At 43.0% G+C, this 64,340-nt stretch overlaps 2 protein-coding genes across 17 annotated transcripts in view; both read left to right on the plus strand.

Annotated features, from left to right (window-relative positions):
* Positions 1–4,804, plus strand: part of LOC137431202 (pleckstrin homology domain-containing family A member 7) — a 322,395-nt gene extending 317,591 nt beyond the window's left edge. For 15 of the 16 annotated variants that reach the window (XM_078781655.1, XM_078781650.1, XM_078781651.1 and 12 more), the window contains 5 exons: positions 754–972; positions 1,127–1,249; positions 1,408–1,526; positions 1,742–1,854; positions 3,339–4,804. In XM_078781655.1, the coding sequence (XP_078637781.1) occupies positions 754–972; positions 1,127–1,249; positions 1,408–1,526; positions 1,742–1,854; positions 3,339–3,418 (654 nt within the window). In that variant the 3' untranslated portion in view covers positions 3,419–4,804. The remainder of the gene's footprint in view (positions 1–753; positions 973–1,126; positions 1,250–1,407; positions 1,527–1,741; positions 1,855–3,338) is intronic. The other variant, XM_078781654.1, reaches the window with a different exon arrangement.
* Positions 4,805–26,473: 21,669 nt separating this feature from the next.
* Positions 26,474–60,246, plus strand: LOC144892807 (uncharacterized). Its single transcript, XM_078781133.1, has 5 exons — positions 26,474–26,881; positions 28,710–29,538; positions 56,219–56,302; positions 57,616–57,706; positions 59,676–60,246. The coding sequence occupies exons 1-5, from the start codon at positions 26,541–26,543 to the stop codon at positions 59,774–59,776; spliced, it is 1,446 nt and encodes a 481-aa protein (XP_078637259.1). The 5' UTR covers positions 26,474–26,540; the 3' UTR covers positions 59,777–60,246.
* The last annotated feature ends 4,094 nt before the right edge of the window (positions 60,247–64,340 follow it).

Consider the following 64,340-nt stretch of genomic DNA (forward strand, 5'->3'; position numbering starts at 1 on the left):
GGAATGGTAAGACACGAATCAAAGGTTTTGAATTGCAAAATACTGTCTTTATATTCGCGATAAGTTGCATAATCAAATACATGTTATCATTTTGTACAGGCAGTTAATAACATCAAAATGTGTCACAATAATTCATATCACCAAACATACACAGGCAGTCAGCAAAATCATATATACACATGCAGTCAGTATAACTTCACATCTACACAGGCAGTCAATGACAAAATATACACAGGCAGTCAATGGCATCAAACATACACGATTACAGAATATGCCATTTAGAGTTCGTCATCACTGTCCTGTGTGTCGTATCCGACAATATAGTCCGCATCGTTTTCACAGTCCGTTCCACACAAGCAAAGGTCGGTCAAATTGATTGGCAAATCGAATTGGTCGAATGGTCGATCGAATCGAATCGAATCGGATCGAATGGTCGAATGGTCGATCGAAGCGATTGGTCGAATGGTCGAATTGGTCGAATGGAATTGGTCGATTGGTCGAATCGAATTGGTCGGAATTGGCAAATGTAAACATTGATTTTCAGATTTTCCATGTAATAACGTTTCCAAAAATGTATAGGTTTGCTAATCTACCATGATTTTGAACGAAAAAACATAGTGAACCTGACTAAGTTATAACATCCAGTTGTAGTCATGTCCTCCAGTTATAACGTAAAACTCCAGTCGTACAACCTCATGTCAATGCAGCAGCACAATATCTGGACTCTTCTTCTCCCTCACATCATTTACTCAGGAGAGGCCGAAGAGCTCCCAAGATGTCGGTACATCTGCTGGATCAGCATCTACCCTTCGTGGAACTAAAATGAGTGCCGAAGAGCAGCTCACTCGCTTGCAGAACAATCAGCGTGCCTCACAACGTATCGCACTTCGTGCTCGACGCAAGACGGTCACTCTGGGGGCAACAGGAAGCACTACAACTAGCAGCCGACCACTGACTATTGATGGACTGCAGGTTGGTGTTGTCATTTGGATGAAGACGTCATTTCCTTTTTTTGAACCCTTGTTTTACATCTTTTTGATTTTTCTAGCTTTTGCACATTCACTCTGGCTTTGCATCTGTTTTCTTTAGCCACATTTACTGTCCTTTACTCTTGAATCCACACCAGTCCTTCCGGCCACGGCCCAAAGATGACTTGGAGATTGAGGCATTGGAACGAGCACTCAGAGAGGATGAGCCTGAAACTCCAGCGCAAGAGATCGCTCGGCTCCGTGGCCAGGGGGAAGCAACGGTCAGTTTGATTTATAATGAGATATTGACTCCATTACAGCGCATTTTATGATTCTTAACCTATTCCACATTTTTTTTGTATTGAGTATTGATTTGGATTAAGTTTTCTCGTCCGGTGTTTGCTTGCAACATTATCCTCAGACGCTTTCCTTTTTGTAGACCCCAGCTGATGCATCATTTGCCGAGGAAGTGGATGCACAAGAACCAACAAGTCCCGCAGAGGAACAGGAAAAACTGCGACGAGTGCAGCGCATAAAAAGTTTAGTCGCTCGTTCAAGGTAAACCCTTCAAGTACTTCTCCGATTAACTAAAGGTTTCACATTATTGATGTAATAACATGAAAGATAGATTGTTGTTGTGATATCTCCAACCATAACAGCACAAGTTTATTTTGAGAAAGTCAAGTTAGAAAATAATTATATTCAGAAGAAATCAAGTTATCGTGTGGATTTGTCAGTGACTCTTACTTTATCGATCCTTAATTTGGCCTTAGCTTTGCCGGTGTGCCTGTGGAGAGGGTAGGCGTACACAACCAGCTTGAAGAACAGGAACGCATCATTGACATGTCCAGTGCACTCGCTGTGGAAGCAAGCCAGAAAAGCCGGGGTGAGACACTTGTGCACTTGTATCTCCAACCTCTTGGCTCCCATTCATCAAGTTTTCTTCGATATTCTGACTTTTATTGGCATTTGCTCTCGGGTTCCTCGTCCTCCCGGCTCTTTTTTTTTTTTTTACCATTCATATTGTTATCCCTTCCGCCACGCAGCGGGAGATGGAGTTTTGCAGTGTGTGTGTGTGTGTGTGTGTGTGTGTGTGTGTGTGTGTGTGTGTGTGTGTGTGTGTGTGTGTGTGTGTGTGTGTGTGTGTGTGTGTGTGTGTGTGTGTGTGTGTGTGTGTGTGTGTGTGTGTGTGTGTGTGTGTGTGTGTGTGTGTGTGTGTGTGTCAGTCAGTCAGTCAGTCGCCATTTTTCTCCCAGATGGCTGAAAAGATCTTTGTCAAACTTTCAAAGGTTCATCAGTGAGTGACAGTGTTTTCGGGTAGATAAAAAAACAATTTTGAAAAGAAGCGTTTGATTTTGTTTTTTTTTATCGCTCTGTATATGCCAAGGCTTTGTAGGTCATAAATCAGGTCATATTAAATGAGCCTCGACCCCATTCCTTAGTGGGTGTGGGGAAGTGCTTTCGACCCCACAAAAGAAATAGGGCACAGGGCAAAGCCGGGTACCCATCAGACAATGCCAGGTACCCACGGGCAAGGCCGGTTACCCCTGTTAGTATTTCATAACAGCAAAGAAAAAAAGTTGAGGCAGCGGTCTGGTGCTTATACACTACCCCATGTTTTTTTTGGTCTGATTGAAATAATTATAATTTTCCTGTAGGTTTGGATTAATTTGAAGCAAATATTACTTTATAATATTTTTCTCTCCAAGGAGTGTTTCCATGTTTCAGGGTGGGACAACAGACAGCATCAGCCTATTATACATGTAAATATATTAAAAATCGAAGTGAGAGTGAGAGAGAGAGAGAGAGAGAGAGAGAGAGAGAGAGAGAGAGAGAGAGAGAGAGAGAGAGAGAGAGAGAGAGAGAGAGAGAGAGAGAGAGAGAGAGAGAGAGAGAGAGAGAGAGAGAGAGAGAGACAGAGACAGAGACAGAGACAGAGACAGAGACAGAGACAGAGACAGAGACAGAGTCGTCAACCTTTCCCCTTTCATAACATCTCAGGAAACTCAATCCTCGCTGGAAAAAATGTGTGGCACTGGCAGGAGCTTCGTATAAATGTGCTGACATCTGTGGAGCAGGGCCATTCTTGCTTCATGGTTTGGGAAAAATGCTTGGACAGTTTGTGCTGATTACGTCATTGTTCGACTTGTCGTGGGAGGATGTTCAAACATCTCGAATTTTCTCTTCTGTTGATACGTACAGCAGAATTCATTTTACTGTTAATATATTGAGATCATCGCTTTTTTTTTTTATGTCTGCAAAGGTGCTAAAAGGAGTTCATTATTTTGAATGTATTTTAATCTATTTGATTGTTTCTATTGTTGTTGTTTTTACTCTCTGCCCTTCTCTTCTGTTTCTCCCCTCCCCCAGCAAAATTATCTCCCACCAAGGTGGTTTCCCCTCCACCACAGAACACCATTAAGAGTGGTTCTCACTTTGCCTTTGTGTGATACCTTCTTCATGGACTGTCGTACAGCAGCTTTGCCTCTGCACGTTATGTCTGCATCTTTGCACCGCGTTGGCATCGGTTCGGCCTCATTGGCCTAGATATCCATCACCAGCATAACGATCCACCTCTTCTTTCCTCTCCCACCTCTCTCTTCATCCCTTCCTCCTCACACATGCACAGGACCACACCAAAGTGTGTAAAAACATCCACATGGTACTTTATTACTTCCATACTGTACATATTTTTCAAATACTGTATATGCATACATTTTAATACATAGGCATAGATTAGTATATTATGCAACTTGCATAGACACCATTGTGAAATTGGATGCAAGCTCTGTTTTTGATTTCGTACTTTTGTTAAATTTCTTACTAGGTCTGGTTATACCGTCTTAATTACGTTGGGTTTGCTGCCGGGTAGGAAATTACTCTCATGCATGGTCATGAAACTAACTCGATGGTACGAAAATAAATTACATCTCGGTTTAGGTTCGCATATATTTTAATTTCAGTTATTTACGGTTATTTAATTATGCTGCACCCTCCACCTCCCCCTTTCCCTAACCCATCTCAACCCCCTTGCTCCGCTGCACTTCATACCGATGTGGTGCAGGAATTCCACGGTCAATCACCACCTCCTCTGCAATAATGTGCTTTTAGCTGCCTTTAGAATGGGAATGGCTTGCATACCTATTCAGTGAGTCCGTCGTAAGGATAAAGAAACGGTTTTTGTGGACACCATTTTGTCACCGCTCCTACTTCTGGTTCATTGTTTGTTTATTGTCATTGCATATTGCCGAATATAAAATGTGACTTTATCTGTACCAGCAGGTCGTGCCCTGTGGCCTTCACTAGTGAATGTAGGATCATTACGGCATCACCATCACCGATGGAGGTTTCTTTTTGTACATTAATCAGATTCTCATGCTGTCTGGGCCAAAAACACAAGGATCAATTATTCCGTGATCGAGGGTTTTAATCAAACTTTTAAACAAAGAGAATGCTTTTGTTAGTGTTAATTTATACATGTAACACGTAAATAATGTTACTTATCGAGCTGGTTTCTAAATTAATCATATTAATAATGTATGATATTTAGGCTAACAATCTGCCTTGTTGACTTACGCATTTCTTATTAAACTTGCATTGTCACTCCCACCAGTGACTTGTAAAAGCTAACAATTTCAAATGCTTTGCTGTGCTACAGATGGAGCATGGGTTTTGTGTGTCCAGAGTACATATACCTTGTTTGTTATTACACAATCTTGTTCCTTTCCACCACTGTAGAATTTATTTGCTGTTTATCTTCCTGCATGGAATTTGCTATGAGGACAGGTTGTATTTAAGAGGCTATTAAAGTCATGCCTATTTGGAGGCAAAACCTTTTTTTTGCAACTTGATTCTCTACGGTTGCTTCTCCTGGTTGGCGTGACTGTGTGGTTGATGATGCTGCACGGTTGTTTACGCTGTAGGAATCGCTGTGCCGTTGTAATGTTCTGCTTTGAGATTGTTTTTTTTGTTAATGCCTCCCCCACTCCCCCACTCCCCCCCCCCCCCGAAGGTGGCATTATGTTTTCAGGTTGTTCGTCCATACGGGCTAAACCTCGGTTTTCCTCAGCAACCACATGTCCGATCGAGACAAAACTTCCAGGGTAGGAGTGACACCCATGCAGAATGTTTGTATGGTAATTGTAACATCATAGGTCACGTGGTACGAGGTACGTCTACTGGTACGTCACGTGGTACGTGTACTAATGTACGAGGTGACGTCGACACCTCAGCTTCGGCAGTCTCTCTGCAGAATATCCAGATGTGGAAAGGCGTGCATCGGCGATGTCGTCGTGGTGACACCGGTGAGGCGTTCGCAACGATTGGCATCTCGCTTGACCAACCTGACACCTAACTTGCGCCCGAAGAGCAAGCTTGTGTCCTCCATCAATGATGTGGTGTTTGTGGGTGAAAGTACCACAGTTGTCTCGGTAGAATCATGCATTGTGACGTCATTTTGAGACTTCATTTTAATTTTTTATGCAATTGTTTGCTTTGCCGTGACACCGACTTCATAAGGGGTTTTTATTTTTGCATCATTTATTTCCACATTTGAAACAATTTGAGTCAAATGACAGAAAATAAAGTATAAAAAGTAGAATGAAAAGAAATACTACACAGATCCAGGTGGTTAAAGATTATTTTCTTGACTTGAACTAAGCAAATAGATCCTCGTAATTTTTTTTTTCTTTTTCAATATCCGAGTCCGAGTTCCCTGTATATACATTATACATTCAAGTAAAGTTGTAGATGCGGGTGAGTCCAATTAGCAAAGGTTGTCGAGTATTAGACTCCTTGCATTTCCACTACATTAGCCTCACACTACCCCAGGACACTGTCAACATGAAATTTTGTTATTCTCGCAGAATGAACAATTCCGTTGGGATGTTTAGGTTTCATCAATGATGCTCCAATGATTAATTTCGGGACTAACGCATCAAATGAGACCCACAGTCCTAACATAGCTGCCATCGCTTTCTGTCAAAGGTCGCATTGAGTGAGGACCTTTGAAATTGCGGAATGAGCTATAACAAGTGGTACGTGATTTCCATTTACCCAATTGCTACTTTTGTTTGTACCTTTTGTAATTGGTTTATTTAATTACTTGTTTATTGTTTGTTTATTGTTTGTTGTTTATTGTTTATTGTAATTGTTTATTGTTTATTTAATTTAAATAATTAATTTAAGCCTGGTGTTGGCTTAGCGGTTAGGGTGCCGGCTTGGGATCCAAGGATCCTGGGTTCGAATCCCGGTCGATCGCTGAATTAACGCCAGGGAGGCTGACTCATGACTCAGCCTGTCATCCTTCCGAGGTCGGCAAATTGAGTACCAGCTTGCTGGGATGAATGATCACGGTGTGTACCCCGATTTAGAATAGGTACACCTTATCCCTGCGCATTGTAAGAGCCGATTAAGGGTTGGCGTCAGGAAGGGCATCCGGCCATAAAAACATTGCCTCAAGCCAGGGAACCATGATTGTCATGGGGCCCGCAAGGCTAACCGCCGCTCTAGCAGGGAAAATGGCCTTTAAACGATCATTCATTCATTCATTCATAGGTCACGTGGTATGGCAGCCATCTTGGATTAAACGCAAATAATTAAAATATACATTTCTTGGAAACCGCTGAATGGAAAAATGTGAAACTTGGCACATTGTCAAGTACTCCCAATGGGGAACAAAAGCATGATAATGATGACATCATCAGTGAAGTGGTATACCAGCCATAAATGTTTATTGTCCCTTTCTGGAACTGAGTATTACAAATCAGCAAACTCCAAAATCCTTTCACCTTCTCCATTTCTCACACCATATCCGTAACCCCCATGAACTCCGTCAAAACCGTCCATACTCCTTCCCACATGTCCATTTAGGTCTCCTCCTACCACAACAACTTCCTCATCTTTCACGTTTTCCATCAACTTCTCCATTGCACACCAGAACTTGTCCTTCTCTTCATCGCTCCGACCAACCTGCGGAGCATATCCCGAGATGACGTTCACCAAGAGCTTTCCAATCATCATTTTCACCATCATCAACCTATCACTCACTCTAATCACACTCACCACACTGTCTGCAAACTCCTCAGAAAACAGGACACCAACACCATTCACGCCTTCCGGGCACCCTTGCCACACAAACTTGTATTTCTGTCCCTGCCTACCCTTCACCATTCTCACACCACTTCCCTTCCATCTCGTCTCTTGCACACAACATATGTCCACTCTTCTTCTGACCAATACTTCCACCACTTCTCCTGATCTCCCTGTCATTGTCCCTACATTCCATGTCCCAAACCTCAGAAACCGATCTCCACTTCGGGCTGTACCCTGCTCATATGTAGTGGTAATTGTCATGGTTCTCTTTTTGAGGTAATGTTTTTATGGGCCAATATGTTAGATTATTTATTTATGTGTTAGATATTTATTTATGTGTATTTATATTTTTATATATTTAATATATTTAAAGCAAAACCTATAGCACTTAGGTGGAATTTGTTTTGAAAGCCATTAACTGGACCTATTGGCTGATGTATATTCCAAGTTTCAGCTAGTTTAAATGTATAGTTCTTGAGATATGAGCGCCAACACATTTTGGGCAGGCAGACGTACGGACAGACACCAACGTGATTTCAAGGGTTTTCTAAATATAACTCAAGAATGCATAAACAGACGTTGCTGAAATTTGGAACATATTACCTCAACATACAAAGCATTTACTTTTGAAACTTGCAGCCGATTTTGTCCAGTAGAAACCGATAAACGTATTTTCAGTCCCCATGTAAAAGCTACATACAGAGAAACGATCCCTTGTATAAAGGGAAGGGAGTTTTGCGCCTCCCTTTGATAAAGTGAGGAGCGCTTTGCGCCTCCCTTTGATTTGTATTGAAATATTAAATTTATGACATCATAGGTCACATGGTTTGGCAGCCATATTGGATTGAAGGAACATATTAAATATTTATATATCTCTGAAATAGCTTACCCTATCGATAGGAAATTTTACAAATGTCATCTAACAGCATCATTGTTGCATATAGTTTGAAAATGATGACGCCGTAGGTCACGTGGTCTGGCAGCCATCTTGGATAGAAAAACGAACCTTTTCCGATCAACACGAAACTTCACAAACGTGATCCCCTATCCATGCATATGCAGAGTGCACATTTAGCTCACCTGGAACGAAGTTCAGAGGAGCTTATGCGATGGCACATCGTCAGTCAGTCAGTCAGTCAGTCAGTCAGTCAGTCCATCCATCAGTAAACACTTGAAACCTCTTCTCCGAAACCGCTGATGAGATTGCGACCAAATTTGGCACAAATGATATTTGTTGTGTTGTGACTAAAGTTTGTTCACGGCATTAAAAAAAATCGGGGTCGACCGGGGGTCAAAGTGAATCCAGGTTTGACCCCCCCCCCCCCCCCCCCCCCCCCAAAATAGGAATTTGCTTTTTCCTCTGAAACTACACACACTATTTCGATGAAACTTTACCACAACCTTCATCACCTGTGATGTACCAAAGTTTGTTCACAGCATTAAAAAAATATCTGCCCCTTTGGAGGTCTGTGGGGGGTCAAAGTGGGTCCAGGCTTGACCCCCCAAAATTGATATTGCTTTCTTCTCTGAAACTACACACATGATTTCGATGAAACTTCACCACAACCTTCACCACCCGTGAGGTACCAAAGTTTGTTCACGACATTTAAAAAAAATCTGCCCCTTTGGCGATTTACGGGGTGGGGGTTTGCCCCCCAAAACAGGTATTTTTTTTGTTTGTTTGTTTAAAGTCTTATGATTATGTTAGTATGATTCTACATGCTGCCCTGTCCTCTAGCAACCATTGAAATTGGTTTAAAATACCTTTAGACGGTGCAGTATATTGTTTATTCTACCAGGTGAGCGCCAGGGGTATTTCCCCTATGTTTGATGTTATATCTCATGTGGTTTGGCAGCCATATTAGCTTGAAAGCCGATCTGTAAAAAAAAATCCCTTCTCGGAAAACGCTTCACCGATCGATGTGAAACCTGTCCTGTGGTAAAAATGTGATACTTCAAAACAGCTGAAGGGATTTAAACCAAACTTGTTTATTTTTAGGACAGTGAAGGAGGGCAGCTACCCATTGTCACCGGCAGGGACTACGAGGAGGCATATTGGCGACACAGTCGCGTTGACCGAGGTTATTATTATTATATATTTTTAAGGAATAATTGTCGTTATCCCGCGTACGTGAAGTGAAAAGCGGGGTTGAGCAATTTGTTCCCTTTATTTGTTTGTCTACAAATGTAAATTTATGATCGAGGAACAACTTAATTTAAATTGAATGTTATATTTTTTTGAACACAAATTAGAACATGAACCTGCAGTTTCGCATTACTTTGGCTCTGAATTTGTCAAATTAGACGAAATCCCATCATGCATGCACAAAAAGGAGTAAGATAATTTTTAGGTCATCGATTCCCCATTCTCAAAGAGATGAACTTATAGAATGGGTCGTGATGTCCAGATGTCTGTCCGTCCATTAACGTATTGATATTTTTTCTACTCCTCCGCAATCACCCGGCTAATTGTTCAGAAACTTTACAGATGAATACAAGACTAGCCCGTACAATTGCTCGGGCTTTGTTTTTTCCATTTCTGATCATCGGGGCTCTCGGGGAGTGGGGGAAGGAGGTTACCCCAAAACTTCAGATCCCTCCTCGTCCCTTATTTACCAACCGATTGCTCTGAAACCTGATACAGCCCTTCCACTCGATGGTCTGCAGAATTGCTTAGTCTTAGATTGAGGGTCTCCCAGAAGATCGGGAGGCTCCCAGGGGGTTTGCCAAAATCAGCGGAGGACTGAACTACGACTCAAAAGATGACGGTCAGCCCACCCGGGACTATTTATTACTTGGCAAAATAAAATAAAAATTTTTGCAAGTATGTTGCTCACTCCGGTTTGTGTGTGTGTCCGCTAACTTATACTTGACTACAGGTCACAATTTTAAACGAATCTTCACGAAACTTCACCAAATGGTAGAGTTCGTGGTCCGACAAAATCCTATATATTTGAGGTCATAAGGTCAAAAGGTCAACATAGGCCAAAGGTCAACCACTTTTTTCAAATTTCTAAAATCCTCAATTTTAATCTGATTGAAATTTCAATAGGATTTACATATCAGCTTACTGAATTCAACCACGAACAATTTTTGAGATCAGCATAGGCCAAAAGGTCAACATAGTCCAAAGGTCAACAACAATTTCGAATTTCTAAAATCCTCAATTTTTATCCGATTGACTTGAAATTTGAATGGGATTTTCATATTATCTAACTGAATTCAACCACCAACTATTTTTTGATCAACATAGGTCGCAATGTCAACATAGACCAAAGGTCAACCACTTTTTTCAAATTTATAAAATCCTCAATTTTTTACCGATTGACTTGAAATCTGACTATGATTTGCATATCAGTTTACTGAAACCAACCACCAACTATTTTGAGGTCAACATAGGCCAAAAGGTCAACATAGGCCAAATTTCTAAAATTGTCAATTTTCATCAGATTAACTCAAACTTTGAAGGCGATTTGCATATCAGCTCACTGAGTTCTTGCATATCAGGTCACTGAATTCAACCACCAATTATTGTTGAGGTCAAAAGGATGCTCTACTGAGTGCCATTCTACTTTGTTCTGTTTTGCCAAGTGTCGCTCTATGAGTGATTTTTGTATTTTAGTCTGTCTGTCTGGCAATCAAATAAAATTGAAAATCATTCCAAACAGGAAACTTACTGTTTTTAAAGACATCATTACGGACATAAACAGCAGGCACTAAGAACTAATGTAACATGTTAAATAAGGTGGTGTAAAAGACTGCATCAATGGTGGTAAACATCCAGAAATTGCTTTTTTCTTTGATCTTTAAAATCTTTCTTTTATTTCGATTGAATTATATACTTGAACAATGTAGAACACAAAATGACCTATTGGCACTGTTGTAAACCTCATGTTGAGCAGAACTTAGGCAAAATACAAGGGCCGTACCAAAAGTCATGAGCATCAGTGGATGCCACAATTTTGTGCCTAATATAGTAGAACACGAGTTCTTAGCGCCATCTATCCACTCCAATATAAACAAAGGCTTGGCGCATGCACACAAAACGACGAGGCAGTCCAGATAGCCGTGCGTAGCTGGTTGCGAAGTGTTGGAACGGAGTTCAACCACAGCGGCATTTTTAAGGTCGTGCAGCACTGGCAGAAATGCATGGATCGTTCTGGATATTTTGTAGAAAAGTAAAGTCGTATGTCCAGTTGCTATTGGCAACATCAGTTTTCTTACATGTGCCTTTGTTTTACTGTGCAATAAACGCGCTCATGACTTTCGGTGCTGCTCCCGTATTATGCCATTTTACGTTAACTCCACCAATTACATTTGTCGCTCACAGACCCCGCCTGCCCATGTCCTTTTTATTTCAAGACTGCGTGGGCTAAGGTGTTCTATGAACTCTCGTTTCTTTTTTCTTTTTTTTTGGGTCCACCTCTTAGGATGCATATTTCTGATATTTCTCTGGTTTCATTTGATGAAAGCTACATTTAATATGAAAATACGCATTGCGTAGAGTGAGAGCTTCGTCGACAATGGTCAGTCGATCGAGTACGCAGCCCTCGCAAACATCTGTAGGCCTAGGCCTAGCTAGGCTAGGTTGTTTGATCTTGGGCTTAGAATTCAAATTAATTTTATTGAATGGATAGATTGGGATAGAATGCAGGACTTACCTACTGTAGGCTATATAGTCTAGACTTCTAGTCGACTGGACCAGGTACGTAGGTCCGACTGGCAGGTACGTACTTAGTATATAGGTCCGCTTGTGCATGCTTCAGTTCAGCATGGCCGTTCAGCATAGCCACTGGCACTGACCACCGTCTCTTGAGAGTTGAGCCTTTCGATCAATCCATTCAATCAAAGAGACGTTTTTGTGTGCCAGACTAAACTGCTTCAGAAAGTTCAGTGCAACATAGGCGCAGCACATCCAGTCCTTTGAATTGGACACTGATGTGCCTGACTGTGGGGCTCATGCATCTTTGTGTATTTCTGGTTTTGAAATAATCATGGATGGCAGGTGCAAAGCTCATTACGAGTGGTAACTTTGGTATTTTGTTTTCTAATGGTATTACTATTTTGGTGTCCTCTCAAAAATTTGGTCTCTGGTCATGCTGCAGTGGGGTGAAAATGCCAAAATACAAGTATCATCTTTTGCCCTGTCATGCCTGTATTTTCAATAATAATAGGTTTACCTTTTTGAGGCTGAAGGCCAATCCAACAGTGGTTAGCGACGGACATGTCACACACCTTGTCGAATATGATGCCATACTATTAAATGATTGTCATTTAAGAAGCTGTAATGTACGTTTTCAGCATAACATTAAACTATGTATTCATAAATTCAGAGGGAACTCTGAACAGTCCAACTTAAAGTATAGCTCTCACCAACGGCATAACATTTACTGTGTACCTTGTAATTTAAAATAATACATTTGTGTGCTGGCTGGCGTGCAAACATAGGTTAGCGACTGGCATGTCACACACCCATACCGGTACATGCATATTCAGCAAAGCCAGTGGACAATGATGTTGCTTCATACGACTAATGTTGTTAATGACTGCAAGTCCTTTAAAAATGTACTAAGGAAGTATCTTTAAAATCTTAAGATATATGAACCACCTCATGAGGTACCACCAGCTACACTGCCTTAGTCACGACACCCAACAAATTAAAACACAGCAAGGCCAAGAGATGAAGTAAACATTAAAAACAATACCTGTTATAATTAAATAAAAACTCAACATCAGGGAATGTGGGATTCTAGTGTATATTAATCGCCAGGTGAAAATAATTTATCGGTCGCACCAGACCAAAGCAAGATCACGTGAGCAAGATGGCGGATCATGGAAGGGACATTTGAAATGACAACATGAAATTTTGTTCCCAAGGGAATGGGGAATGACAGTGAAATTTTGAATGGATTTACATGTACATGCAATTGCCATAGAGGTTGGCTTACGAAGCTCTCTATTACAGTCAAACCCTGAAATATTTTTGTTGCGTTCAATCTTTTTCCTTTTTAATTGATATGATCGGTTTCCAAGTTGATGCACCGATTCAAGTGTTTGATTCAAACTTTCCTTCCAGCAAGATTCCAGCTCCATTTCATCATCAGAACTTTTGCTTCTCCATTCTTGTGAAAACAAAATTCCATTTGGTACAATCTCCAGCGAAGATAGGATGATCTAATGGTACATTAATAGGGTTATATTACGGAAATAATGCAAAGCCACAATTACTTGTGTCTGCTCTGATCGTGCCTCACATATCCATATTCCTTTGCATATTCTGTACTGCACATCGTATTTCAGCTCTTCTTCACAAGTCCATATATGCACATCATCGGCCTGTTTTCTGTCCACTGCATGACGAAGGCCTCCATAAACTCACATTGGGATTGCGTTGTCTACTCTCCACGCTTGCTAAGTGCAAGTTGGGGAGAGTTTGAGCAGGAATTTGTGATTTGTTCAAAGTGCCGACAATGACCTGACTCCTCATCAAAAGACACCTTGAGATTTGTAACTGCAGACGGGACACCTGTGATTCGAACCGAGGCTAGAGAGGTGAGTGTGCAATGTGCATACATACATCGAGGCTATTCTTCTCGCCTTTGTAATGCTTATAAAATGTGCTAAAGAGATCCATGAGGTCCAATAACACTTTATTACTATCTGGACGGTTGCTCATTTTTCCCACTTATTATTTTATGAGAATCTTTATGATGGCTTGTACATCCCATTTAACCACTTTTGCCATTTTTATTTCGTTTATAATGTACATCCCAAAGATTATCACCAATATAAATTTCACTTAAAGCATGACATTAAGTTGCCCATTTCGGAGACAATTTTCAGGAATTGACATTTACATTTCGCCATCTAAAATGTGAGTCAACCCCGCTTTCTGCTCTGAAATTTACCCAACAACTACACCCTGTGCAGCTGATGAGGAAACAAATGGATGACGTGCTACTACCTGTAATCCTGTCATGTTTTGAATCAGATTCATACGTTTTGAAGAATTTTCTAACTTCTAGGACAAGTTTTGAACAAACACTGTCTGTAGTGAGTGCTTATCCCCATACGACGGTGTCTTTTATAGTCTTCTACCGAAATCTTCCTTGTTCATAGACACATTGATTGTTCAGTTACCTCCGCCACCGTCGGTGGATGGATGTTATGTTTTCAACCCTGTCTGTCTGTCTGTTTGTCTGTAAGCAGGATATCTCAATAAGTTATCTCAGTAAGTCTCAATAATATCTCAATTCTACCCCCGCTAATTCACCCCAGATACACTTTTTTGAAATTCCAACTTTTTTCCTGGAAGTCCTTGCAGTGTCCATATGTTTTATACCTCTCCCACCTCCCCCCAAGCCCTCTCCCTCCCACAGATCTCTCGATGTCCCTTCTCTCAAATGTTGTGTTTGTTCCTTCCCCCTCTCTCCCCATCTTATCTACCGCTCCCCTTATTTTGTGTTTTATGTGTCGGTTTGACCTTTTGTGCGATTAATGTTAGCGCTTTCACGAGCCTCGATCTTGTATCCAAAAAAAAAAAAAAACGTTATTGACATTCTGATGAAACTTTGTGGGCAGATTGGGTGTGTGACGAGGATGAATTTATTAGATTTTGGGGAATATGCAGATGCAATATTTTTTAAAAGTGATTCTTCACCATTGATAGGGTTAAAAACGATATATATCACGATATTTCAAAAAGTTATGGATGGATTCAGATGAAACTTGTTGGAGAGGCTGAATGTGTGATGAGGACAAATTTATTTGATTTTGGTGAAGATCTGAATATGGACTCGGATATGAGAATTATTTAATTTTTTAAGTGATTGTTCACCATTGAGTGATAGGGCTAAAACCAACATATAGCAGGATATCTCAAAAAGTTATGGACGGATTCAGATGAAACTTGTTAGAGACGCTGAATGTGTGGTAGGACAAATTTATTTGATTTTGATGGAGATCCTGATAGGAGAAGTTCAAAAGTGATTCTTCATGTTTGATCATGATCAACAGTATGGCATGATGTTTCAAAAAGTTGTAGATGGATTATGACAAATCTTGCTTGGATGAGTTGGGTAGTAGTAGTAGTAGTAGTAGTAGTAGTAGTAGTAGTAGTAGTAGTGGTTTTATACAACTAAACATAAACATTCAAACATAGAAAAACAGAAATGCCTGCAGAATAGTACATTGTAATATAATTGAATTGCATACTAATTAGCATGCAGAAAAAGTGGCATTGGAACAAGTAACAAATTAATTCACAAATAGACTTGATAACTGCAAGCCAAATAGGCTAAACCATCCATATACATGTGACGCATAAACAATTAAAGAAGAAAGTACACTAGCATGGCTTATCACATGCACATGTCACATGAATGACAAGTACATGACAAAGAATGCAAAAAAATTGCATTATAAAACTAGAAAGCATCTGAAAATGCAAAGCCCGTCCACGTCCGCTTTGTATTCATATGTCTTCTTCCGTATGCCGAAAACGGCAAAAAAAAAAAAATTTAATTGATAATTTTATGCAACCTTGACCTTTGACTTTTTGATCTTAAAAAAATAAAACAATCAACTTCTAGCTTTTGATTGTTTAGCCAATTCAGTGACCCAATATGCAAATTCTTAAAATTTCAAGTCAAGCGGATGAAAATCGGCGATTTCATGTGACGCTGACCTTTGACCTTTTGACCAAATTATTCATTTGTCTCCTCCATATTCTCAGAAATAAACCTTTGCTGAAAATTTGATTACAAACCGCAAATGGTAAATTGAAATTTCAGATTAATTGCATGAAAATTGGCAATTTTATGTGATTTTGACCTTTTGACAAAATTCTTATTTTTTCTCCTCCATATTCTCATTATAAAACTTTGCTGAAAATTTGACAAAAGCTCAAGTGGTAAAAAAAAAGTTATGGCCCGGACAAACACACAGGCAGACAGACACAGAAGTGATTGCAAGTCCCCATAAAGTTCACCTTAGAGGCGTCAGATGGTGAATAGATGGCACTGCTGTTACGCCAACACCAGGCTTACGCCAACATGGTACAGAGATACCTCTGCCAGACTAACCAGTTTACGTTTTGTATCCCAATGATAGGCCGGATCTGAATCCGGATCGTAACCAAAATCTCATCGACTTGTTATTGTCACCTAACCAACTCATCCACCTCGTTTTGTCATAATCCGTCCATAACTTTTTGAGATATTGTGCTATATATCGTTTTTGGCTGTATCACTTAATGGTGTGATGGATCTGGATTCGGAATTTCACCAAAATTGAATCAATCATTCCTTGTCACACATCCAACCTGACCACGAAGTTTCCTCCGAATCCAATGGTTCCCCTCACCCCTTGATTACCAAGGGAAATAAAGTTCTTGAATCTGTGTCGACACTTCGCCTCCTTGGTGTTACCATACAGTCGAACCTTAAGTGGGATGCGCAGGTCGAGCAAGTCATGAAGAGCGCATTCCGCTGCCTTTACATTTTGTGCAAATTGAAGAGTAACGGTGTTTCAGACAGAGATCTTGTGTTCATCTACATAGTGCATATTCGCCCTTTGATGGAATTCTGTGCACCGGTTTGGAGTAGTGGCGTGACAGTATAGCAGTCTGATAGCATAGAGACCTCTCTCGAACTGGACTCACCTCACCACATACACATTCCTCAATCAAGAACTCAGCGATATAAACAATCTAGTGTCCCTGCTCTAGTGAAACTGTTCAACGTCCAGTTGAAACATGATTAATGTTATTTTAATCTTTTAAATGAATTTTTTTTTCTGTTCGTTTTGATTTTCTGCATTTCTTCAATAATTTCGAAGGATTTGAACTTTTATTACCAGCATGTGTAATTTAATACAAAGTAGATATATTTATCCTGTATTATTGAAATAAAATGCATAATATGGGGACTGGGGAGCATGATTAATGTATTTTAACTTTTAAATGATTTTTGTTGTGTTTGATTTGATTTTCTGCATTTCTTCAATGATTTCGAAAGATTTTAATTTTTATTACCAGCATGTGTAATTTAATACAAAGTAGATATATTTATCCTGTATTATTGAAATAAAATGCCTACTTTGGGGAGCATGATTAATGTATTTTAACTTTTTTAATTAATTCCTTTTGTTTTGTTTTGTTGATTTTCCGAATTTCTGTAATAATCTCGAAAGATTTTAATTTTTATTACCAGCATGTGTAATTTAATACAAAGTAGATATATTTATCCTATATTATTGAAATAAAATGCATACTTTGGGGAGCATGATTAATGTATTTTAAATTTTTTAATTAATTCCTTTTGTTTTGTTTTGTTGATTTTCCGAATTTCTGTAATAATCTCGAAAGATTTTAATTTTTATTACCAGCATGTGTAATTTAATACAAAGTAGATATATTTATCCTGTATTATTGAAATAAAATGCATACTTTGGGGAGCATGATTAATGTATTTTAACTTTTTTAATTAATTCCTTTTGTTTTGTTTTGTTGATTTTCCGAATTTCTGTAATCTCGAAAGATTTTAATTTTTATTACCAGCATGTGTAATTTAATACAAAGTAGATATATTTATCCTGTACTATTGAAATAAAATGCATAATTTGGGGAGCATGATTCATGTATTTTAAATTAATTCCTTTTGTTTTGTTTTGTTGATTTTCCGAATTTCTGTAATAATCTCGAAAGATTTAAATTTTTATTAACAGCATGTGTAATTTAATACAAAGTAGATATATTTATCTTGTATTATTGAAATAAAATGCATAATTTGGGGAGCATGATTAATGTATTTTAACTTTTTTAATTAATTCCTTTGGTTTGGTTTTGTTGATTTTCCGAATTTCTGTAATAATCTCAAAAGATTTTAGTTTTTATTACAAGCATGTGTAATTTAATACAAAGTGAATACATTTTTCCTGTATTATTGAAATAAAATGCATAATTTGGGGAGCATGCTTCATGTATTTTCACTTTTTTAATTAATTCCTTTTGTTTTGTTTTGTTGATTTTCCGAATTTCTGTAATAATCTCGAAAGATTTTAATTTTTATTACCAGCATATGCTATTTGACAAAAAGTAAATACATTTTTCCTGTGTTATTGAAATAAAATGCATAATTTGGGGAGCATGATTCATGTATTTTAACTTTCGAAATTAATTTATTTTGTATTGTTTTGTTGATTTTCCGAATTTCTGCAATAATCTCGAAAGTTTTTAATTTTTATTAACAGCATGTGCTATTTGACAAAAAGTAAATACATTTTTCCTGCATATTTGAAATCAGACGCATAATTTGAAATACTTTGATTAATTGATTGAATATTAAATTTCTGTAATCTATATACAGACTTGGCATTTAATATGGAATATTTTTTTTGTGGGGGTGAACTTACTTTTCAAGATGTCTTAGAACCAAAAGTTCATTGGAATTATGTTGAAATTATTCGAGATTTTGTTAATGTGACCTTTAAAAGAAACAAAAACCACATTTGACATTTCGAAACAAATAAATTGATCCTTGAAAGTGATGTAAACTGATATCGAACTCAATTCATGAACAGTACTGTGTTAAACTTCTGTACGTTTTCCAGAAGTATCTCTTTATTTTGCACATTAGCCCAATATTTTTTTAACAAAAACAAAAGTTAAATTACGACTGGGATTACGGACAGTAAAATTACAGTTCAGTACTTCGTGTAACCCCCACGAGCATTCAGGAGAGCACGTACACGTTGAGGCATGCTGTTCACGAGATTTGTCAAGGTTTGGACAGGAATCGCTTGCCATGCAGTGACAATGGCCCGCTGCAATTCATGCACAGAGGTCGGCTGCTGGTCCAAGTGGTCGATTTGACGCGTTAATTCTGCCCACAAGTTCTCTATCGGATTCATATCCGGGGACATGGCAGGCCACTCCATATGCTCTACACCACGGTCAGCAAGAAAGTGTTGGATCATGCGAGCACAATGAGGCCGTGCATTGTCATCTTGGAAGACAAAGTTTCCTCGAAAGGCTGCACGAGAAAATGGAAGCAATGTTTCTTCCAGAATGGCCCTGTACTTGAACTGGTTCAGGTTTCCATTCAGAACAACCAGGTCAGTTTTGCCCCCTGCATGAAAAGCAGCCCAAACGGTCACCCCACCACCTCCAGCTTGGACTCTTGGCACTATACAATCTTTGTTGTAGGCTTCATGCACTTGTCTGCGCACTCGGAAGCGGCCATCTTGATGATAGACCAGAAATCTAGACTCGTCACTGAAGATCACGTGATTCCAGTGTCCTGGCTGCCATTGATGGTGCTCTCTGGCCCACTGAAATCGGCGCTGGCGGTGTTGTCTGGTCAGGCGTGGCTTTCTCAGGGGACGCCTGGCACGATAGCCTGCTTGAACCAGTCGTTGGTTGACTAGCCTTCTGGATACAGGCACATTTGTCAGTTGCTGCCACTCAGCCCTAAGCCGATTAGCTGACTTGGTACGGCCATTGCGGACTAACCGGTGCAGCTGGCGTTCATCCCTCCTTGTGGTTCTGCGGGGACGTCCTGGCCTCAGTATTGGAGTAGGGACACCCCTCTGAGCATTTCGTTTCAGGATCTTTGACACCTGACCTTGAGTGATGCCGTACTGCCGAGCAATAGCACACTGTTTCATGCCGTAATTTCGTAAAGCCACCACTCCATGACAAACAGCATTGTCGAGTTGACGGACCATCTCCAGAGGAAGCGGCAATAACTTTTGGAGATGTGCAGCAGTTGTTTTCCACTAATACAGAACGCAACAACCCTTGTATACCCGACTGTGAAGCCAATCATCAAATGCACCTGTCCGTACATTTTGCCACGCCACCTGTGATATAATCCTGTTGTTGAATTCTTGCTGCGACAGACAATCAGTGACATGGTTCTTTTAACAAATAAATCACCAAAGTGTAAAAGAAACTCACCAGATTGATATACTGAGTTAAGAAAGTAAACCCAAGTCAAGAAAAATATATATAATCCATATTAAATGCCGTCTGTATATATAAGAAAGTTTTTGTTTGTTTGTTTGTTTGTTTGTTTGTCTGCGCAAACTAATCTCCTGAACGGTGAAAGATAGGAGGAAACCTCTGATACAAAAAATGTCGGGACGGGACCCGGGAAGGTTTTCGGCTAGGTGGCGAGACCGGTCGAGGCCCACCTCGGCCGGGCCGGGCCCATTTCACAATTAAAAGCTGAGCTGAATTATCGTAGTCGATCTTCTACGGCCGCGAGTAAAAGCTGAATTATGGTAGTAAATTCATTCAAAAAGAACCAAAAATGTCGGGACGGTCCCCGGGAAGGTTATAGGCTAGGTGGTGAGGCCAGTTGAGGCCGCTTTGGCTGGGCTGGGCCCATTTCACAATTAAAAGCTGAGCTAAATTATAGTAGTCTCTTCTTCTCACAATAGTAGTCTCTCACTATAAAAGTCTATAGTAGTCTCAACTCTCTTCCTCACTCGCCCTCCACTGCCCTCTCTCCACCTCACCCCCAGGAATACCTTTGGCTACGGCTTCCCCTTCGCTCCCACCTTTTGTTCATATGTGTGTTGTACCGTCCACCAAACAGCGATGACTCCATCTACATCTCGCTGTCTGATAATATGGACCAACTTCTATCTACCCATCCAAACTCTCTCTTCCTCATATGTGGTGATTTCAATTGTCACCATGCCAGTTGGCTGGGTGTGGGTACCTCTCTCACCAGCCATGGCTCTTCAGCAAAGGACTTCTGCGACTCACTGGGACTGACACAATCTGTCAATTTCCCGACCCGGATCTCAGTCAACAGAGCATCTTCTCTTCTGGATTTGGTTATGACAAACTTCCCCGAAAATGTCTGCTGCTCTTCTTCTGCTCCAATCGGCTCATCTGATCATGTGCTTGTCAAAGTGGACATCTCTCTGACCATTCTCAGAGAGCCTCCTCAGCATCGACGAGTCTGGCATTTCACTCAGGCCAACTGGCACGGTCTTCAAGCAGCCATCAATCATCTGGACTGGTCTCCCATCTCTACCGCCTCTGACATCAACTCATCCTGGGAATTCTTTCAAAGTAAATTGCTCTCTCTCATGCACAGATTTATCCAATCTCGTCTTCAGTTGTCATACCCTTCCTCCCGTCCATGGTACATGGAATCTTGTGGTGAGGCTGTTGCCCTGAAACAACTTGCTTTCGTCTCCTGGAAAGCAAATCCAACGGAAGGAAATCTCATTTCCTTTCACAAAGCCCGAAACAAGTGTGTGTCCACCCTCAGGAGAGCCAGGAAACAATATCTCACCGTTCTCAAGACCGAACTTTCTTATCTGTCTCCCTCTTCCAAATCCTGGTGGCGTCTGGTCAAATCTGTTTCTGGTGTTTGTTCCCCCTCCATCCCCTCCCTCACCTCAAACGGCTTAACGGCTGACTCCGCACATGAAAAAGCTGAATGCCTCAACTCTGTGTTTGCCTCTAAATCTTGTGTCCCAAACCCATCCCTCTCTGTACCCACCGTACCCAGTCGTACCCAGCTGCTCCTGGACTCTGTGTCCTTTCCTCCTGACAAGGTGGAAAAGTTTCTGTCAACCCTCGATTCTGATTCTGCAACTGGTCCTGACGGCATCAGCCCACGGGTCCTAAAATCATGTTCTTCCGCTCTTTCACTCCCTCTTTCTGTTCTCTTCACCCTCTCTTTTGCTCAAGGTCATCTGCCATCTGCTTGGAAATCAGCCAACATCACCGCTTTGCACAAAAAAGGTGCAAAAACAGATCCCAGCAACTACAGACCAATCAGCCTTCTCCCAATTATCAGCAAAGTCATGGAATCCATCATTGCTTCAGATATGAAATCTTTCATCTTCTCCAATGGCTTGATCTCTGATCATCAATTTGGTTTCAGACCTGGTCACTCTACTCTGGACATGCTGCTTCTGCTTTCTCAACAATGGATGGAGGTCCTCAACGCCAAACAGGAAATTAGAGCTGTCTCCCTTGACATTTCATGTGCCTTCGATACGGTCTGGCACCCTGCTGTGCTCACCAAACTCTCCTCCTTTGGTATCCATGGAAATCTCCACGCATGGCTGGTGGACTTCCTCTCTGGTCGTAGTCAACGTGTGGCCCTGAATGGGTTTCTCTCATCTCCTCTTCCTGTTCAGGCTGGAGTTCCCCAAGGTAGTGTTCTGGGCCCTGTGCTTTTTCTGGTCTTCATCAATGATCTCTCTGACTCTTTTGAAAATCCTCTCTATCTCTTTGCTGACGACTCTACTCTCTGTCACTCCATTCCTCATCCCTCAGATCGGCAGTCTGCAGCCTCCTCACTCTCTGCAGACCTGGACAAAATCACAGACTGGGCAAACAAATGGAACATGTCTTTCAATCCTGATAAATCTCACACTCTTACGATGTCTCTCCAAAAAGAACAACTGGAAAACCCTCCCATCCACTTTCTGAATAATCCTCTCCAAGAAGTTCTGTCACTCAAGCTTTTGGGTCTCACTATTTGCCATGATCTTTTCTGGGAAAACCACATTTCAAATCTGGCCTCCAAAGCCAGTCGCCGACTGGGCATCCTCCGTCGTGCGAAGTCCTTCCTTGGCACACCTGAGCTCCTCACCACATAGAAGACTTTCATCCGCAGCTCTATGGAATACTGCTCTCCCCTCTGGTCTGGTGCTCCTGCCTCACACCTAGCCCGTCTTCACGCTCTTGAAACCGAAGCGTTCAGAATCATTGGAATCTCCCGCGATGAAGCTAACTCCAAGGGCCTTTCACTCACTCACCACAGGCAGGTTGGTGGTCTTTCCGTCTTCTACCGACTCCTCTCTGGCCTTGCCCCCCCCCCCCCCCCCCAGCCCTCTCTGGGCTCTGTCCCCCAAATATTCCTACAGGTCGCACAAGATCTGCCTGCAACCCTCTTATGGTTAAACTGCGAAAATCAAGACTTTCTGCTCACCTTCACTCCTTCATTCCTCTTTTCTCCCGCCTCTGGAACAAACTCCCTCACTCTCTTCAATCCCACTCCACCCTCCAGGTCTTTAAAACAGCTGTTCACCACCATCTCTTATCCTCCCCCATCCAAAACCTTGATCTTTTCTACCCCCGCTAATTTCGGTCCCCTTGTGTTTTATACCTCTTCCCCCCCCCCCCCCCCCCTCCCCTTCCCACGCCTCCTGCCCCCAAGCCCTCTCCCTCCCACACTTCTCCCTGCTCTCAAATGTTGTGGTTGTGTGCTTCCCCTTCTCTCCCCATCTTGTCTTCCGCTCTCTCTTTTTGTATATTTTGTTTGTCTGGTTGATTTGTTTGTGAAATAAATGTTAGCTCTTTCACGAGCCTCGATTCAGTATACAAAAAAAAAAGAAAAAAAAAGTAGTCAATCTTCTACGGCCGCGAGTAAAAGCTGAATTATAGTAGTAAATGCATTCAAAAAGAACCAAAAATGTCGGGACGGGCCCCGGGAAGGTTATACGCTAAGTGGCGAGGCCGCTTCGGCCGAGCTGGGCCCATTTCACAATTAAAAGCTGAGCTGAATTATAGTCGTCAATCTTCTACGGCTGCAAGTAAAAGCTAGATTATAGTAGTAAATTCATTCAAAAAGAACAAAAAATGTCAGGACGGGCCCCGGAAAGGTTTTAGGCTAGGTGGTGAGGCCGATCGAGGCCGCATCGGCCGGGCTGGGCTCATTTCGCAATTAAAAGCTGAGCTGAATTATAGTAGTCAATCTTCTACGGCCATGAGTAAAAGCTGAATTATAGTAGTAAATTCATTCAAAAAGAACACGGGCAACGCCGGGTGCTTTCGGCTAGTGTTATATATTTTACCATTTTTAAGTCAGCTTAGGTTATTTAATACAAATATTTAGATATTTTGAATGTAATTATTGACATTCATGACCGAAGCATTTTAACCTTTTAAATGAACCGATATTCTGTTTTGATTGATTCACCAATGCAAATAGATAATTTTGTTCTTTTTCTGTCTGTATAATGTATTTCTTACTATGTTAAATTACTTAGATTGTAAACTTGACATTATTAGTCCTTGGACTACAGTCATGTACATTTTTCCTTTTTTTCTTTTATTCTAATAAAACCGATTTTGATCGATTGATCAACAACTTTTTGAGATATCCTGCTATGTATCGTTTTTTGCCCTATCAATGGTGAAGAATTACTCTAAATTTCCAGATCCGGATCATCGAAATCTAATCATTTCGTCCTTGTCACATCCCCAACCTTTCCACCAAATTTAGTCCAAATCCATGCACAACTTTTTGAGATATCCTGTTCACAGACAGACAGACAGACAGGGGTCTTCTTCTTTCTTATACAGCACAGGACTGCAGGTGGCATCATTAGCTGAGGGTGTGGTTGTGCTGCTGATGCAGTGCCCCAACTAACAGTGCACTGGTACTCATTTCGCCAACCTTGGAAGGATGACTGGCTGACTCATCCCCACCTGGTGTTACGTTAATTCAGCAGCTGGCTGGGATTCAAACTCAAGATCCTAGATCCCAAGCCACCCACCCGAATTGCTAAGCCAACACCAGGTCTACAGATAGGGGTGAAAAGATAACCTCTGCCCACCTTCGGTGGTGGAGGTAATGTCTTGATCGTGGAACATAATCCTTGGGATAATCTTGAGGAAGAAAAGGCATCATGAATATTAATCTCAAAGTGTCGTGTTAGTAAGGAGTAAACGTTGTGGAAGACCTCTGAGATAATATCCTCTCCTTTGTGATGTCATATCACGTGTTACATAACATGTTCATCATCAATATCATGTGCCATGCCCTATGCAGAGTGTCGGTGCTGCCGAAGCAGTTACTGAGCTACAATCATGGTCGGGTTGCAATCCGAGTCAGCAAGTCAGGGCAGCAATTTGGAATTTCACAGTTTTACTACGTGTAAGTTATAACCCATCGGCTCACAGGGGCATGACGTTTCACAATCACGTGATTGTACATTGGAATACCATAGAACAGCCTGCTGGCATCCCTTCTGGATCTGTAATGAAATGTTGGATACATTTGGGGCCTATAACTGGTTACAATTCAAATGGTCCAATTTCCCAGCTATAATTGGTGGTTGTGGTTGATTGGTTTGAGACATGGGTCATTGGGTCATGCCTGCGTGATACTCCCATATACTCTATAATAATATGACATCCCTTATTCAGAACTTTGATGCAAGAGACCATTTAGGCCAATCAAAGCCTGTGCAATGGTTGCCAACCTATAACCTCTATCCTTTTCAAAATGGTGAGCGTCAAGCACGTACCGTTTTTAAAGTCTTGGTTTGACTCGGTCGGGATTCGAACCACCGATCGCCCAGACTCAGAGCGGATACTCGAGCCATTACACCACCCATGTTGATCTTCACTTGTATACATTTCATGGCAAGTACTGCCATGTCCAACATCGAACCGCCCTGTACACACAAGATGTCCAACATCGAACCGCCCTGTACACACAAGATGTCCAACATCGAACCGCCCTGTACACACAAGATGTCCAACATCGAACCGCCCTGTACACACAAGATGTCCAACATCGAACCGCCCTGTACACACAAGATGTCCAACATCGAATCTTCCTGTACATCCAAGTTCCAACCACCACCCAGAATCCATCCTGGAATACAAAGCAAGATCTGGTTAGTACAGTATAGCACAAAGTCACCCCGCATAAGGATTCTTCCCTCCCCCTCACTCTTTGCTGCTGCATGAAGGGTTGAAACAATCCTATCATAGAATATTGACCAGAAATTTAATTTTTATTTCAACATTCTTCTATTTATTTAGAACCATTCAGATCACTAGACGTCAAACGCGACGTCAAAAAAACGTCAAAAAATGTCAGAAACGTCAAAAACGTGTGCGACGTCAAAAAATGGCACCAGGGAGGAGCAACATTGATGGAGTAACTCAATAATGGGAGGAGCTACAACTAATAGGAGGAGCTACATTAGTGGAGAAACTCGGTTAAATAGGAGGAGCTACAAGTGATGGGAGGAGCTATATTAGTGGAGGAACTCATTAATGGGAGGAGCTACAAGTGATGGGAGGAGCCAAAACGTGTTTCATGCAACAAAAAGAAGAGAAGGGAACGAGAAATAAAAGAGGGGATTTGGTACAAGAAGATGCAACATGAAGGTCGATCCAGAGGATGCGAGGGTCTAACTGCACTTGCAGCGTAAGTTCTTGTAGTCATCATCATCGTTATTCTTATTGTACTTCCAGTCTTACACTATATAAATCTCAAGATCACTGTGGAAATGATGTTCAACAATGTGATAGCGTTTATGATCACTATTGTACAAATTATTTTTTAACACACCTTTTAACTCTGTTAAATGTAATGAAAATTAACTGAGCTTGCCATAATTTGTTTATTCTTTATTTGTTTTTATGTCCATTTCTTTTTATACCATGAACCTCTCCGCAGCCCTCTCCCTTCCACAGATCTACCGATGTCCCTGTTCTCTACTGTTGTTGTGCTTGTATGTTTCCCTCTTGTCTCCCGCTCCCTTTATTGTACGTTTTATGTGTCCATGCATGTTTTCATGTTTAATGTTTTAGCTCTATACAAAAAAAAAAGAAGTCTTCCATGCAGATTGCTGGCTGAATGGACTGTTCAGGATTCGGAGGAGGCGGTGAGGGTGGCCAGATGTCGGATGAGGCTCTATGAGCAGAATTACTCCACAGGTAGCCAATTACAGCATAGCACCTGGACAGGTCAACCTCGACCGACACCATTGCTGGTTTCTGCAGTCACTGCCACGACATCTTGTGGACCCAACTCCAGATCAAAGTAAGGCCATAGTATTGATTTGGAAATACAAACAGGTCACCTGTTACAGTAATGAGTCAGTCATCTGTATGTATCATACGATTGTTTTTGGAGGGAGGGGTAGAGGTCTCCACAAGGCATAACCATGGACCACCACTCAAAAGGGGCAGTGCGTAATGGTCACATGGATTTTCACAAGTTCTGAAGCTCTACCGTCGGGGCAGGATAGTCCAGAGGTATGCTCACTTTTAAGTTCTGAAGAACGATCCAGAGGATTAAGCTGTGAAGAACATCCATCTAAACTGATCTAAACGACTTGATGGAACAAATTCCAAATTCCTCCTCTAACCTACACAGGACACTCCATGTGCTCCATCTGCGGCACAGATGCACCCTCAGCAATGATGAAAACCAGCTGTCACCTGATGCATACAAATAAATAAATTAAAGAGAATTCATGGATGCATACAAATAAATAAATTAAAGAGAATTCATGGATGCATACAAATAAATAAATTAAAGAGAATTCATAGAACACTTTACCCCACACAATGTTGAGAAAAATTACATTTAAAGGGTCTTTGAAACCCTTGATTTGCGCTTCCAAGCACAATCTATATTTACTACAAGCCATGGTTTTGTCTATATCTCGATATTCCCTGATAGTGAAAGCACGGGCTGCACATTTGATTGGTCGAGATGGTGTAAAATGACCAAGTACTGCTAAAGTGGTGGTTTTTGAAAAGTGTCAACAAGGAGATTTCTGTTCTTCATTGTTCAGGTATATAATTAAATTGAAATAAAATAAGTTTTAAAGGATGTAGAAAAACAAACAAACAAAAAAAAACTTTATTCGGAAGTTTACCACCGTTGATGCATCGTCCTTTACACCACCTTATTTAACACATTAAATTAGTTATTCATGCTTGTTGTTTGTGTCCTTTATGACATCCCTAAAAACAGTGCATTTCCTGTTTGGAATGATTTTCAATTTTATTTCACTGCCAGACGGACAGAGTAAAAACTTTATCTCAGTCCTCCGCACGCATTTGTGTGATTGGGATGAAATTCCATACAATTTGCCAAATTCAGAGCCAAAGTACTTTTAAACTGCAGGTTTGTCTTGTGATTCATGTTCTGCAGTGTTCTACGGTGTTCAAAATATAAAACTCAATTTAAATTTAATAGTTCCTCGATCATACACTGACGTCCGCCGACAGGCGGAGTGAAGCAATTCCCTCATCCCGCTTTTTGCTTCTCGCGTGCGGATTTTTTGCGGGACGATTCGATTCGATTTTGGTGAAGATCTGAATATGGATTCGGATATGAGAATTATTTAATTTTTAAGTGATTCTTCACCATTGGGAGATAGGGCCAAAAACTATACATTTCGGGATATCTCAAAAAGTTATGGATGTATTTGGACGAAACTTGATGGACAGGTTGTGTGTGTGACAAGGAAGAATCGATTCAATTTTGGTGAAGATCTGAATATGGATTCGGATATGAGAATTATTTAATTTCTTAAATGATTCTTCACCATTGGGAGATAGGGCCAAAAACTATACATTGCGGGATATCTCAAGAAGTTATAGACTGATTTGGTCGAAACTTGGTGGACCAGTTGTGTGTGTGACAAGGAAGAATTGATTCAATTTTGGTGAAGATCTGAACATTGATTTGGATATGAGAATTATTTAATTTTTAAGTGATTCTTCACCATTGGGAGATAGGGCCAACCAGGTGGAGGTATGCTCTCTACTGAGTGCCGTTCTGGTTATCTCTGTATTCGGTGCTTTTTATCCATTTACTGTACCGTTGAGTCTTGTTCCGTCTCCCTTACCCACAGGGCGGTGCAGAGTGGTTCGGAAGTTGACGAAGACCAAGAAGGGTATTCTGAGCGTGCTCCAAACAGAGAACAAAAGGGAGTGAAAAATTCAGAGTTCATACCGAATATCAGGAAAGTGCCAGGAAGTACGAGTATAAATGAGACATTTGCAGGTAGGAATGAGCAAATGAAGATGAAAGAGCAGAGGAGTGAAGGATCCGTGAAGTGGAATAAAGTGAAGGAGATTGCTTCCACGCTAGAGGAATTTGTAATCCGAGAAAAGAAGGATGGATTGAGGAAATGTGCAACAAACGAAGTAAAAAGGCATCGTGCAGGGAAAACAAGTGGACATGACTCTGAAGGATTGTTGGAAAATAAAAAAGGTGGTAATATAAAGATAAACAACGTGGTTTCGACAGTGATGTGTGGTGCGTTTAAAAATGGCACTTTGGGATGCAATGTTGGATCTGACGGCGACAGAGTGATCCATGGTACCTGGGCGAGCGAGGGATGTAAGGATCGGCCCATGGAGCGGAATGAGTCACGCGAGAGGTTAGAACCGGAGGGATTGGAGGAAGAGCCACATGGGAGGCCAGAGTCTGATTGGACATCGAGATGGATTGAGGGAAACGATGACTTTGAGAGAAGCAATACACCACGATTGCTTGGACAGAACGGTTTGTCTGGAGGGAAGGTAACTGACGGAATGAAAGGGATAATAGAGGACGATGTGGATTTAAAAGGTGGACAAGGAAGAATGGAGAGATTTGAAAGTATTCATGGAAAAGCTCCCACCGACCTGAAGAGGGCTCTCCAAAAGGACAGAAATGTGAACTCGCACCTTGCTAAGGTAAGGACACCTTGCTAATGGGGGGACAAATTTACTTTGAATTTCACTACATGTGACAGGATCGTTTTATAGGATGTTTTTCATGAAGGAAAAGATTGTTTTAGTAATTGCATCGGAGACGGAAGGTGGACAGAGATTGTTTTCACCTCTCTTTGTCTCTCTGCTTGTCTGTCCGTGAGCAGGATGTCTCAAAAAGTTATGGACGGATTCGGCCGAAATTTGGTGGACAGGTTTGGTGGGTGTTTGACATGGAAAAATTGCTTTGATTTCGTGAAGATTCGAATCCGGATCCAATAAAAAAAATTCAGTGATTCTTCACCATTGAGAGATGGGGCCAAAAACGAGATAAAACACAATATCTCAAAAAGTTGTTGACGGATTCGGACGAAATTTGGTGGACAGGTTGAGTACGTGTCAAGGACGAAATGAATAGATTTTGGTGAAGATCCGGATCTGGATCTGAGAATTTTTAAAGTAATTATTCATCATTGAGAGATAGGACCAAAACCGATATATAGCAGGATATCTCAAAAAGTTATGGACGGATTTGGACAAAATTTGGTGGACAGGTTGGGTGTGTGACAAGGACGAAATGAATAGATTTTGGTGCAGATCCGGATCTGGATCTGAGAATTTTTAAAGTAATTATTCATCATTGAGAGATAGGACCAAATCCGATATATAGCAGGATATCTCAAAAAGTTATGGACGGATTTGGACAAAATTTGGTGGACAGGTTGGGTGTGTGACAAGGACGAAATGAATAGATTTTGGTGAAGATCCGGATCTGGATCCGAGAATTTTTAAAGTAATTATTCACCATTGGGACATAGGACCAAAACCGATATATAGCAGGATATCTCAAAAAGTTGACGGATTCGGACGAAATTTGGTGGACAGTTTGGGTAGATGACAAGAACAAGCCGATTAGATTTTGGTTCAGGTCTGAATCCAGATCCGGCCTATCAGTGGGAAACAAAACGTAAACTACTCAGCCTGGTGGAGGTATGTGCTCTACCGAGGGCTGTTGCAGTTATTTATATTTTTATTATTTGGAAGGTTCGGTACTGTAAATATATTTTACTCCATCTTTCAAAACCCATGAACTCAACAAAGTTGTGCAATTTCAATTTATTTATTTTTACAAATATTTAGCCTCAAAGAAGAGCGAAATATATTGTCCAACAGCTAACAGTGTAGAATGTTTTGAAGAAACAAATTTAACTTTAAACTGTTGCTGTTTTGTCTGGATTCGATTCCTGGCCCTGATTAGAAACTGCCAGAGTGTTGTTGCTTTGCAGGTGGGATGCTCTAAAGTCTAAAGCAAGGTGCACTGTCCCTTTGGTGGATGTTAAGCTGGGTGTCCACTATGCTAACATTAGCATGTGGACGTTAAGTATCCCATGTTGTTCTCGAAGAGCAAACGATCACCAGCATGATGAACAAATTGCAAACTCCTCCAACCTTCAGTTGAACGTCAGGCCTGACCACTCTGGTCGTGAAAGGCTTAGGCCAAAATCATTCCCCGGCCAACCTTGCAATTTGAGATTAATTTGGGTCATCGCAGAAGTGGTAGAAGAGCGAAATATATATATATATATTGTAACGGATTTGAGAATCCTGTAATTTTTGTAAATACCACCCTTTGTAAATGTCATGATCTGTGTAAATACCTCCATAATTGTAAAGGTCAAAGGTCGGCCCCTTAGTTAATTCATCGCATACACCTAGCCAATCTTAGAACCTCTAACTAGTTATTTCTTATTCTATGTAGTTTAAGGCTCTGTTGCCCAGTAATTGACACTCCATTGCACCGAATCAAATAAGGATAGCTCCCCTTCAATAATTACATTTCCCAGCCAAACTCTCCCTCTCTGGGTGAAGCAGCATGACAAGCGTGGGGTGCGCGCCCTCTTAACTGGCCTGGGTTTGGAAGCGGCGTTCGCTGCTATGGTGAATATGTGCTCCGTGCTCTGTTTTGACACAAAGGGCGGGGTCGCCAAATAAGGATACAAGCCCAGGGCGCGCCACGAGGGGCGGGGCTGTTCAGCCCCATGCCCAAATAAGGATACAAGACCATGGATTGCCATATAAGGCGACAAATCAGAGCACGGGGGGGGGGGCGGTACCCAAAATGGCTGAGGGCGTGTCACACCCCCGCTTGAGAGAAACCAGAGGAGATACCAGAGGACCGAGAGAGCCCGAGGTGTGTCGAGGCAAGAACCAGCCCTGCCGCGGGGCATGAATGAGATACGTGTGCCGCCGCCGCCCTGCTCGCTTCCAGCCCGGAGAGGACCTACTTACTGTGCGCCCTGCCAAACCTTCCAGCCTTGTGGTCTTACCTTCCTCTCCCTCCAGCCAATCCAATCTGCAATTCCCTATTCGTGTGAGTGAGTTCGTTCTGTCTGTATTGTCCTGGGTATAAGTAAGACTGCATGGATAAGCTAGAAATTGCACTGTGTCCTTCTGATCCTTCCATTTCCCTGTATATTACTTTGATTGCTTTTCTTCCTTTAGTTGTGTGTAAATAATTAATAAAGCCTGTTCTTCCTACCTTGCCTTCTTTCCTTCACATCCGTTCGTCCTTGTCTTTTCCACATTGAATACCTGTGGCGCGATTTTGGCCAACGTTTCGGAATCGGGTTAGTGAATGCTAATGACTCGAACTTCGGGTTGCTAAAAACCACTCGGCAACTAGACCATCTAAAACCGGGGTTCGAGCGGGAGTCCCTCCCCTGCTTCGCAGTCAGGAGTGGCACTCAGGTCCTTGGGACTTTTCGTAGACCAAATACCCTGGCTGCTCCCGACCGGAAGGAGCGTTGGGACCCCCAGGACTCACGTCGGTCAGTCGCGGACAAGGGGATTAATCCCCCCCTTCTTAAGGGGAAAAGGGGCCGATGTTGAGATCCGCAACAATTGGTGCCAGGAGTGGGATTCGGACCTGAAGTGCACTTAGCGCACTCAAATTACGAGTGGCCCAAAATTTTAATTTTATAACATCCAAATTTTTAAAAATCGTGCCATGGATAGTCTAGGCGATTGGGTGCCGGGAGGGGAGTTAGAAGAGGGGTTAGAATCAACCCAGGACCCCAGGGAGGAGGTGAGAGTAATAATGGAGGAGGAAAGCAATGAGGATGTGGTTGCGGAGGCTTCAGGTGCACAAGATGGCGCCCTCGCGCACGAGGTTTCGGGCGCACAAAATGGCGGCTCGCGCGTGGGTGTGGCAGCCGTGGGTGTGGCAGCCGCGCCCGCGGCGCCGGTGAATTTGAACCTCTTCATGGTGCAAATGGAGGCCCTCATGCTATGGATGGGTGAGCGTTTAGAAAGTAAAATAGACACCCAAAAGGAAGAAATGAGGGCTTAGAGTGAGCGGATGGGAAATATAATTGAAGGGTGTTGTAATAGAATAGAGGGGGACAAATCAAGGGCAGAAATGAGGGCCAATGGAGAGCAAATCGGAAATAATGGGAAAATCAAATTCGGGGGATTGAGTAAGGAGGTGGAAAAGATGGATGCAATGCCAATGAGGGAAGAAGTAAGGGCCAACACCAATAACTTAGAAAGCAAATTGGAGGGACTCGGAAGCAAATTGGAGGGAGTCGGAAGCAGATTAGGGGACAAATTGAGGGGCATAATTGGCCAAGCCAAAGAAATTAATGAGGGGTTGGTGAGGGGGCAAGCCGCATATGAGGTAAGGAAAGCGGAGAGGGACAGAGACCGCAGGTTGGGCGAGCAGGTCCCAGGGGTGCACGATGAGGTAACGCGACTCGAGAAGCGCTGGTTGAGCGAGTCGGAGCAAAGCACGGGTAACTGGACGGGTATAGAGATCGCGACCCGGGGTTTGGGGTGGCCAACGACCGCTGAAGTAGAGGGAATATTAATAAAGCCAGCGGTCATCAAAGAAAAAGAAAAAGTTGAAGTTGAAATTGTAGAGACGACAGACGTAGAAGAGCAACAGTTGGAGGAGGGAATGGATAATGTGCAAAGTCCGTGCTCACACCTTGATGCCGTGCTTAATCCTTATAAAGATTTGCAGGTGTTGGTGCAGGGAGGAAGAAGAACCCCGAAGGTCAGACGGGCTGTATATGGTGCTAAGAGGTTTTTCGGCAGAGTGTTTGGCGCGAAGAGAATTGTCGCGCGCTTGGGATCGCGAAAGCACCCGGGCGTTCGTGGAAGGTCCTCTGTGTGTTGTGTTAAAGTGAATGGCACGCGTGTGAGGAAAAAGTGTGCGTCAAAGAGTGAGCGTGTTATAAAGTGTACGGAGTGTGACACAGAGAGTGAGAGCGATACGGAGTGTACGTGCGAGGGTGAGAGTGACCCGGAGAGTGAGCTGGTGGAGGAGCGGGTGCGAGGATGCACGTTTGGAATGGACGGCGAGAGTGTGCGAGAAAGCACACCTGAGTTGGTTGTGGCGCGGGTGTGGGAGAGCCCATTGAAGCGCGTGAGTGGGTGGATGCGAGAGTGCACGCCCATGGTGAGTGTTACGGAGGATGTAACGGAGGGGAAGTGTGCAAACGACGAGTGTGCGCAAGAGGGTGCACGAGAGGTGTGGTGTGTAACAGGGAGTGCGGTGGTGGAATGGACGGAGTGTGTGGGATGCACTGGAGACGCCGGGTTTGGTGAGTGTGAAAAGGGTCGCGTGTGCGTGTGAGCATGCGAGTAAGGCATCGACGTGGACCGGAGCAGCGTTTAGGGCGACGGATAGCCGAGGCGAGCACTCAGGGCGCAGTGCGCTTTGTTGGATGTGAGGCCCGGCGCGAGTCGGTGCTGCGTCGCTTCTCTTCGAAGCGTCGTTGCCGATTCGGGCCTTGCCCCGCCCCGCACGGTCAAGTCCAGGCCTTCTCGGGCAAGGCGACCGGTCCGGTTCAGGAGCAGGTGGGAGGAAGCGGAACGGTGCCCCCTCGTGGGGGCGGGGTTCCGACCGGGCGAGATTGAGCCATCGGGCCGGAGGCCGCAAGGATCCGCGCCGAGACGGTGCGTGGAATCTCAGCCCGACCAAACCGCTTCCCCTGAACCGAATGCCGGACGGATTCAACCTGCAGGCGACCAAACCACCCGAATTCATTGCTCGGCTTTGCGAAGCCGAGTTTTAATGAGGTAACGATGCACCGAGGCTCAGATATAGTGGACTGTGATGATAATCGTGTTTAGGACCCGAAATTGAGGATAGGGAATTTGTGATTGGCAAAAATTTGATTGGCAGATTGATGATTGGTAGAATGGTTGGCAGCGATTGGCAAATTTTGATTTGCAGGAAATTGGATGGGCCAAATTGATAGTAGAAGATGCCCGATGTGGTGGGATGGCAAATCCACCATCCCTCAAAAAATGGGGCACATGAGCTACAGTTTTATGGGGGTTATGGCAGTGTAAGCTCGCCGAGGGAGGGTTAGGATAAAATGTATAGGGACCTAGAGATGACCATAGGTAACTGTAGATTTAAGTAGCAACATTGGACAGGTAGTCGGGGACATAGAGAGGTTAGAATGGATGATAATGACGAGGGAGCGCAATAATGTAAGGGGCGACGGGGAAGCGCGAGTTTTAGCAGGGCACCAGGTAGATCAGATGATGCCATGTATTTGAGAATTGAAAGTGTATTCGGAAGTGTATTGTGAAAAGTGTGAGGTGATTGTGAGTTGTATTGAGCGTGGAAGTGTATGGAGCAGTGTATGAGTGAGTAATAGTGATTGAGTGTTGTGTTGAGCAAATGGTCCTGGGGGAAGGAGAGTGCAGGAAGCACCAGGTGTGATGGCACAGGTGTGCAAATCCAGGTGTATGGAGAATGGTTGTGTGGAATACATGGAGTATGGAATATATGGAGTATGGAATGGATGGTGTGGAGTGAGTATGGTGGAAACTGTGGAGTGGAGTGGATGGTGCGAAGGTGTGGATGGGGGAAAGGAGGATGGACCCCCATCACGAATACCCGGGGAGGGTAGTTTAAGAGTTAGGTAGAGGGAGTAGGTAAATTGTGGTTGGATATTGGCATCTGTGGTGCATGTGGAAGAATGGTGTTTGGATGGGTGCATTAGTGACGTGGAAATGGCTGGGCGTGTGGCCTGTTAGTGTGTGTAGTTAAATGGGCACTCCGCCACTGTGAGGATGTCGGCCAGGTGAGGCCGCAGGTGGGCTCTGGGAGCTGGTAGAGTTGTTGTGGATGGGGCCCGAGGATCCAAAGGACGGACCCGGGTAGCCCAGTGCCAGAGAGGGCACCGAGTGGGGAGAGCGCCAGAGGGCCTTCCCCAGTTAGATAGGTTAGGGTAAGGAGCAGGTAAGCTCGGAGGCAACTGCAGTGGTGGAGGTGTGCAGGTGGGTAGACCTGCTGGGAGAGCCACACGACCCAGTCCTGAAATTGTGCAAAGGCACAGGGAGTTGAATCGGGGGAGTGAGACCCCAAATTGATGAAGCACCACATTTTGGTCAATGGGAATTTGGTTCTTAAAACCGCATAGAGTAAGATGGCCAATGGATTGGCAGGGAAAGACCCCGGGTAGTGTAAAGTGTATTAAAGTCATTTAGGAAGTAGTTAGGATTGAAATCTCCTCGCACCATCTACATCCACTCACCTGAGGTGACAGAACTTCACACCATGCCATGTTTTTATTATTTTTGTGCAAATGTTTTGGGTTGTGAGACACATCATGACATGGGTGTGACATTGTGTTGATGTTCCATCTCTCCCTCCTTATGAGGATTGATGATGAATTGGGGATGGCAAATTTTGGATCAATGGGATTGTGACGAATTTGGTACAGGGGAGATATGGGGAAGACGTGACGGTAGCGACGGATTTGTAAATTGTAGTGCAATGTGTAGATTTTGTAAATACGGGGGTAAGGGGCGAGGGTAGAACAGGTGACGGGTGGGGTGACGTACGATAGGGACGAGCTTTTCTCCGCTCAGTCTCCAGGCACACCTCACCTTGCATTGCCTTCATTGATGTGTACCCTTGTGACCTTACCCCTCGCTCACCTGTCTTCTCTGTCTTCCTTCCCCGACCCGAGGATCGTGCTCTCTGGGCATTGAGGGGGAGCGTGCGGGGGGACCGTGTCTGTGAGCCCGAAACTCTCACAACCACAGCTGCCTGCATCCACGCACCACTTATGGACCACAGTCTGTGGCCCAGCACCACTTATGGACCCCACGGGTTGGGGCATGGCCCCTCTGCTGGAACCGGCCATGATGGCCCAAGAAGATCACGAAGAATTGAAAGACATCAGGAAGAACAACGGCCAGCAGAGGGAGCCGAAGAACAAGACCACCAGTGTTGTTTTTAATTGAACTGTGATGACTGTGCACTGATTGGTGCTTTATGGTGCTTTGGTGTTTTGGTGCTCTTTATTGGTGCTGGTGTGTCGATGCAGTGCATGCTGTCTCCTCCCCTCCCACAGGAATTTCTTTTCGTTTCCCTAAAAGAAAAATCACAGGTCCTGGGTTGCGTTTTGTAAATAGTCCAATTAACGTCACTTGTAAATAATGCTCCCCACCGTTCATGTTTAGTTTGAAAATAATTCCGCAATTCGGTTATCCTGTGGGCGTGAATCTGTTAGGTAGGGTGCAATGCAGCAGAGGGACATACTTATTTGTGTTTTTAAATTGTCGCATTCAGGGTCAGGTTAATTGAAAAGGGAATTACACCTACGTGCCACACTAATGAAAATTTTTTAAAGGCCCGGGCTGTGCCTGAAGGAAGGAGGGTGCAGTGTAACGGATTTGAGAATCCTGTAATTTTTGTAAATACCACCCTTTGTAAATGTCATGATCTGTGTAAATACCTCCATAATTGTAAAGGTCAAAGGTCGGCCCCTTAGTTAATTCATCGCATACACCTAGCCAATCTTAGAACCTCTAACTAGTTATTTCTTATTCTATGTAGTTTAAGGCTCTGTTGCCCAGTAATTGACACTCCATTGCACCGAATCAAATAAGGATAGCTCCTCTTCAATAATTACATTTCCCAGCCAAACTCTCCCTCTCTGGGTGAAGCAGCATGACAAGCGTGGGGTGCGCGCCCTCTCAACTGGCCTGGGTTTGGAAGCGGCGTTCGCAGCTATGGTGAATATGTGCTCCGTGCTTTGTTTGGACAGGAATGGCGGGGCCGCCAAATAAGGATACAAGCCCAGGGCGCGCCACGAGGGGCGGGGCTGTTCAGCCCCATGCCCAAATAAGGATACAAGCCCAGGGCGCGCCACGAGGGGCGGGGCTATTCAGCCCCATGCCCAAATAAGGATACAAGCCCGTGGCTCGCCACGAGGGGTGGGCTGTTCAGCCCCATGCCCAAATAAGGATACCAGACCATGGATTGCCATATAAGGCGACAAATCAGAGCACGGGGGGGGGGCGGTACCCAAAACGGCTGAGGGCGTGTCACACCCCCGCTTGAGAGATACCAGAGGACCGAGAGAGCCCGAGGCGTGTCGAGGCAAGAACCAGCCCTGCCGCGTGGCACGAACGAGATACGTGTGCCGCCGCCGCCCTGCTCGCTTCCAGCCCGGAGAGGACCTGCTTACTGTGCGCCCTGCCAAACCTTCCAGCCTTGTGGTCCTGCTTTCCTCTCCCTCCAGCCAATCCACTCTGCAATTCCCTATTCGTGTGAGTGAGTTTGTTCTGTCTGTATTGTCCTGGGTATAAGTAAGACTGCATGGATAAGCTAGAAATTGCACTGTGTCCTTCTGATCCTTCCATTTCCCTGTATATTACTTTGATTGCTTTTCTTCCTTTAGTTGTGTGTAAATAATTAATAAATCCTGTTCTTCCTACCTTGCCTTCTTTCCTTCACATCCGTTCGTCCTTGTCTTTTCCACATTGAATACCTGTGGCGCGATTTTGGCCAACGTTTCGGAATCGGGTTAGTGAATGCTAATGACTCGAACTTCGGGTTGCTAAAAACCGCTCGGCAACTAGACCATCTAAAACCGGGGTTCGAGCGGGAGTCCCTCCCCTGCTTCACGGTCAGGAGTGGCACTCAGGTCCTTGGGACTTTTCGTAGACCAAATACCCTGGCTGCTGCCGGCCGGAAGGAGCGTTGGGACCCCCAGGACTCACTTCGGTCAGTCGTGGACAAGGGGATTAATCCCCCCTTCTTAAGGGGAAAAGGGGCCGACGTTGAGATCCGCAACAATATATATTACAAAAGACAGATGTTATCAAAGTGTGAAAAGGATTACTGTCGTATCTATCTTATAATATTAGGACTTTCTATATTTTCTCTTCATCCACCAAAGTTGCCTTAATCTCACCAAACATTAACATCCACAACACAGTATTATCAAAATAATATCCATATATACAGACTTAGCATTTAATATGGAATTTTTTTTTTTCTTGACTTGGGTTTACTTTCTGAACTCAGTATATCAATCTGGTGAGTTTCTATTACCCTTCGGTGATGTCTTTGTTGAAAGAACCATGTCACTGATTGTCTTTCGCAGCAAGAAGTCAATAACAGGCTTATATCACAGGTGGCGTGACAAAATGTATGGACAGGTACATTTGACGATTGGCTTCACAATCGGATATGTAAGGGTTGTTGCGTTCTGTATTAGTGGAAAACAACTGCTGCACGTCTACAAAAGTTATTGCGGCTTCCTCTGGAGATGGTCCGTCAACTTGACAATGCTGTTTGTCATGGAGTGGTGGCTTTACGAAATACTGGCATGAAACAGCGTGCTATTGCTCGGCAGTATTGCATCACTCAAGGTCAGGTGTCAAAGATCCTGAAACGAAATTCTCAGAGGGGTGTCCCTACTCCAATACCGAGGCCAGGACGTCCACACAGAACCACAAGGAGAGATGATCGCCAGCTGCACCGGTTAGTCTGCAATGGCCGTACCAAGTCAGCTAATCGGCTTAGGGCTGAGTGGCAGCAACTGACAAATGTGCCTGTATCCAGAAGGCTCGTCAACCAACGACTGGTTCAAGCAGGCTATCGTGCCTGGCATCCCCTGAGAAAGCCACGCCTGACCAGACAACACAGCCTGCACCGATTGCAGTGGGCCAGAGAGCACCGTCAATGGCAGCCAGGACACTGGAATCACGTGACCTTCAGTGACAAGTCTAGATTTCTGGTCTATCGTCAAGATGGCCGCGTCCGAGTGTGCAGACAAGTGCATGAAGCCCACAACGAAGATTGTATGGTGCCAAGAGTCCAAGCTGGAGGTGGTCGGGTGACCGTTTGGGCTGCTTTTCATGCAGGGGCAAAAACTGACCTGGTTGTTCTGAATGGAAACCTGGGTCATTCTGGAAGAAACATTGCTTCCATTTGCTCGTGCAGCCTTTCGAGGAAACTTTGTCTTCCAAGATGACAATGCACGGCCTCATCGTGCTCGCATGATCCAACACTTTCTTGCTGACCATGGTGTAGAGCATATGGAGTGGCCTGCCATGTCCCCGGATATGAATCCGATAGAGAACTTGTGGGCAGAATTAACGCGTCAAATCGACAACTTGGACCAGCAGCCGACCTCTGTGCGTGAATTGCAGCAGGCTATTGTCACTGCATGGCAAGCGATTCCTGTCCAAACCTTGGCAAATCTCGTGAACAGTATGCCTCGACGTGTACGTGCTCTCCTGAATGCTCGTGGGGGTTACACGAAGTACTGAACTGTAATTTTACTGTCCGTAATCCCAGTCATAATTTAGCTTTTGTTTTTGTTGAAAATTTTTTTGGCTAATGTGCAAAATAAAGAGCTACTTCTGGAAAACGTACAGCAGTTTAATACAGTACTGTCCGTGAATTGAGTTCGATATCAGTTTACATCACTTTCAAGGATCAATTTATTTGCTTCGAAATGTCAAATGTGGTTTTTTTTCTTTTAAAGGTCACAATAACAAAATCTAGAATAATTTCAACATAATTCCAATGAACTTTTGGTTCTAAGTCATCTTGAAAAGTAAGTTCACCCCCCAAAATAATATTCCATATTAAATGCCAAGTCTGTATATTGTTGCGGTTGTGCCATAAAGGCAAACCCCCTATAGTCAATTGCACGACAACATGCAGCCTGCATTAGTCAGTTATGTCTTATTGAATGTAAAGATTAGCCCTTTCCCATTGTGTAGTAATAAAGCCCAAATATGCGTTGAGTTAGGCAGGATGTCAAGCCTTCGTGGCTGGGAGAAGCCATTTCTCATGTGTTGAGGAAGGCTTGGCCAGAAGCACAGGCCCACGTGACCAGTGAGGAGGCGGGAACACCTAGCCAGGGTGCGACAAGCCTCAGCCAATGGGAGGCTCTGGAACATTTTGAAGGGCATGGGCGGGTCTGGTAAAAGCCCACGCGGAGCGCATTATCACTCTCTTTGCCTGGGATTTCGCTGCGCACAGGACGACACCCCGTTTGGACTCTGCCTCGCCGACGATAGTGCTCTTTGTCTTGCATTTCACCTCGCCACGTTGACGACCTCCTGCTCTGTACTCTCTTGCTTGTTGCGTCGACGCCCGACACCCAGCGCCTCTTTGCCGATCTTTTGCGCCATCCATCTGACCTGCAAGCATTGGCATTTCTACACGACTCACCTGCGCTGGAGTTCATCTACCTGTGCTAAGTTCATCCCTGCCGACTTCGAGGCGGTGGTTCGTCCTTCGGAACTGACCTCATCGAACTGCGAGCCACGCACACCAGACCACGTGGTCACCAGCGAGGCAATTCCAGCACGTACATCGGTACGCCCTTAACCAGTGTCTTTTCCCCTGAGTGAGTGTGTCAGAGTGTGAAGGCGCCAAGTCGGGGTTATTAGTAAGTAAGAATTGGTAAGCTGTATCTTCGTCTCTGTGCCTTCTAAATAAAAGGCTGTACATTTTGTTGTTACTTTCCAACCTGTTCGGTACATCTTTTCACCAATTGGCCTAGCATCATCCGGAACCGAATTTGGCTAGACTCAGGTTTATAAAACTCGTGGGGTAACGCCGCTTTCCACACCGTGCAAATCTGCTCGGCACCCATAAGGTGTGGGAAAGTGAGGGTTCGATCACGCGGTTCTTTGGCACACGCGTGCACCTTGAAGGTGTTCGTGATTCTCCGGTATTAACCGAGGGGAATCACGCAACAAAATTGTTGTCAAGGGGGATTTGAACCCGGCCCCTCGTACCTCGGCTCCCGCCCCCCCCCCCCCTCCCCCGCAACAATATATATATATATATATATATATATATATATATATACATATACATATATATATCCTGTCACATGAAAAAGTAAGTACACCCCATGTAAAGTTTTGACTTTTTCAACATATTTCAACATACAGCTATTTTTTTTTTTTTTTTTTTTTTTTTTTTTGTATACAAGATCGAGGCTCGTGAAAGAGCGAACATTAATCACACGGAAAGACAAACAGACACATAAAACAAATAACAAACAAATAACAAACAAATAAAACAAATAATTTGATCTTCATTTCAACAATATTGATAGATAAAGGTGATATAATATAACAAATATCATGAAACATTTACATTTTGTAGTCCATTGTATAATTTAAATAAACATAAATGCAAATTTCGCATGTGGAAAAAGTAAGCACACCCCTACATTTATCACTACTTCAAATACCTAAAATTAAAATCAGGTGCACCAGCTCAGGTGCAAATGATGAGAACATCGTTAGAGAGGATCTTGGAGGAACCTGTCCTATTTAAACCTCAGACATTTAGTTTGGTTTGCTCTTTGTTGTTGAAGTGTGTGGCGTCACCATGCCTAGATCAAAAGAGCTCTCTGAGGCCTTCAGAAAGAAGGTTATAGATGCCCACGAGTCTGGGAAGGGATTTTAAAAGATCTCCAAACAATTTGAAATCAATCATTCGACTGACTGGAAGATCATCTCCAAGTGGAGAAGATTCCAAACAACTGCCAACTTGTTCAGGCCAGGCCGCCCCAGCAAGTTCAGCCCGAGAGCAGACCGCAAGATGCTGAAAGAAGTCTCTAAGAACCCCAGAATGTCATCACGGGACCTACAGGTAGCTCTTGCCACTGTTGATGTCAAAGTGCACGAGTCTACCATTAGAAAGAGGCTGCACAAATTTGATGTACATGGGAGGTGTGCCAGGAGGAAACCTATGCTGTCCAGAAAGAACATGAGGGCAAGACTAAAGTTTGCCAATTAACACCTAGGCAAAGACCAGCACTTCTGGAACAATGTGCTCTGGACAGATGAGTGAAAGGCAGAGCTATTTGGCCACAGTACCAGAAGACATGTTTGGTGAAAGCCAAAGACAGCATTTGACCACAAGAACCTGATACCAACTGTAAAGCATGGTGGTGGAAATATTATGGTTTGGGGCAGCTTTGCTGCATCAGGGCCTGGGCAGCTCACCATCATAGAATACACTATGAATTCTTCATTGTACCAGAGGGTGCTTGAGGATAATGTGAGGCCATCTGTCGGAAAGTTGAAGCTCAACCGAAGGTGGACCTTGCAACATGACAATGACCCTAAACATACCAGTAAATCCACCAAGGGATGGCTGAAAAGAAAGAAATGGAGGGTTCTGGAATGGCCAAGTCAAAGCCCGGATCTAAATCCCATCGAGTTGTTGTGGGGGGATTTGAAACGAGCTGTGCATGCAAGAAACCCCTCAAATATCGCAAAGCTGAAAGAATTCTGCATGGAGGAGTGGGCAAAAATTTCTCCCAGTCGATGTCAGAGACTGGTAGACAGCTATAAGAAACGCCTACTTGAGGTTGTTTCTGCCAAAGGGGACAATACCACCGATTGGAGCCAATGGTGTACTTACTTTTCCACATGCGAAATTTGCATTTATGTTTATTTAAATTATACAATGGACTACAAAATGTAAATGTTGCATGATATTTGTTATATTATATCACCTTTATCTATCAATATTTTTGAAATGAAAATGAAATAGCTGTATGTTGAAATATGTTGAAAAAGTCAAAACTTTACATGGGGTGTACTTACTTTTTCACGTGGCTGTGTGTATCTATATATATATATATATGTGTGTGTGTGTGTGTATATATATAATTTGAAAACACACCTGGTCACAAGTGTGCCTCACTGACAGGGTCTTCAGCATCATCCTGTTTCAGCCCTTCAACCTCGATACGGTCAGCTAAGGTGGGCCAGCAGGGGCACATACGCCTCCACATGCAGCAGCTACACCCGGATGCGTACATACCCAACCCCCAGCCAGTGAGAATACAGACTACAACAACAAAACCACCTCCACTCCCAGAAGCCACAGCCTCACACCCAATCAGTCACACACCAAAAAAAAACAAAAACCGACCATCTACCCTTACAACATGCAGCACTCAAACAAAAACACATTCATGCAAAACCACACCCAGTCTTGCAACACACACACACACACACACACACACACACACACACACACACACACACACACACACACACACACCATTCACACATCAACATTTCTCTTCCACGCTCAGTCACTAACCTTTAGGCTGAAATGAAGGGGACCAAGGCCCTTCTCCCCCGATTGCTCAGTTTGGCCGGGCGGCCAGCTCTGGGAAGAGTCCTGGTTGTTCCAAACTTCTTCCATTTAAGAATTATGGAGGCCACTGTGCTCTTGGAAAACTTCAATGCAGCAGAAATTTTTTGTAGGCTTCCTCAGATCTGTGTCGACACAATCCTGTCTCTGAGATCTGCAGTCAGTTCCTTCGAACTCATTGTTTGGTTTTTTTCTCTGATATGCATTGTCAGCTGTGATACCTTATATAGACAGGTGTGTGCCTTTCCAAATCATGTCCAATCAATTGAATTTACAACATGTGGACTCCAATCAAGGTGTAGAAACGTCTCAAAGATGATCAAGAGAAATGGGAGGCACATGAGCTCAATTTCAAGTGTCATAGCAAAGGGTCTGAATACTTATGTCAATGTGATATTTCAGTTTTTTCTTTTTAATAAATTTGCAAAACTTTCTAAAATCCTGTTTTCTCTTTGTCATTATGGGGTATTGTGTGTAGATTGATGAGGGAAAAAATGAATTTAAACGATTTCAGCATAAGGCTGCAACATAACAAAATGTGAAAAAAGTGAAGGGGTCTGAATACTTTCTGAATGCACTGTATTAATGACCTCGATCACCAAATTACGCTGAGGTTACTTTAACATTGCGAAGGTGGCTATGAGACCTTTACAAGTGGGACGTGCCTGAGTCATAAAAATTCCCAGATTTATGATTCAATTAAGTCTACAAACTCAGGTAAATCATATATCTGTGCACACATTAATTACACGGCGGAGCATACTTCTGCGAGCAGGGAATTAATTAATGAAAATTTTCATTGCAGGAATCTGTAATGTCATTGTTTTGCTGCAGAGTGTTTATATACACTGTAGACCAAACTACAACACGACCAGATACACGACCACACAAACATGGAGGGAGAGAAAGTGTGGAACCGCTTCCATTAAAGTGAGTTTATTTCACTAGAAACACCTGCTCCCTTCTGGAGGGAAGTGTGAGTGGTTTACTGAGCCCTGCTGCAGACTAGGAAGAGGGAGTAGTGGGGGGGGGGGGGGGTTGGGAAGTGGGGTAAATATATTTTGACGTGGCAGATAATAATCGCCCCTGTCTGCAGCAGGGGTCAGTAAACCACTTGTACTGTGGCACTTGTACAGGCAAAAGCCGTTAGTTAGTCATCTACACCCCCCCCCGCTCCCCCAAAAGGGAGGAGGGGGTATATTTGTGCCCATGACCTCACTCTGCGTACGACCAACATGTTTGCAAAATTTGGTGGATATCAGGCCAGCCATGTTTTTTGCTATGATTTTCAGATGTACACACACACACACATTTGCCTTATTTAATACTAGCAGGAGTACCTGGCATTGCCGGGTGAGGAGGGGGAGGCTGGAGAGGGAGGGCTGAGGAAGGGAGTGGGGTGAGTGGAAGGGAGTGGGGTGAGTGGAAGGGAGTGGGGTGAGTGGAAGGGAGTGGGAGGGAAAAGATATACCACATATCCATCTTTTTTGGGGGGGGGTGGGAGCTTTGACAGGCTCCTCCGTTTTGGGGGAGCAGGGAAGGGAAAGAGGAAAATTTTTACCCGTGCAAAGAGTGCTTTAACGTCAGTGTTGCTCAGGTAAAAAAGGAACTTGTAATACCCTCTGCCACCATCACCAGGTGGCGATACACGGTACACATTTACATCGAGATTTTACGCTCCTCTCCCGGTCCCCCACACTCCCGCATGAGGCCGCGGCTCCATAGCCTATGTTACCCCCCAGACAAAGTTGTATTTGTATTTGTACCCCAAGTAGAGTTTCTAAGTATTTATAGCTAGAGTACCCGGCGTTGCTCAAGCGAAAAAGAAACATTAACATCTTTGAAATGAGGGCAAATATAATGGAAAAGCAATTACATCCAAATCAGAATCCATCACAAATGTCAAATCATCATTTCACCTTTTTGTTGAATATATGATGGCGAAGGTGCCGTTCATCACGTTTCTGAGTTAAGTGTGATGCTGTTTAGGCCCATTAAAGTTTGAAGAAGATCCGTTCAGCCATCTCTGAGAAAAATGGCGACACACAGACAGACAGACAGACAGACCAATGTCTCTCTTATATATACACAAAGAATTAAGTTAAGCACCCCCCCCGTTTTTTTACAACCTCGCACATTACAAGTTTGTTGTCGTCAAAACAGTGTAATATACCCATGATATTGCTATATTTTCTGGAGAAGTGATATTATGGTCACATAAAAACATAACAATCATGCCGTTTTCAATATTTTATTCTGAATAATTTAAGGTGAAATTTTTTGGGAATTTTAGGCATATTTTCACCTCAATTTAAGTATGGAGCTATAGGTCCATCACGGACAGTGTGGATGACGTTTATGTTTTCTAACGTACAGTCATTGTTCTGAGAAGACCTCTAGCGATCTTTGCGTCAATAACGTGTGTAGGACCCACGTGATCGGATCACTGACTCAACCCTACGTCTCATAGACCCTGTAAGCCGTCGTATGCGTTGCTGTGGCAGGTTGTTCCATTCCCGATGTAATGCACGTTCCAATTCATCCAGATTGGCTATTGGAGGGACCATCTTCGCAATTTGTCGTCCCAACATGTCCCAAACGTGCTCGAGGGGGTTCAACCTGCCACAGCAACGCATACGACGGCTTACAGGGTCTATGAGACGTAGGGTTGAGTCAGTGATCCGATCACGTGGGTCCTACACACGTTATTGACGCAAAGATCGCTAGAGGTCTTCTCAGAACAATGACTGTACGTTAGAAAACATAAACGTCATCCACACTGTCCGTGATGGACCTATAGCTCCATACTTAAATTGAGGTGAAAATATGCCTAAAATTCCCAAAAAATTTCACCTTAAATTATTCAGAATAAAATATTGAAAACGGCATGATTGTTATGTTTTTATGTGACCATAATATCACTTCTCCAGAAAATATAGCAATATCATGGGTATATTACACTGTTTTGACGACAACAAACTTGTAATGTGCGAGGTTGTAAAAAAACGGGGGGGGGGGTGCTTAACTTAATTCTTTGTGTATAGTAGACAATACGATGGCAAAATGAGGAACTGAAATGTCTCCTGACGAGACAACGCAAAAGGTTTCTGAATGTAGAGGATCAGGATGGAGCGGCAGTTTGGATATTATCTCCCTCTTCTCAGTTTGCACCAAATCCAGACTGGCGTGTATTGCGAGTAGGTAAAGATCACAGGAGCTGAATTCTGCAGGGTACTGGACCTGAGGCACAACATGAGTCTACACCCGCGGCATGATACCCTGCGGGTAGTCGGGCAGGTCTGCATCTCCCGCGACATTAAACATTGTAGCTACAGCGATCTCGAACCAGGAACACAGGCCCGACACAGGACATAGAAACCTCAAACCTTCCCATGAACTATCCGCAGGACTTTCTGGTGGAGATGTACGACCAATATCTTTGTGCTGATTATTTTTACTTCTTTTCATCCTCATTTAAAGTGATTTCGCTGCTACAAATGTAAGGATTCTCACCTGAGCTTGTTGCACTCGCACCTTCCCACCTGGGCCTCAAGCAAGCAGTGCACCATCATGTCATCCCCCATTCCGACCTGTCATCTTTTCTACCCCCGTTAACCCTTCCAAACCCAACTCTCTTAATTGTAGTTTTCTGTTTCCTCCCCTCCTTTTTGTCCCGTTCATTCATCCCCTTATTGTGGTGTTCAACCGTCGCCCCACTCTCACTACGTTTCACTTTTACCATTGTCATCTCGCTCTTTCTTGAGCCTCGACCTTGTATTCAATGTAAATACTTTTGTAACAAACTATTTCCAGGTTTTATGAGGAATCTCTATCCACTGCAACTTCCTTCCTATTTGCTCCTTGTGTAGGGCATGCAACCATATTTACCCTCATCAGAGAGGGTATTGCCTCCGGGTCCGTTTGTTTGTTTGTCTGTCTGTCTGTCTGTCTGTCTGTCTGTCTGTCTGCACAGAACGTAAGTTTGTCTATTAATTAACTACTATTGAAATGTGATTATAATAGGTCTATTAATTACAATTGGAACATGAGTACGTCTACTAATTACGTACTATTGGAACGTGAGTACGTCCACTAATTACGTACTATTGGAACGTGAGTACGTCTACTAATTACGTACTATTGGAATGTGAGTTTGTCTACTAATTACGTACTATTAAACTGTGAGCACGTCTACTAATTACGTACAATTGGAACATGAGTACGTCTACCAATTACGTACTTTTAAACTGTGAGTACGTCTACTAATTACGTCCTATTGGAACGTGAGTACGTCTACTAATTACGTACTATTGGAATGTGAGTTTGTCTACTAATTACGTACTATTAAACTGTGAGCACGTCTACTAATTACGTACAATTGGAACATGAGTACGTCTACCAATTACGTACTTTTAAACTGTGAGTACGTCTACTAATTACGTCCTATTGGAATGTGAGTATGTCTATTAATTATGTGCTATTTAAGTGTGAGGAATGACTTGCTTCATTCACCAAGTCGAATTATATCCCATTTAACATGGTTGATTTCTTCTTTAAGGAGTGTAAGATTTCCTTTAGCTACAGGACTGGGTCTGTTATACGTTGGAAGGTCCAGTGTTCAAATGCAGCCAACTCAAATGCAAACATATGAAGCGTCCTCTTCTCTCTTTTTTCTTTCTTTCTCTCTCTCTCTCTCTCTCTCTCTCTCTCTCTTTCTCTTTCTCTTTCTCTTTCTCTTTCTCTCTCTCTCTCTAGCGCCCCCTGCTGGTCGTTTGTATGCTGGTTGTACTGTCATGGCGTCTGCTTGTGGAGGCCTGTGAGTGCTCTGTGTTGTTGCTCCATCCCCCCCCCCTCCCCCCTCCCGTTTTCCCCCCTCTGTGTCCTTGTACCTGTTCGTGGAGTCTTCCTGGTGATTCCCATATACGTTGAGACGGGAGAGAGAGCCGGAGAGCACAGGGTGATCGCTGGTAAGGGTTCGCCGTTTTTGGGCGTCGCCCGATCGGTGTTTGCTCCTTCATCTTAAACCTCTATTTCCTTTTTTTCCTTTCGTTTATCTTTCCTTCAGTTTGTTTTGTTGCCTCCCTTTTCCGAAGTTAGGGAAATCGGAGAGGTCTGATTGCTTCCCATTCCCGGAGTTCGGGTAGGGAAGATTGTATTATATATTCACCCTCCCCGAGTTGGGGAGGGGTTGTAAGTGCAGCTGTTCCAGCATGGCAGCTGCACTATCTCGATTTACGGCCTTTCAGAGCCTGACCCGTAAGCACGGGTTCTTTTGTGTACCTCCGGAACGTGAGGTTAGTGTCGAGGACGTTGTCCTCGCAACCGGTCGTGTTGTCGGGATCGACAAGGTTGTTGCCGCTTCACGGATGAACAAGCGGATCGTTATTTTTTTGTCCGACGTGGATTGTGTCCCACAAATTGTCGAACAGGGTTTGACAATCGATCCAGATTTATTTGTAATGATTTCCCCACTAGATAGCCCAGCGATAAAAGTCGTGATATCAAATTGCCCCCCATTTGTATCCGACGATGTACTAATTAAAGAGTTGTCCCGATACGGTACCATCGTGTCTCGTATCTCCATGATTCCCTTTGGGTCACGAAACAACGATTTAAGGCACGTGGTTTCATTCCGGCGGCAAGTGTTTATGATTTTAAAAAATTCCCAGAAGGATTTAAACCTTATAATAAAATTAAAACATCAACAGAACGAATATACAGTGTACGTGTCCACCAACGTTCTAAAATGTTTTGGCTGCGGACAATTTGGGCATGTTAAGCATGACTGCCCCCGAAAAGAGAATTCTCCACAAGTGCAACCTCCCCTCCGAACCGGGAATAAGCAACCCCCCCACCTTCCCACCACCGGTCCAAACCCTTCCACCACTGACCCAAGCCTTCCCACCACCGAACCAAGCCCTCCCGCCGCCGAACCAAGCCCTCCCACCACCGACCCAAGCCTTCCCACCACCGAACCAAACCTTCCCACCACCGAACCAAGCCCTCCCGCCGCCGAACCAAGCCCTCCCACCACCGACCCGAACCTTCCCACCATCGACCCAAGCCTTACCACCACTGATCCCAATCTGTCCACCACCGACCCAAGCCCTCTTACCACCAATCCAAACCCCCCCGCCGTACCCCCTTCCCCTCCCCTTGAAACAGGGGCCCCTCCCTCTACTGAAGGATCTAATTGCAGCCATCTCCTGTTAACTATAGATCTCACCCCCCAGGCGACATCGTCCAATCACAGCTTGTTGCCTGCTATAACTGATCCTACCTCTCCCGCCGTGGTAGCCGATGGGAATCCCCTCCCGATGATCACGTCCTCCCTCCCCCCCCCCCCCCCCCTCCCCCCAAACCCTTGCAATCTCTTCCCACTAACCAGGACGAGTTTCAATTAGTCTGCCCAAAAGGAAAAAGACATCTGCAAACAACAGATGAAAACGGTCATCTCTTTAAAAAACCTACAACTGAAAACCGACAGCCCCCCCTCTCTGGCCTAGATTTGTCCCTCGTCACAGAAAATCGTTTCTCGGTATTGGAGGACATAGATGTGGATGAATCCTCGCCCTTGTCTACTGACCTAGAAACTGATATGGTTGAACCGCAAAAATTAGTACCCCCCCCCCCCCTGCTCCCCTGAAGATGCCCTCCCCGTCCCCCCCCCTCTATGGACTATGCCCCATCCGATAACGTGGAGGGATGTGATGACGGTGAGGAGATAAATGATGAAAACCAGTGTGACACACCATCTGAGCCATCTGATATAGATGACTCTGTTAGTGAATGTGGTAGCCTCAAGGAAGAAGAAATCCCTCCAATCCCTCCCTCCGAGATAAAAAGGTTTCTTAAGGACACATTCCGAAAAAGGAATGTTGTAATAGAAACCTTTTTTCCGGAGCTACCTGATTTTATACATTCCGCTAGACTGATGGTAAAACGGCCCCACGTTTTTAATTTCAATTCCTCCCAACGTCACCGTTTAAAGAAGTGGTCGCAAAAAGCTAAGAATGAACTGCTATCAAAAAATTGAGTGGTGGTCACTCCTCCTTATAGCTGTAATGAGTTTTTCCATTTGTAGCTTGAATATTAACGGAGGATGTAGCTCTGTCCGCAAAGTTCAAGTAAGGGATTTTTTATTACAGAAGAAAGTTGACATTGCCCTCTTACAAGAGACCCATGCCAACGACTACTGTGTCGCAGAGTGGTGTAGGCTCTTCCCCGGCCTGTCCTTCCTTAGTAACGGTGACTCCCGCAAAGGCGGTGTCGCAATAATTCTTAGCCCCTCCTTTTCGCCTTCATCGCTTAAATTCGACGAAATACACAAGGGATCCCTAGCATCCCTAGAATTCCACTACTGTGGAAAATCTATACTATTTTTAATATCTATGCCCCAAGTACGCCTGTAGCTCGGCGAGTTTTTTTTAATGACCTTGGGACACACCTAACGTCCCTCGACAGCCAAAACGCCCTAAAAAACCGAGACAATCATGTTTGTATTGGTGGAGATTTTAACTGCACCCTTCAACCCCAACTAGACAGGAACAGTGCAGAGCCCCATCCTGCCTCCACAATCCCTCTCACCAAATTTTTAAAACAAATGAATTTGACAGATATATGGCGGGTACAGCACCCATCAATCAGGCAATACACATGGTGTCGATGCATTCAGGGTAATATTGTACTTGCTCGCTTGGACAAGTTTTATATTAATCCTCCACTTGAACGCCTCGTTCTGTCATCCAAAATTTGCCCATCAGGATTCTCGGACCACAGCGCAACATTTCTCAAAATTTCTGCCCCCTGCCCGAAACACAAGAGTGCTTTTTGGAAATTTAATAACAACTTACTTGATGATAGTACCTTTAAGGACATTTTTCCAGAAATTTGGAATATTCTGGTTTCCTCCCAAGGGAATTTCTCAAACCTCAGACAATGGTGGGTTAATGCCAAAACGCACATCAGACTATTCTGCCAACAATATCGTGCGTATGGTGTTCAAGAGGAAAGAAAAACCACAACCTTACTTGAAGATGAAATCCTGGAATTACAGGAACAGCTTCAGGGAACCGCAAGTGTGAGCTACCAGGGAATGAGGCAACAAATCCATGGAAAAACGGCCTTACTGAATTCCATATCCAAAAGGCGAGCACAAAATGCTTTATTGCGCCTGAAGATGAGGTACATACATGACCTTGATGCTCCAACCAAATTCTTCTTCAGCCTTAAAAGGGGGGCCTCTTCGTCAATGATTACACGCTTGCTCCATGATGGGGAACTCCTTTATGAAGATGGCAGAATCAGGGAATGTGCCCGGAAACATTTTAAACAACGGTTTATGCGGCATGACATTAACCAGGATGCAATATCGGAACTTGTTTCTAACCTTCCAACATTGGCGGAGGATCAGAAGCAGCAGTTGGAGGATCCTCTTAGGTTACCTGAGCTCACCGCTGCCTTGAAGGCCTTAGAACCTGATAAAGCCCCTGGACTGGATGGGCTGACAAGTGAATTTTTCCAGTTTTTTTGGGACACCATTGGACCTCACCTACTGTGGGTATTGAATGAATGTTTAGAGGATGGACAACTGCCGTGGAGTTGCCGGAGAGCAGTCACCACCTTAATTCCTAAGAAAGCGGACACTCAACTTATAGAGAACTGGCGTCCTATTTCTGTTTTATGTACGGATTATAAAATTTTAGCCAAAGCCTTGTCTAATCGAATGAAACCTTTTATGAATGTACTAATAGGAGAACATCAATCCTTTTGTATTCCTGGACGTACTATTTTTAATAATATCTTTCTTATCCGTGATACCATTCGGTTTTGTAACAATTTTAATATGAATGTTGGTCTGTTTTTTATTGACCAAGGAAAAGCCTTTGACTGGATTGACCACATGTACCTTTTTAGAGTTTTAGAGAATTTTGGGTTTGGACCTATTTTTATCTCGTACGTTAAACTTTTGTATTGTAATATATCCAGTGTTCTTAAAATTAATCAAGTATTGTGTAGCCCCATTGCTGTACAACGGGGAGTACGGCAAGGTTGCCCGCTATCTGGACTTTTATACTCTCTTGCCATCGAACCTCTTCTGCTCCAATTACGTACGCACATTTCTGGCTTCACTGGATCAATTCTTACCACACCGCTAAAAGTCTCTGCCTATGCAGATGATGTCTGTATTTATATAAAAAATAGTGCTGACGTCACTGCGGTGGCTCAAGCACTAAAAACATAGTCAGGCTTGTTCAGGCCAGGTAAACTGGAAGAAGAGTGAAGCCCTTTGGATAGGACCTGGAGATTGCCCGCCAATTGTCCTACCAGGAGGAGTGAACTGGCAGAAAAGTGGCATTAAATACCTCGGTATTTTCCTCGGAGACAACACCTTTGAGCAACAGAACTGGGTGGGATTACCAGACAAGGTAATGGCAAAACTGGCCCGCTGGAAAGGACTTCTTTTTCAACTTTCGTACCGCGGAAGAACTCTCGTCATTAACAATCTTGTCGCCTCTATGCTATGGCATAAGATGATATGCCTACAACCGCCCGGGAGCCTTCTTATTACACTGCAAAAGAGCATTGTCGACTTTTTCTGGAGCGGGAAACACTGGCTCCAACCCCCCGTGGCATACTTACCACTCACTGAAGGTGGCCAAGGTCTTATTGATATCTGCAGCCGGATTATGGTCTTCCGGCTTCATATCGTGCGCCAACTTGTATATGGAGATGAAGCCCTACTCTGGAGGCCTCTGGCTAACTGCATATTACAGCTTACATGCAAGCTGGGTTACGACCGAGAACTTTTCTTGATGAACCCTCATCAAATCGATTCATCCTTGCTGCCCACCTTTTACCAAGGGGTGATGAACGCCTGGCAAGCCCTGTCCTTTTCCCGTGAAATGGCAACATACAACATGGAAATGTTGATGAATGAGCCCCTATGCTACAACCCCTTCCTGGAAAACAGCTTGAATAATAGGGGACTCGTTCAACGCTTTGTTGATGCCAAGCTGCTGCGAGTGAAAGACCTCATGACAGAGTCTGGGAGCTACCGGCTGAGTGCTGCCGCTGTGGCACAAAAAACCGGAATAAAATCTGTCAGGATCATCTCTCGGTTCCTTCAAGGGATATCCACAACGTATCGTAATACCTGCGAGGAACTTGGCCCTTCCCCCGAGGAAACAGCGGGTGACTTCCCCAAACTCCTAGTCTTCAGCCCGCCACTTAATCTGTCCCCTGGCCTGAACAGCCCTGATGATACTGCATTATCCCTTCCCGCCTTTCCAAAGAAAACTTTGTACAACGCGTACGTTAAAAATTTATACGCAAAAACATTTTCTGGGCACCCGAGGCTTCGATGGCGGGATGTTTTACCCCCAATACCCCCCAATTGCCCCAATTGGCGAAGTTTTTATCTCTTGCCTACTCCAAAGTATGTTGGAGATATTCAATGGAAACTTGTACACTGGATTTTACCTTATAATGTTTTACTGAACCGGTTTTCTACTGCTAACTCTAATCTATGCCCTTTCTGTGCATCCATTGAAACCCTACCGCATATATACCTTGAGTGTGAACGATTGCAACCTCTTTTTACATTCCTTCAGGAACGCTTTGTGAAGCTTGGTTCCCTCTTCAATCACAATGTTTTTATTTATGGTGTTTTAGGACCGTCTTCCCTTAGAAATGTGGTTTTAATGAATTTTTTAATTGGCCAGGCCAAGTTTGCAATTTATAAATCCAGAAAGAAAAAAATGGGAAACGCTTCTGACTCGTCATATGATGTACTGCTCACCTTTAAGGCTCTTGTAAATGCAAGACTAAAGCTAGAGTACCGGTTTTTTAAAATGAACAAGAATTTAACATGTTTTAAAGAAAAGTGGGTTTTTAATGATGTCATATGCACACTTGATGATGATGATTTGATAATAATTTTTCCTTGAGACCATTTTTATTGTGCTTTGTTTCTTTATGACTGAACATTACTGATTTTTTGTACTCTTGTAATAAAAGGAAGAAACAGTCAGTCTCTCTCTCTCTCTCTCTCTTTCTTTCTCTCTCTCTTTCTTCTCTCTCTCTCTCTCTCTCTCTCTCTCTCTCTCTCTCTCTCTCTCTCTCTCTCTCTCTCTCTGTCTCTGTCTCTGTCTCTGTCTCTCTGTCTCTCTGTCTCTCTGTCTCTCTGTCTCTCTGTCTCTCTGTCTCTCTCTCTCTCTCTCTCTCTCTATTCTGACCACTCCCTTAGTCAGTAATTCAAAGCTCCTGGGGAGTGAGAGCCAAAATGTCATACATCATGTTGAAGGGTCTTGGCATTCTTGCCACACTTGCCGGAGCAGGTTGATGAGGGAGGTCTCTCAATCTGGTTCTGGGTGACCTTGATGGTCATGGGACAAATGGCCATTAATGCTGATGAAGATTTTGGGGTCTTTATAACACATGAACTACATACAACACAGCAAGGTAGAGTTCTTGTTGAGAGAATGAGTTAATATTCATTAAGCAAAATGCCTCATTCCTATTTTCTCTCTTGCTGGCAGCTGACCTGCATGATAAAGTAAGCGTGAAGAGCTATTATTGGGAATGTCATGTAGATGGAAAGCCTTTCTCCTAAACTGGTACTAAAGGAATGAAACCTCTGACATTGCAGTGCCTATGATGGTTCAAAACGACCTTTCACCAATCCTGGCCGTCTGACCCAAATACTTATATAGAGGCAATGAAGGTACACGGATGTTAGTCCGCCACAAAAAAATAGCCACCTGGGGGACTGACGGTTACTTCCCCACGGTTTCTGAGATTTAAAAATAAATTACCTGAATTTGGGGGCAAAACGCTCCCTTTAACCTTATTTATAGGAGGTACATCCAGATAGGGAGCACAACCCCATGAGACCTTGCTGTCCTGAAGCATCGTACCAAATTTGGTCCATATCGGACAGGTATGTTGTGAGGGCCGAGATCAGTATTGAGTGTCATTTTCTCAAAGTTACACTTGCTCCAAAAATTTGTCCTGAAATCAAACGTCCGAGTAAGTATTGTGTGTCCACATGCAGATCGAATATACCATAGTGTCTCTGGATGGCATACAGTACTTTAATATAGCACCCCAGCGTGTAAAAGGGGTCACCCGGAGTACCTTGGCGACCTGCAGGTTGTTAACCACTCTGTTGTTGTTTTTGGGGTTTAATGTTAACTACAGGAAGCAGGATCTGGTGTCGTTCAAAAGAAACAGAATTCGTGCGAAGACACTCAAGGTGCAGTGGTAGCGAAGACTTTTGCGAAGGTGAGTCGACGCTTCGTTTGACAAGAGGAAAAATACCGCATTCAATGTTACTTGTCCACATATAACCCAAGCCATCCATTTCAAAGATTCTTAATGAGATGTAATGTTTCTCATCAGACTTCCACAAGATCTCATGAGAAATCATCGAAGATTTATTACCCTGCGCTCACGAAGCGAAAAGCAGGGTTAGGCATTCGGTTCCGTACGTGCGTACCTATCTGCATTTTAAAAAATCATTTTCTCGGTAACCGTTGGTCCGATTGACACTAAATTTTACCATAGAAGCACCTCCGTCTGTAGAATTTTAAAATTATAATTATGACGTGATAGGTCACGTGGTATGGACGCCATCTTGGAAAAACGTTACACCTCAATCTCCCAAACCGCTCAATGGAAAAAAATTGAGACCTGCCTCATTGTCAACTACTCCCCATGGGGAATAAGATATGTTAATGAAGATGTCATCGGTGCCTTCGTTATGACGTCATAATTCGACAAGTACAACACTTATCCCATCATTATAAAAAAAAAATCTCAACAACTGTTGGTCTGATGTACACGAAAATGTCACCATAGGAGTGCCTCCTCCTGTACAAAATGTATTAATAATCATGACGTCATAGGTAATGTGGTACAGGCGCCATCTTGGAAAAACCGAAAAATGTTACACCTCTATATCTCCAAAACCGCTCCATGGAAATTTTTTTAACGTGGCTCATTGTAAAGAACTCCGCATGGGGACTCGGTGTTGTTAACGATGACGTCATTGGTGTCCTAATTATGACGTCATAATTCGACAGGAACAGTGCTTAGTCTGATCAGTTTGAAATTTATTGAACGTGATCTATGCAACAATTGTATTAGCAAATATAAACTTATGATGTCATCGCTCATGTGGTCTGGCAGCCATATTGGATCAAAGAAAAAAATACGTTCAAAAACAGAAAAGTTGGCTCGCACCAAGTTGACTGTGCAGGGTAAGTATTCTATGAATACCATCTAGTTTTTTGTGAGGGATGGGGTAGAGACTTACTGTGATAACTATGCAGAGCAGGAGGCCTCTTCCTCGATCACTACAAAACATCATCCTGACATCCGTAAAAGACACCATTATATATTTCATCAGAAACTTTATTTTTGTTTGAAGGCCACAATCTCCATCTTTGACAAGAGTGTATCACTGATGATGGAAGTGTAGACCCCAAACTAATCTGTGAGCTCTCAGCATGAATATCACATGGAAATATTGCAAAGTATGCTTGCTTGGCGTAGAAAGTGCATCCCGGCCATCATGTGTCGTCTTCATGTCCCAGGTTCCTTCAGCAATGATTGGGCCTATGTACACTTTTGTGATGGTGGGGCCTGGAGCTTATAAGAGAGTACCTGTGCCGTCCTCAGAACCAGGTGTGGTTATATAATTTACCTTTCTTCAGGTTAAACAAAGTCTATCATGCACCTTTGTGTACACCATGCAGAACCATTAAGAAGATGGAATTGCCTCTCAGTTTGGTGGTGTTGAAAGTTGAGATTTCCCATTATTTTGTAGTTTTCTTTTCTCACAAGTTGTCGCTCTCATGTTCACAACACGTCAGTAATTTCTATCAAACTATCTGATGTTCCGGTAGTGATCAATTACCAGGACTCGGTGGTAGTGAGGAGTCTTACAAATTTTCAGCCCACTTGAAATCCCAAGCCCATCTTTAACGGAGTTCAAATGAAAGATGAGGTGGCAAAGTCGACAGTGGCTTCAACAACAGCGTAGAGGTGAGGAAGTCCATAAGAGGTACAGGGTGAGATGGAAGACTTCTTACCCAATTGTCTTACATCCCTTACTTCTTACCTTCCAATCTTACCCAATTGTCTTACATCCCTTACTTCTTACCTTCCAATCTTACCCAATTGTCTTACATCCCTTACTTCTTACCTTCCAATCTTACCCAATTGTCTTACATCCCTTACTTCATACATCCCAATCTTACCCAATTGTCTTACATCCCTGACTTCTTACCTTCCAATCTTACCCAATTGTCTTACATCCCTTACTTCTTACCTTCCAATCTTACCCAATTGTCTTACATCCCTTACTTCTTACCTTCCAATCTTACCCAATTGTCTTACATCCCTTACTTCTTACCTTCCAATCTTACCCAATTGTCTTACATCCCTTACTTCATACATCCCAATCTTACCCAATTGTCTTACATCCCTTACTTCATACATCCCAATCTTACCCAATTGTCTTACATCCCTGACTTCTTACCTTCCAATCTTACCCAATTGTCTTACATCCCTTACTTCTTACCTTCCAATCTTACCCAATTGTCTTACATCCCTTACTTCTTACCTTCCAATCTTACCCAATTGTCTGACATCCCTTACTTCTTACATCCCAATCTTACCCAATTGTCTTACATCCCTTACTTCTTACATCCCTTACTTCTTACATCCCAATCTTACCCAATTGTCTTACATCCCTTACTTCTTACATCCCAAATCTTACCCAATTGTCTTACATCCCTTACTTCTTACATCCCAATCTTACCCAATTGTCTTACATCCCTTACTTCTTACATCCCAATCTTACCCAATTGGCATCCCCAGCACCCTTGAAGTGTCATGGGTCCACATGGTTTGTAGAGTAAGAAGAAAGCTCCTTACTCTACAAAGCTACAAAGCCTTACTCTACGAGACGAGGTTGTATCCGGAAGCAACCAGAAATCTCCCAAACTCTGGCAACCTCTCCACACAACTTAAAGTCTAACTACAATATCATAACAGCTAGTAGGATGGCCTAGAGGTACGCACACTCACCTTGAGCTGCCGAGCCTGGATTTGAGTCTCGGCCCAACTGCAAACTGTCATCCTGGTGTATCGCAGGTAGAGCGAGGCATCAATGTGTGTGCCTCCCTCACATCAACGTTAAATTGGGTGTCCCGTCCGCTAGCATTAGGTGGTTGACAGTAAAGATTCCATAGGTGAGAAGTCTAGGTGAGCTAAATTCCAAATTCCTGCCCTAACCTACAGAGGGCGGTGTATCAGCAGCGGGGCCACAACCTCAGCCAATGATGCTACTCACAGCCATATTCTGAAATTGAAAGAAGAAGAGTAAATGTTATAAATTGTCCCATTTTTACTTTGCTCACCTTTTAAAACAAACATGTCATCTCAAGACACATTACGCAGTCATAAAAAGTACAATAAATAATTTGTTCCATATCAACGAGGACAATGAGCTGGAATGTGTGGCGGAAACTTTTCATATTCTTGTTCTTCCTCTCCTCTCCTTCTTCTTCTTCTTCTTCTGTACCGTTGTACGTGTATTAAGTGTACATATAACCAGTTGTGTTTCCATTTACCAATCCTGCCCTGACAGCACCACGAAGCTCTGCGACCTCTGCCACCCAGAAGTACAAAAACAGCGACATCCCGGAAACTGCAATTTCGAGTCGCGCTCTCGGGCACGTGCCATTTTGACCCGGAAGTGCAACCTTCATCGGTACCCCTGCATCACACCTGAGCTCTTATTGTTACAAAGCCCTTGGCAAAGTCATCCCAGTTGAATCGTCACACTCATGAAAGGAGAAACGTTCCGGAAGATTATTGGTTGTACTAAATAATATTGTTATTGTTATGGAGACAATTGGGTATGGAGTACTCACTTTGTCGTTGCTTTGTTTCCTCTTTTCCACCTCCCAATATTCCTCTTTCTCTCCCACTTTCTTCTACCCTTGTCGATCTGATCGATGCAGATTAGTTGTGGCTTTTGCATGGCATCCATTTTGTTTCCTCGTTCATCTCTAGGCCTCTGAATCATCAGACTGGAGGCCGCTGCTGCACCTGGATGGCATCGGATGTTGAGGGCAATCTGGGTTCCTGCTTTAGTTACTAAACAAACTGGTATTCTTATTGCTGTAACTGGTGTACTATGAATTAACTTGCACGTGAAAGAAAGAAACATCACAATTCAGTCGTTTTTTACTGCAGTTTACAAACACTTCTTGTTTTGTGCCACAAAACAAAACTACCATGACTCTCGGTGGAGAGGATACTTCCGCAAACTGAACAGGTGATGTTTAGTATCCACTGATGGGCCGGATCTGGATTCGGACCTGAAACAAAATCGAATCGGCTTGTTCTTGTCACCGAACCAACTCGTCCACAACTTTTTGAGATGTCTTGTTATATAATCGCTTCAGCCACATCATTCAATGGTGAAGAATCACTTTAAAATATTTAAATTCTCATATTCAGATCCGAATTCGGATCTTCACCAAAATCAAATCGATTAGTCCTTGTCACACACCCAACCTCTCCATCTCCACCAAGGTTCTTCTGAATCTGTCAATAACTTTGCGATATCCTGTTCACAAACAGACAGCAGGAGTGAAAACATAACCTCATCCACCATAGATGGTGTTTACATCTAAATGATTGGTTTAGTGTTCCCATCTGAATGATTGGTTCAGTGTTCCCATCTGAATGATTGGTTTAGTGTTCCCATCTGAATGATTGGTTTAGTGTTCCCATCTAAATGATTGGTTTAGTGTTTACATGTGAATGATTGGTTTAGTGATCCCATCTGAATGATTGGTTTAGTGATCCCATCTGAATGATTGGTTTAGTGTTCCCATCTGAATGATTGGTTTAGTGTTCCCATCTGAATGATTGGTTTAGTGTTCCCATCTGAATGATTGGTTTAGTGTTCCCATCTGAATGATTAGTTTAGTGTTCCCATCTAAATGATTGGTTTAGTGTTCCCATCTGAATCATTGGTTTAGTGATCCCATCTAAATGATTGGTTTAGTGTTCCCATCTGAATGATTGGTTTAGTGTTCCCATCTGAATGATTGGTTTAGTGATCCCATCTAAATGATTGGTTTAGTGTTCCCATCTGAATGATTGGTTTAGTGTTCCCATCTGAATGATTGGTTTAGTGATCCCATCTAAATGATTGGTTTAGTGTTCCCATCTGAATGATTGGTTTAGTGTTCCCATCTAAATGATTGGTTTAGTGATCCCATCTAAATGATTGGTTTAGTGATCCCATCTAAATGATTGGTTTAGTGATCCCATCTAAATGATTGGTTTAGTGTTCCCATCTAAATGATTGGTTTAGTGATCCCATCTAAATGATTGGTTTAGTGATCCGATCTGAATGATTGGTTTAGTGTTCCCATCTAAATGATTGGTTTAGTGTTCCCATCTAAATGATTGGTTTAGTGTTCCCATCTAAATGATTGGTTTAGTGATCCCATCTAAATGATTGGTTTAGTGTTCCCATCTAAATGATTGGTTTAGTGATCCCATCTAAATGATTGGTTTAGTGATCCGATCTGAATGATTGGTTTAATGTTCTCATCTAAATGATTGGTTTAGTGTTCCCATCTGAATGATTGGTTTAGTGTTCCCATCTAAATGATTGGTTTAGTGTTTACATCTAAATGATTGGTTTAGTGTTCCCATCTGAATGATTGGTTTAGTGTTCCCATCTAAATGATTGGTTTAGTGTTTACATGTGAATGATTGGTTTAGTGTTCCCATCTAAATGATTGGTTTAGTGTTTACATGTGAATGATTGGTTTAGTGATCCCATCTGAATGATTGGTTTAGTGTTCCCATCTAAATGATTGGTTTAGTGTTCCCATCTGAATGATTGGTTTAGTGATCCCATCTAAATGATTGGTTTAGTGTTCCCATCTGAATGATTGCTTTAGTGTTCCCATCTGAATGATTGGTTTAGTGATCCCATCTAAATGATTGGTTTAGTGTTCCCATCTGAATGATTGGTTTAGTGTTCCCATCTAAATGATTGGTTTAGTGATCCCATCTAAATGATTGGTTTAGTGATCCCATCTAAATGATTGGTTTAGTGATCCCATCTAAATGATTGGTTTAGTGTTCCCATCTAAATGATTGGTTTAGTGATCCCATCTAAATGATTGGTTTAGTGATCCGATCTGAATGATTGGTTTAGTGTTCCCATCTAAATGATTGGTTTAGTGTTCCCATCTAAATGATTGGTTTAGTGTTCCCATCTAAATGATTGGTTTAGTGATCCCATCTAAATGATTGGTTTAGTGTTCCCATCTAAATGATTGGTTTAGTGATCCCATCTAAATGATTGGTTTAGTGATCCGATCTGAATGATTGGTTTAATGTTCTCATCTAAATGATTGGTTTAGTGTTCCCATCTGAATGATTGGTTTAGTGTTCCCATCTAAATGATTGGTTTAGTGTTTACATGTGAATGATTGGTTTAGTGTTCCCATCTGAATGATTGGTTTAGTGTTTACATGTGAATGATTGGTTTAGTGTTTACATGTGAATGATTGGTTTAGTGATCCCATCTGAATGATTGGTTTAGTGTTTACATCTAAATGATTGGTTTATTGTTCCCATCTGAATGATTGGTTTAGTGTTCCCATCTAAATGATTGGTTTAGTGTTTACATGTGAATGATTGGTTTAGTGATCCCATCTGAATGATTGGTTTAGTGTTCCCATCTAAATGATTGGTTTAGTGTTTACATGTGAATGATTGGTTTAGTGATCCCATCTGAATGATTGGTTTAGTGTTCCCATCTAAATGATTGGTTTAGTGTTCCCATCTAAATGATTGGTTTAGTGATCCCATCTAAATGATTGGTTTAGTGTTCCCATCTAAATGATTGGTTTAGTGTTCCAATCTCAATGATTGGTTTAGTGTTCCCATCTGAATGATTGGTTTAGTGTTCCCATCTGAATGATTGGTTTAGTATTCCCATCTGAATGATTGGTTTAGTATTCCCATCTGAATGATTGGTTTAGTGTTCCCATCTCAATGATTGGTTTAGTGTTCCAATCTCAATGATTGGTTTAGTGTTCCCATCTAAATGATTGGTTTGGTGTTTACATGTGAATGATTGGTTTAGTGTTCCCATCTGAATGATTGGTTCAGTGTTCCCCATCTGAATGATTGGTTTAGTGTTCCCATCTGAATGATTGGTTTAGTGTTCCCATCTCAATGATTGGTTTAGTGTTCCCATCTCAATGATTGGTTTAGTGTTCCCATCTAAATGATTGGTTTAGTGTTTACATGTGAATGATTGGTTTAGTGATCCCATCTGAATGATTGGTTTAGTGTTCCCATCTCAATGATTGGTTTAGTGTTCCCATCTAAATGATTGGTTTGGTGTTTACATGTGAATGATTGGTTTAGTGTTCCCATCTGAATGATTGGTTTAGTGTTCCCATCTGAATGATTGGTTTAGTGTTCCCATCTGAATGATTGGTTTAGTGTTCCCATCTCAATGATTGGTTTAGTGTTCCCATCTCAATGATTGGTTTAGTGTTCCCATCTAAATGATTGGTTTAGTGTTTACATGTGAATGATTGGTTTAGTGATCCCATCTCAATGATTGGTTTAGTGTTCCCATCTGAATGATTGGTTTAGTGTTCCCATCTAAATGATTGGTTTAGTGTTCCCATCTGAATGATTGGTTTAGTGTTCCCATCTGAATGATTGGTTTAGTGTTTACATGTGAATGATTGGTTTAGTGTTCCCATCTGAATGATTGGTTTCGTGTTTACATCTAAATGATTGGTTTAGTGATCCCATCTAAATGATTGGTTTAGTGTTCCCATTGTTACGTGGTCCCCTCGGTGAATACCTGGTCTCGGTGACCCCCGGACCGTGAGAGGAACTCCGCCAGCAAGCTGTATTATATATGCGCTTTCGCCACGCAATCCATATGAATTTCACCCAGGAGACAACTGATGTTCAAGGATATATTTCCAATGGTAATGATACCATACAATTTCAATGACACAACCACGGAGATTTTCCCCGAGCAATCAACAATACACAACCATCAACAATATTTCAATGACACAACCACGGAGATTTTCCCCGAGCAATCAACAATACACTACCATCAACAATTCCCCAGCCACAATCAATTCCCTATGAGTAAGATGGCCATCTTATATACGTGTGTCCCGGTGAGTACTCACGACACCCTTTTGGTCTCGGTCCCGCACAATGTCTCTGGGCCCCTCCT

The sequence above is a fragment of the Myxine glutinosa genome, chromosome 7, assembly GCF_964187855.1.
Source record: "Myxine glutinosa chromosome 7, kmMyxGlut1.1, whole genome shotgun sequence".
Classification (NCBI taxonomy): Eukaryota; Metazoa; Chordata; class Myxini; order Myxiniformes; family Myxinidae; genus Myxine; species Myxine glutinosa.

Bases quoted from the DNA above. Each gene is read 5' to 3' on its own strand.
- LOC144892807 (XM_078781133.1), top strand. From the start codon at position 26,541: ATGTCCCTGTTCTCTACTGTTGTTGTGCTTGTATGTTTCCCTCTTGTC. The intron at 26,882-28,709 runs GTAAGGCCATAG...CCTTACCCACAG, and splicing joins GGACCCAACTCCAGATCAAA to GGCGGTGCAGAGTGGTTCGG. The intron at 57,707-59,675 runs GTGTGGTTATAT...CTGCCCTGACAG, and splicing joins TGTGCCGTCCTCAGAACCAG to CACCACGAAGCTCTGCGACC.